This window comes from Ahaetulla prasina, chromosome 8 (genome assembly GCF_028640845.1).
Source record: "Ahaetulla prasina isolate Xishuangbanna chromosome 8, ASM2864084v1, whole genome shotgun sequence".
Lineage (NCBI taxonomy): Eukaryota > Metazoa > Chordata > Lepidosauria > Squamata > Colubridae > Ahaetulla > Ahaetulla prasina.
In genome coordinates this window covers 58,283,904-58,355,992 of record NC_080546.1, presented here as the reverse complement: position 1 = coordinate 58,355,992, position 72,089 = coordinate 58,283,904, and the positions used below count along the sequence as shown (strand labels likewise).

General features: G+C 41.3%; 1 protein-coding gene, 1 long non-coding RNA gene and 1 pseudogene across 2 annotated transcripts; 1 reads left to right on the top strand and 2 right to left on the bottom strand.

Annotated features, from left to right (window-relative positions):
- Positions 1-34,175: 34,175 nt before the first annotated feature.
- LOC131203495 (ribose-phosphate pyrophosphokinase 1-like) lies at positions 34,176-38,349 on the bottom strand (annotated as a pseudogene).
- A 14,447-nt stretch (positions 38,350-52,796) lies between these two features.
- HAND2 (heart and neural crest derivatives expressed 2) lies at positions 52,797-58,506 on the bottom strand. Its single transcript, XM_058192867.1, has 2 exons — positions 57,243-58,506; positions 52,797-53,820 (listed from the first exon to the last, which is right to left on the bottom strand). The coding sequence occupies exons 1-2, from the start codon at positions 57,828-57,830 to the stop codon at positions 53,722-53,724; spliced, it is 687 nt and encodes a 228-aa protein (XP_058048850.1). The 5' UTR covers positions 57,831-58,506; the 3' UTR covers positions 52,797-53,721.
- LOC131203035 (uncharacterized) lies at positions 58,399-64,413 on the top strand. The gene is made up of 5 exons (XR_009156288.1): positions 58,399-58,518; positions 58,650-59,238; positions 59,531-59,587; positions 59,882-59,950; positions 63,954-64,413. It is a non-coding gene; the product is annotated as an uncharacterized LOC131203035 (long non-coding RNA).
- The last annotated feature ends 7,676 nt before the right edge of the window (positions 64,414-72,089 follow it).

The window sequence follows — 72,089 nt, the reverse complement described above, 5'->3', positions numbered from 1 at the left end:
ACCAGGGCAGAGGAATAACCCCTGTCCCGAGCCCTCCAGGGATCATCCACCAATGCGACCAAAGCTGTCTCCATGCTGTATCCGGGTCGGAAGCCGGACTGGAACGGGTCTAGATAGACGTCTTCATCCAGGTATTGAGGTAGCTGTCGCGCCACGGCACTCTCTACAACCTTCGCAACAAAGCGAAGGTTGGAGACTGGACGATAATTACCCAAAACAGCTGGGTCCAGGGAGGGCTTCTTAAGGAGGGGTCTCACCACCGCCTCTTTCAAGGCGGCAGGAAAACCCTTCCAACAAAGCGTTGATAATCCTCTGGAGCCAGCCTCGTGTCACCTCCTGTGTGGCCAGTACCAGCCAGGAAGGGCACGGGTCCAGTAAACATGTCGTGCCGTGAAGCCTCCCCAACAACCTGTCCACGTCCTCGGGAGCCACAGGGTCAAACTCATCCCAAATGGACTCAACAAGACGTGCCTCCTCTCCCTCGCTTGGATCATCCCAAATTCGATCCAGACCGTCCCTCAGCTGAGCGATTTTATCGTATAGATAACCGATAAACTCCTCGGCTCGTCCCTGCAAAGGGTCATCCCGCACCTCCTGATGTAGGAGAGAGCGGGTGACCCAAAACAGCGGCAGGCGGTTATCTGCCGACGCAATGAGGGTGGGCGTAGGCGCCTCGCTTCCCTCATTGCCACTAGGTAGGTCCTAGAATAGGACCTAACTAGTGTCCGATCAGTTCGGAGCGACTGGACCTCCAGGTGCTCTCAGGCGTCTTCTTGTTTCATCTCCCTCAGCCCCTCGGAGAACCACGGGCGGTCGAGATCTCGCCGGGTCAGAGGCCGCAAAGGCGCGACACGGTCCAAGGCCCCGGCCTGTTCCCAGGCCACGACCAGTTCCTCAGTCGTGCCGTGGGCCAGTTCCTCAGGGAATGGCCCAAGCTCCGTCAGGAACCTCTCGGGGTCCATCAGGCGCCTGGGACGGAACCACCGTATAGGTTCCGTCTCCCTGCGGTGGTGAATGGCGGTTCGGAAGTCTAGGCGAAGGAGAAAATGATCCGACCATGACATTGGTTCAGTTACTAAATCATCTAATACCAGATCATTTAACCACTGTCCAGAGATATAAAGCAGATCCAGTGTGCCTCCCCCCGTGTGCGTAGGGCCATCATTTACTCGAATCAGGTCCAAGGCTGTCATGGAAGCCAAGAAAAAAGGCCGTCATGGAAGCCAAGAAAAAAGGGCCGGTGAATGGCGCAGGCTGGTAAGGCCTGTTATTAAGAACAGCCTGTTATTAAGAACACAAAGCCTGCAATTACTGCAGGTTCGAGCCCGGCCCAAGGTTGACTCAGCCTTCCATCCTTTATAAGGTAGGTAAAATGAGGACCCAGATTGTTGGGGGGGCAATAAGTTGACTTTGTAAAAAATATACAAATAGAATGAGACTATTGCCTTATACACTGTAAGCCGCCCTGAGTCTTCGGAGAAGGGCGGGGTATAAATGTAAACAAAAAAAAAAAAAAAAAAGAACTCCCGAGCTGCTGTCGATGACGAGCCAGCTGATGGTAGGTTGAAATCCCCCATGACAATAAGTCTGGGGGTCTCAACCGCCACAGCAGCAAGTACCTCCAACAGCTCAGGCAGGGCTGTGGTCACGCAGCAAGGAGCCAGGTACGCGATCACCAAGCCCAACTGATTCCTATAGCCCCACCGCACATAAAGGGATTCACAACCGGCAATCTGAGGAATAGTGGCCTCCCTCGGCTCTAGATCCTCCTTGATAACAACCGCCACCCCCCCACCCCTACCCATGCACTGCCTGCCCCACCACATATATCGGACAAACCAACAGAAGAATAAGAATAGAATATATATATATATATATATACTATTTAGATTCAGTTTAATGATATATTATTGAACACCATATTTACATGAGTAATTCTTGCTATTTGCTCCTGACATAGTTGCTTAGTATTAGTTGTCTTTTGAACTACTTTTGATGAGTTTTTCCATGGATTCATCTAATTTTAACTTTTAACTTGAATCTTTCGTCTAGAAACCTTTCTCATGTACTTTGGAGATTAGTTTTTTCATGAAAAGATCTACACAATAATCTGTGCTGTATGCTTTCAAGTGTTTAACTTATTTTGGGCTTGTGGGGAAATAAATTGAGTTTTAAAAAGAGTTTCTGCAGCAGACAAGAAAACATAAATCATATTTAAGAGATTCTAAGAAATCAGGCTGATGATTTTATTTTGCAGGTAGAGACAGATAAATGGAATTCCATTTGGCCAAGCACTTTTCAAATATACGTACCATTCTCCCTTATCAATGAAAAGCAGGTCCACGTAAGAGAAAGGATGAATGTGGGAAGGGTGCGTCTGTTCTATTGAACTGAAGATAAAAGCTGTTTGTGTAAGTTTTGAGCTCTGGATTTTGCTTTTTTTGATTGTTTATTTGTTTTTGGGTTTTTTGGTTTTTTTATATGTGCCTCTGAGCAACTGATATCCAACATATGATTCAGTAATAAATGAAAACAAAAAGGCATTTTAAATCTTAATTAATATTATTTTCAATGGCAGTTTTTCTTAGAGAAGAGGTGAACTATGAATTGATTCTGCTCTTTGTAAATGCTGAATTATTACTTTTAAAAAATTGTTTTGTGTTACTAGATTTTAACACTGAAAACCAGTAGAAGACTTTATGATGTCTTTCTGTAGGTAAACCAGTAAACAAATGCATTTATATAAATAGTACCTCATATTATATTGAAATTCCATTTCAATTTGCAGCCAGAGCACCACTGGAAATAGTATAAAGCCTGTAAAGTAGAAATGAGCTCAGTTTATTACATGGAGGAGTGCCTGGTTGCTTTGATGCTGTCAAGGAATTCAGGATATGTTTGAAGAAGATAGTCTTTGTTAGGGCTTAGATAATGTTTCCTGGTATTTTCATGTCTGTTTGGGATATACTATACAAATAAACACAACAGCCAACCCACATAGTATTCTTTTTAATCTCTAGAACATAGATTTATTAAAGTGTACTTCTATTGAAATGAAACACAAACTGCGCAGTTTTCTTTTTTTCTTTTTTTATTATAAATTTTATTAAATTTTAACAAATTAGACAATTTTCATTCAACTCTTGTGCGTGACTGTGACCATTTACATATTATCCCATTAGTGTTCTCCTATACTCTATATAATTTTACTAAATTATATTACTAATTTTAATTTTAATTTCTAATTCTTACTAATTCTACTATGTTATTTTAACTTTTCTCCTATTTTCAACACAATTATACTATTTCTCCCATATTACATAAAAATCCAAATCCATCCGTCCTTTCAGTTCAAGGGTCATTTTGTCCATCTCGGCGCAATCCAATATTTTTCTAATTATTAACTCTTCAGAGGGTGTATTTGAGCTTCTCCAACATTGCACAAATGCCAATTTTGCCGCTATTGACATATGTAAAATAATATATGTTTTTTTTTTCATATTTTGCTTTCATCATTCCTAGAAGAAACAGCTCTGGTGTGTATTCTATCTGGAACCCTGTTATTTCCTGTATCCAACTATTATTTTTATCCAGTACTTTTTTGTTTCGGAGCATGATCACCATGTAAGAAAGAAGGTACCTTGCTTTTGTCCACATTTCCAACAATTGGGGTTTAAATTTGGATATATTTTTGCCAATCTAGAAGGTGCCAAATACCAATGGTAAAACATTTTATATTGATTTTCTTTGTACTTTGCCGATCTAGTTAGTTTATAATTTTTGTTCAAAATTGTTCCAATCCTCTAATTCGATATTATGCCCAATATTTCTAGCCCAGGCTATCATAGTTCCTTTTACTATATCTTCTGCTCTGTCAAATTCTAATAAATAATTATAAATTTTGGTTATTAATTTTTCATCTGGACCAGTCAATATTTTGTCTATTTGTTTTGGTAGAATTTCAATACCATATTCATCTTTATCTTTTATATATCTTAATTTTAATTGTAAGTAAGGCCACCAATCTATATTTATTTCCTGTTCTACCAATTCTTACCTATTTTTAAGATTCCCCTGGTTATCTAGAATTTCACTGTATTTTGCCATTTTACTTAGATTCAGAGTATTGGGATGGATCATTGCTTCCATCGTCGAAACCCAATTAGGGATTTTCATATAATATTTTTTCTTAATTTCTTGCCAGGTTTGCATTAGGGCTTCTCGTATTTTATGTTGTAAGAAATATGAATGAGATTTGTTCTCTCTGTCCCATAGGAAAGGTGCCATCCTTTTTTTAAATCATGTCCTTCCAATATGAATAAAGTTTTATTTCTCAAATTGATCCATTCTTTAATCCAAACTAATTGGATTATTATTGCTGCCTGATAATAAAGTCGCCAATCTGGGAGCCCTAAGCCACCTCTGCTTCTGCTGTCCTGAAGGTCCGCTAGTTTTATTCTTGTTTTTTTCTTTGCCCATATAAATTTTGTTGTAATTTCATTCAATTCTGTGAAAAATTTCTTATCTAATTTTATGGGAATGGTTTGAAAAAAATATAGCAGTTTCAGAAGAATATTCATTTTAATTGTTGCAATCCGACCCAGTATGGATAGATTTAATGCCCCCCATCTTTCCAAATCAATTTTAATTTGTTGCATAAGCTTTATATAATTATCTTCTTTAATTGAAGAACATCTCGCTGTTAGCCAAATTCCTAGATATTTAATTTTTCTCACATTCTGTAATCCCAATTTTCCTTCTAACTCCCTTCCCTGATGTGTTGTTACATTTTTAACTATCATTTTTGTTTTTGTCTTATTAATTTTAAGACCTGCTACCTCCCCATATTCTTCTATTTCCTGTATTAATATGGGTCCTGTTTCCTTTGGGTCTTTCAAAAAGAATACCAGATCATCTGCAAACGCCATTAATTTATATTCTTCCGTTCTAATTTTAGTTCCCCTGATCTCTGAATTTGCTCTAATCTTCGTCAATAGCAACTCTAGGGTCAAAATGAAAAGCAGAGGTAAAGTGGGCATCCCTGGTGGACTCCTTTATTTCGAATGTTTTTGTGATTTCTCCATTTATTATTATGCTTGCTTTTTGAGACGAATAAATTGCTTCAATCATTTGTTCAAATTTGTTGCCAAATTTCATTTCTCTAATTTGTCTAATAATATATTTCCAATATAAATTGTCAAATGCTTTCTGCGCATCCAGAAAAACAAGGGCAACTTGTTTTTCTGGATGCGCCTCATGATATTCTAATATATTCAGTACTATTCTTGTATTATCTCTAATTTGTATAGAAGGGGGAAAGCCATTTTGGTCAGAGTGAATAATCTCATTCAGTATTCCTTTCATCCTTCCTGCTATGATAGCCATAAAGATCTTGTAATCCACATTTAAGAGTGAAATTGGCCTGTAATTTTGGATTTGATTTGGATCGGTACTTTCTTTCATAATCACTGTGATATATGCTTCTCTCCATGAAACAGGCATTTTTGCTTCCAGTAAGACCTCATTGTACAATTCTAAAAGAATAGGTTCTAATAATTCCCCCATATTTTTATAAAATTCTTCTGGTAAACCATCTGGTCCCAGGATCTTATTATTTTTTTTGCCTTTGAATCGCTTCTTTTAACTCTGTCAATGTTATTTCCTTATTTAGCAGCATTCTTTTATCTTCCTCTAAAAACTGTGCAGTTTTTGTAGCACAAACTGAATATTTGTCAGACTGAAGGAGCCAGGTCAAAGATCTGAAGGATTTCATACTAGAAGAGCTGGACTAGGCCTGTTTATGTAAGAACTTAATTCTTAGTTAGCAAGTAGGGAAAAAATCTATCTGCTTCTTTCTACCTACAGAATTGAGCAATCTCATTCTTTAGCCCACCTGGGCTCTCAAATATTTATCTGTATCATAAATGTTGAATTATATTTTTTATTTTATTTTTACTGAATAGAAAATAGACATATGTACACATCAGCTACATTTTGCACATGTATATAACTACTTTATATGCCATTACAAATATATAAATTTCTCATAAACTTTTAAGATTTTTGTAGAGGAGTTTATTGCTTACATGACAAATAAAACCATAACATTTTCAGTAAAAATAACTTTTCTTTTTTGTTCATCCATCATAATTTTTTTCAAAATTATTCACTTGCATATCAACAAACTAGACCTACCTTGCAATATTTGAACAGAAAAATTATCTAAATATTTCCAATGCTGAGGAGTAATTTCTTAAATTTCTAATAACAAAGAGGTAATCTATTTATGATTTGTAATTTGTTTATTCTGTTACTGAATGCACCTAACATACTTAAACTTGGAGAGTATTCAATCTTGTGTTTCATCAAAAACCTCCACTCAGAATTTTGTAACATTAACACATGTTCTCCAGAGATAGAAAAAAAGCCTTTTCTCTTTATAGTTCCATCAATAAGTCATCGGATATGTATGCACTATCAATTATATTTTATTGGGGTCAGATGCCGGAGATTTAAAATGTTAAGTTATCATTTTTGCAGTTAAGCTGTAAGAATTCTCCTTGAAGATCATGACAATCTATGTACTTTTAGAAGGCAGTTGGTCTAATCCATAATTTTTTGCTTTTTAAAATCAGAAATAAAAGTTTCTTGCTTAAATTTGTAATCATATAAGCCTTCAAAATTGTACCTAATCTTAAATTCTGAGAAATCATTTCTTGAAGCAGTGTTGCTGCAAGCTGGAGTCAAGTAAGCAAAGCAGTATTGTGTTGACATAGTGCAAGCTTACACCCTTTTTATACAAGCAATCACTGGAAGGAATGATGCACCTTGCATCACAACATTGCAGCCAGATTTTGCCAAATAGATAGAAACTTTGGACCCTGTGCATTTTCTATGTCTTACACTGTCCAAACAGTGTAATTTTTCCTCTCTGTTCTTTAAATGCAATTTGACAAGATTCAGAATAAGAGTAATTATCTTTTTCTTACCATTATAGTTCTTTTATGTTATTTCAAAAAGGATATTATCTATGAATGGACAGATAATTACTGGTTATACAATTAATGTTCAATATTAATGTTCAGTAAAAGATAAGCAGAGTATATTTTTTATGATATAAAAATAAGTATAAATTTGAGAAATATTATTTATAAATGTTTTATAAAAGGAAGAAAAACACACCTAAAATATAATTAAACTGACCTGTTCCTTTTTAGTTCTCCAACTAATTTCTAGTACATATTGCAGCAAACTTTAGAAAACATATTCTGTATTTATCTTGCTATATAACATATAATATGTAGGGAAGTAAATTGGTTAATTGGTTAAAGTTAATTACATTTCTGTTGTGCATATATGTTAGTTTTGAGATTGCTACATAGTTTCCAAGTTTCAGTTCTCAATATTATGTCTTTTTTCCAGCATTGCACAAAGCTGATTGTTGCAGCTATAAGCATGTATTTTAATAAATTATGACACTTTTATTGATGTGTTCTGAATTTATATCTAATTTTAAAAAATAGTCTAATTTCCAATTTAATCCCTAAAATTCTATGAATGATGCTATCTTCTCAACTGGGTTTTTTTTTACATACTTACTACATATGGTTGAATGCTCTTTTTGTCTTGTGGCCTTTTTACTTTTTTTACTCATATGATTTGTCTATTTTTAGCAATTATTGGTGGAATTGTATATTATCTGTAAAACATTTTATACTAGTTCTCTCAAATTTTAACTTGGGGTGAATTTTATAGAAATTTTCCACTACTACTCCTATTGTTATAATGGTTTTACATCCAGTCTATGCATGTTTTTATTTGTTTTGTTTTCATATTATATATAGGTAGAAGTTTACATGTGCAACTTAATAGGTGGTCTTCATTCTGTATAAGCATTACACATTCTTTTATTTTCCTCTTATGTCCAGATTTTATTCTTCCAGCAATTTGTCCTGGTATTACTGGAAAGAATTGCAGAGTAATTCTTATGTCTTGGGGTCTATGTGGAGCATGTTATGCATGCATATGAAGTTATGATTTTCTTACTATAGTCGTCTCCAATAAGAAAAGTAATTGGAAGTTGCTTTTCAGTCTATTAGTTAATGGTTTTGAATTTTCATTATAAAATTTATAGTATTCATGGTCTTAATACCGAAATTTATTAATTTCTAAAATTACATTCTTTCTCTTTCTGGCTGTTTGCAAATTTTGGAGAACGTGTTTTCTTACATTTTCTCAGAAATCCTTTCAGTTAAATCCTCAGGTTTATTGATAATTATGTAGGTTTTTAAAAAAAATTATCCTTATTTGAATTATGTTTTCTCATTAGTGACTTTGTGACACATGCCATTAATGACATCTGTACTAAATTATTTCCATTAAATTAATGATTTTTAATTGAATAGAAAATGTGAATGATTGCAGAACAATTTTCCACCAATTCTCAGTGGGAAGAAATCAAACAAGTGTGTTAAACTTCTAATAGGCCAACATTTTACATGACTTACTTTTCTCTAACTTCAGTTTTATTAAATTACTTTGGATTTTAGAATACAGTACTATATATTCAGTCTATTTTAATATCTGTCATATGATGAATACAGTTATTGAGATGATAACTTTATTTTTAAAACTTTTAAAAAATACTACTGTCATCCATTGTCTTTGTCTCTTCCTCTCTCCCTCCCTCTTTCTCTCTTTCTCCCTCTCTCTCATCTATTTCTTTCAGAACTGAGATTCATACCAAGTCATTTTTTTAAACAGCTTTCTGTTTTTCTTAATGGAAAAGTTGGAACTGAGAAGTTCTGCTTATTTTTCTTGCTGTTGAACAAAAACTTAATGTTGTGTTTATAGCCTTGAGTTATTTTGCCTGTGTGTTGAGGGAAGGAGAGGGAGGGGAAAGAAAGCTAAAAACCCCTAAGAAACATGTTTTGGCCAGTAAGGATTTTAATTTCCGCCACATGCATTCCATATTGCAATTTATATAGTCTTTGATGTCCTGTATCTCCCTCCCCCCCAGCTCCCCAATTGCATGTTAAGACTTGAAAACTAAACTTCTAGAAAGAGTAATTTCCAAAGTCCTATTTCTTCACATACCCAGCACCCTGCTCTTGGGGAAATCTTAGCCCTGATTGCTTTAAACACCAGAGAAGTTTAAATACATGTAGTCCTCAATTTACAACACTGTGCAAAGTGACCACATGTGATCATGTGACTGTGACTTGCAATTTTACTGGCAACTTTTCCATGCAATTGTCAGATGCTGGCAGTGAAGTGCACAAATGGATATTATGTGACCACAGAATGCTGCAATGGTCATAAATACCCACAAGTTTCAAAGCACCCAAATGACAAACATAATTTTACAGATGCTGTGATAGTTGTAAAGGCGAGGATTGGTTCTAAAATTACTTTTTCAGCATGTTTGTATCTTTGAATGGTCATTAAGCAACAATGGTCATTGTTGAGTGAGGTCTACATGTAAAGTGTTCTACTACTTATCAAATTGTGAGATTAAGAACAATAACATCTGAGCATTCAGTGTCTTGGATTTAGCTAGGTGGTTTTTCTTCTTCTTCTTGTGCCATATTATTGAATGTTGGCGATCATGTTGGTGATCCTATTTTTGTCAAACAGCCGCATGAAAAAGTGCTGCTGAGTTTTGTCCAAAATAGTCCTTTAGGTTTTGAAGCCATAATGTTCTTCTTCTGCCTGGACCTCATTTGCCTTCAATCTTTCTCTGGAGGATTAAGTGAAGGATGCCATATTTTTCTGGGTGTCACATCAAGTGTCTAAAATATTCTAACTTTCACTTTTTAATGGCTTTGATGATTTCCCTTTACTTTTCCAGGCTATTCCCTGTTTCTCTTGGTGATTGTTACAGAAACAGTTCTTTTTGGGGGGGAAACTATCTGACTATGCAGGTTCACAGAGATGCAGCAAGCACAAGTTATGTGCTCTACCATGTATCATCTACATAGTTTAGATGGCTCAACTCACAAATTGCACATTGACACTGAAATAGTAATTAATTGAAGAATAGCCAATGATCCAAAGGCAGCAGGAAAGAATCAGATGGTGTGGCAAGCAGTGAATGATGAGGTATTAGAGAAGCAGTCCCCAATCTTTTTGGCCAGTTGAAATTTTGCCGCCATGTTATAAGCAATGTGGTTATCTTAAAGGGGTACAATTGAGCATTCCTAAGATGACTGCTCTAGTTACATGGCCAATCATAAAAAAGAAAAAACTTTTGGCATAGACAGTCATAACATAGCTGCAAAAAAAACAACAACCACCTTTATAATGGGGTCTGAAGGGTATTGATTAATGCTTACATTAATCATTACTTTACTTTACATTACATACATTACTTACAGGAGATGAAGCCATTCAGTTTGTAAATACAGCTTATTTTTAATACTGGAGCACTCAGTATTAAAATTATAGACGGGCTCACCTTCTATAAGTAACCCATTATCCTGAGATATAGCAGACAATACTGTCACATCATCATTGTTGAAATAAGGTTCATCTGTTGATGTAGTCAGTTTCTATATATGGAACTGAGAGTGAAAGAAAAAGCCCAGAGCAAAATGTCTTGGATGGTCCCATACTAATTCTGCAGATCAGGGGTCTCCAACCTTGGCAACTTTAAGATTTGTGGACTACAAGTCTTAAAGTTACCAAGGTTGGAGATCCCTGCTCCAGATGATCCAGGAACAAATTTAATGAAACAAGAGATGGCTTATTTAATTGGGTATATTCCCTCATCCCAAAGTATCCATTATTTTGGAAAGCAATAATAAATCATTAGAAAGGAAGAGTCACCTTATAAGTCTTACACCTATATATTAAACCTACAATCAGCTGCCCAGTGTAAGGATCCTTTCACTTATTTAAATGGTCTCAATTCTTTTATCTATGTATGCATATCTTAGATCTACTATTAAAAAGTTAGCCTTAGAAGAATTTTTTTTATCTCCAATTAGAATTAGATTGCTGTGGAATTATAAATAAGCTGGTCTCATTTCTACACACTCTTCCTTAAGTTGAAAACTACTACATATTGAGTATTCCTGTGTTGATTGCTCATTTGCTGGGATGCAGCATTTGAGGCCTCTTTGAAAGCTTTGCACATAATGAGTACATTCCTAGTTAGCTCATAGAGTTCCCTAAATTCCATAAAAGCAGATCATGTGCAGATATCACAATCATTCTTTCTCTAATGAAAGCTAAACATTGCAACAGAAACTCAGCAGGCTTCCAGAAGGGTGTACTGAAGGCATTTATGTTGCTTGAGAAGAATTAATGGCTGGATAATTAATCTGGGTTGACAGCACAGACTTCAGAATCTACAAGTCAATCTTCAGAGATCTTAGCAGAAAACATTTTTCTACCATTAGTATCACTATTTACAGTTATTCCAGCTGCTGGTTACTCCAGAACAAATGATAGTAGTAAGAGGATACAGTGGTGGAGAGCACTTGTAAGTTTGTTGCAACAGAAACAACAAAAGTCTATTTAGATCTTATGAATTGTACTTTATTAAGCACTTTCAGATATTCTAAACAGTTTGCATATGATCTGATCAACTTCAGGTTTCTGAAAAGGCTATTTTCTTCTTGTATAGTGAGTTAGCTAAGACACCCACTAGTAGCCAGTTGCCCTTGACTGATTTTAGAAAAATAAGGCAGTCCATTAAGTACTTGGATAGAAGATCAGGAGGAAATTTCAGGACTATAACCTCGAAAAGCAAGTTTTAAAAAAATCTGTAAAAAGGATAATGACAAACCTCTTCTTTGCTGTTGCTAAAAAAACCTATGTGAACATATCCATGTAGTCTACAAAGGTCATTCTTCAACTTATTCCCATCATAGAACTGGAGGCAAGGTTGTAAATGGCTTTTACATACACTTGATTTGAGGTGCTCCATCTTTAAGTGCCATGATTGCATGCAACTGCAACTGACCCTCCCACCCAGTATTCTCATGACAATGAAGCTCTGAGCCAATTTACTTCAGGTTTAACTGTGGCATGGGAGGAATGCTGCAAAACATTAATATTAATATAATTTCCCCATAATAAGATATGGGGAAAGTGGTTTCCCATTAGTGAGAATTAGGGTCTTATCCTGTTTCCTTGCTTCATCCCTTTTTCTCCTGAAAGTTAACATGGTGGCATACTGTAGTGACAAGGCATGACCTTAATCACAAGGTCATGCTTTGTCCCTACAGTACGTCACCATGTTGTTGTTTTTATTTAGCAGAGGGGCAATTTTGCAGTTCCTCCTTAAGAGGATTGGTTTTTTCTCAGTAACAGTGAACACAGTGAGATGGCAATGACTGATAACTATTACTTTACTCTTTACTGGCAAGTACCTAGGAAATACCAACATTATAACAAAGGCAACAGTGAGACACTCATGAGGAGGCACAATGTTTAGACATTTATGCCACTCAGAGTCTTTATAGCCAGGTATTACTTGAACAAGGCCAAACTAATACACAGTATGACATAGGAATCTGCTCTTTTGAAATATCAAAATAATCCTGCACAGTTTGCATCTATTTTTTATTTATTTATTTATCAAATTTATATGGCCACTCATCTTGCAAAGCAACTCTGAGCAGCACATACTAAAAACAACAATAAAATATTTTTACAAAATTAGCTAAAAATGATAAAACATAAATAAAAATAAGATAATAGGAGAAGAATACATCAAGATGCAACACATGATGCAACCAATACAAAGGCTCCCTGTTACCAGCGGATTCCCAGGTCTGTTGAGAAAAATATGCTTTAAGAGATTTCCAGAAGGCCACAAGTGCTGTCTCCTAAATCTCATCATATGGAATCCTTTAACACAGCAGTTCCCAACCTTTTTGGCTCCACAGATCAACAGTGGCAGTGGTGGCAGCGACGGGGAGAGGATGGTTTCATGAGCATGCCTGCTGCTTGCATAAATGGAACTTCACACGCTTGCCTGCTTCTTGTGCAGCCCAGTTTTCACTGGTTGGTGGATCGGGGTTGGGAATTCCTGCCTTAACAGTGGGATACCCAATGGGCCTCACTTCTGCCAGACTCAATAGAACAGGCGGATGTAATCAAGGAGAGACAATTTCTCAGATAACCTGCTCCATTTGATTTGCACCTGAAAGCAAACTGGTAGCGGGAGTGACTTCCAACTTTCTGCTGGCTTCTCATTGACTTTCCTTATAGGAAGCTGGCAGGGGAACACTGGAAATGACACTGACCTGACTATAGCTGACTATGGCAGTGCAAGAGCATTGAAGCGGCTACAACTTTGCCAAATTTGAATTCTGTGGGAGTCAGTCTCAGATTTTTGATGCATTCTGTGAGTTAGCCTATGTGAGAAACATTGATGAAAACTTTGTTGCCCTATGATGCCTTGTTTCTCCCAATTGAAAGTTGCAAACAAATAGACATGGGAGTTTTAGTAGTATATTTATAAATAAGACTAACATGGCAAAATAGTATTCCCAAGTTTGTACCCTTATTATGTGTTGAACCTTGAAGGAGATTAAAGATAGCTATACTGGATCCCTCTTACAAGGATTTTGTTCAAACTCTTCTGTCTATTCTAAGATGGAGTCTTCTAATAAAACATGTACATTTCATTAGATTTACAGAAGGCTGAGCCCAAGCCTTTTTTTTCACCAATCTTTTAATAAGAACTTCCTCTTTATTTAGGATGAGTCACAGTGGAAGTACATAATAAGATATGCTGCCTCCCAAATGAATCGCTGCCTCTTGGTATTTGGTGAAGTTATATGATTCTCCCCTCCCTATTCTCTATTAGGACAATGTGTCAACAGCTTTGAAAACAGCTTATTTGTCTTCATTAGTGCTCCAGTGATATGACATTCCAAAGTTAGGAGGGAAGGAAGAAGTTGGCTGGGATGATCTGGGAGCAGAGCACATTGCTGCTAACAGAAAGTTCTATAAATGCAGGCAAGAGTGATGTGTGGACCAGCCAACTAGGTTATGTGTGTCTCAATGGCCTGTCTACTCCCCAAGGAATCAATGATCTTTCATTCTGTCACGTCTCAATCTCTAATTATCACCTGAGTCAGGTTCTAAAATGAAGTGCTTATATTTCCAAAGGAGACTTTGATTGTATTATCCGAATGTGCTTCTTGAAGGAACTGCCATAAATAGGACTACTTCCAAACAAGTACACGTACTTTTTTTAAAAAATTGCATTTATATCCCGCCCTTCTCCGAAGACTCAGGGCGACTTACACTATGTCAAGCAATAGTCTTCATCCATTTGTATATTATATACAAAGTCAACTTATTGCCCCCAACAAACTGAGCAGGTGTTTAATCTAGATACAAAGAGTATCTGCAACATCTCAAAGAGTGGGTCTTGGTGCTTTCTGAAGTTGGTTGTTTTCTTGGAAACGTTTCATTATCCAAACTAGATAACATCATCAGTGCTAGTATGGAGTGAGGTTAGCTCTCAATTTATATTTTAGTGGCTTGCCCTGTCAGTGTTGGTGGGATGGTCTTGTGTAAGAACTCTATTTAGGTGAATACAAACACCCTGCTGCAATCTGAACATCCAGAAAAGGAAACAGCATCTATACAACATCTTCCAGCAAACTTCATCAAAAAGTGCTTGATCACTCAACGCAATATAGAATAACCAATACTAGCCATAAAAAGGATAACATTGCTACACATAAAAACCAGTGGTGAAATGTAAAATTTGTTACTACCGATTCTGTGGGTGTGGCTTGTGGGGGGTTAATGTAACTGGGTGGGCATGGCCAACTTTTTTTTTTAACTTTTAAGAGCATTTTTTCTACAACCTCTTAGGCTGAAGAGGTTGTTAAAAAAATGCTTTTAAAAGGCTCTGACGATCCCAGCTGAGTTGCCTGATTGTCAAAGGCTTTTGTTTTCTTTTAAAAGCATTTTTTTTGCCTTTAAAAGAAAAAAAAGCCTCTGACGATCAGACAACTCAGCTGGGATCGCTAGTGCCTTTTAAAAGCATTTTTTACAGCCTCTTCAGACAATGCTTTTAAAAGTTTGTGACGATCAGGCAACTCAGCTGGGATCATCAGAGCCTTTTAAAAGCATTTTTACAACCTCTTTGGTCGAAGAGGTTGTAGAAGAAATGCTTTTAAAAGGCTCTGATGATCCCAGCTGAGCCGCGCGATCATCAGAGGCTTTTTTTTTACTTTTAAAAGCATTTTTTCTTCAGCTGAAAAAATGCTTTTAAAAGTTAAAAAAAAACAACCTCTGATGATTGCGCGGCTCAGCTGGGCATGGGGGGGGGCAAGGATTTTTGCTACCAGTTCTCCGAACCACCAGCTGCCATCGCTACCAGATTGGGCGATCCAGTCCAAAACAGGAGCATTTCACCCCTGATAAAAACAAATCAGAAACCAGCAACAGACTATCACAACCACACAGAATCATCCTAGCACACAAACCAAGTAGAGCCCTCCAAAATACCCTAAGTAACCCAAAGCACTCAGCAGCCCTGGAAGAAAAAAACAGGAGTTGTCTACAACATACAATGTAAAGACTGCAATAGCCACTATGTAAAACGAACAGGCAGGATACTAGCAGCCAGCATCTATGAACACCAATCAGCAGTCAGAAGACATGATGAAAACTCTTAATTTCACAATATATTGATAGATTTAACCCTAGTTTCAACTGAGAAACCAATCCAAGTCCAAAAACACTAGAGAATTTCTAGAAGCCTGGCATTCTAACAAATTGGCCATCAATAGACATATAAACAACATCTACATACTATGTGCAAAGAGACAATCAGCAAGCCAAAAAGGCAACAAAAAGACCAAAATAACTCTCCACAACCAATATCCAGATAAGCATAGATTAACACCAAGATTAACATCAGACCAACAATCAAGAAGTAAACAATCCGTCAATCAAGGAATGGCCCAATAAGCTAACAGTAAACAACCATAGAACCTCCAAGACCTTTCTCACCAAAGTTGGCAGGGCAAGCCCCTAGAATATAAACGAAGAGCAAACCTCACTCCTTGTTAGCACTGAGGATGTTACCTACTTAGGGTAATGAAACTTCTGCAAGGAAACAGCCAAACTCAGAGAGCACCTAGGACCTCTCAAGGCCACATCACTCCTGAAGTTTATTTTGTTGGATTAAAACATGCAAAAGTGCAAGAAGACCCTGCCATAGCATGGGAATAATGCTAGGAAGAAGAAAAAACCATGCAAAAGTGCAGACTATTTGTGGTAAAACGTCTACCTTAAAAGGAGGAGTAAAAGAGAAACAAATGGTGGTGGTGAAAAAGAAATGTAGCACTTTATAGACTCATACAATCTTCCCCAAGATCCACAATCTCCTTGGACTATTCAACTAGCAGAATTTTCAGCCAGTATGACCTTTGTGTTTTGTTAGTGTTGGCTGGGAATTCTGGGAATTTATCCAACACATCTGGAAGGCGCCAGTTTGCTGAGGATGGCTTGAGAGACTGACCTGCTGATCTGCATTTGCTTCACTGATTGCATATTTTACAGCCAGAATGTAATGTCCAGGACTATTTAGAAGAAAATTCCATAATTTCAATGTGGTTTACTCCCTAATAAGTAAATATATCATTACAGCACATGAAAGTGCCAAAAGATTCCAAACATGGGTTAGGATTACGTAAAGAAAGCCGTTCTGTTGCATGTTGCTGTATTGAGAATGACAGTGCGCCAGTAAATCAGTAAGGCTGCAACCTCTAACATATGTTAAAAAGTGTCTCAGTGAGTCTTTGTTCCAGATGAAAAACCACAAACAAATTGGGTTCCTCCAGATCTCTGAATTCTCAGTCAACTCTTCTAGTAAGCACCTGATTTGGGAGGGGAGGAACCCTGATTTCAGTTTTTCTTATTCACTTTGCATTCTAATAAAGTCATTTTCAATCTTTTTCTTCCTTTTTTCATTTCCAGAAGTGCCTTGCTTAGTATTGGCAATTATTTTTACCTTGAGCCTAAGCCTAAAATTGACACCAGATCAGAGGCAAAAAGCAGCTTCTCCATTAACACCTTTACTGAGTCCCCCCCACCTCCATCTGTGCCGACCAAGAATTTCAAAGTGTTTGTGGAATCCACTTTCCCTCTGGAGAACTGGGGCTGTATATTTGGCAATCTGGGCCAAGCTAAACAAAAGTAAGTCAAGGTAGTCCTCAACTTACGACCACAATTGAGCCCAACATTTCTGTTGTTTTGTGAGACATTTTTTAAATGAATTTTGTCCCATTTTATGACCTTTCTTGCCATAGCTGTTAAGCGAATCACTGCAGTTGATGAGTTAGTAACACAGTTGTTAAATGAATCTGGCTTCTCCATTGATTTTGCTTGTCAAAAGGTGATCACATAACCTTGGGATACAGCAAGAATCATAAGTATGGACCAGTTGCCAAGCATCTGAATTTTGATCACATGATCATGGGGATAGCACAAAAGTTTTAAGTGTTAAAATGGTGATGAGTCACTTTTTTCAGTGCTGTTATAACTTTGAATTGTCACTAAATGAACAGTTGTAAATTGAACACTACCTGTATTTCACAGGGAAAAAGGTGAAGGGTGTGCTGAAAATTTCTCGCATTATTAACCTAACTGACACTTCATCCTTCCAGGTGAAGTTGAAAAATAGAACAGCAAGTTGGTAAAAGCAAAATAAAATTGAAAGGAAAGGGAATACTGCCTGCCTTCTATTAACCACTTTGAAAAATGCTTTTTAAATGTGGGTGAAGTTCTGTCAGTTAATTGACTTTTCTATTCTCTTTCTTTTCTCCTTCAGCATTGGGAACTAAAACTTAAGGAAATAAGATTCGCAGGCCAGGAAGAGGACAGATACACCCCCCAAAAAACTTGAACCAGTGCACTTTGATTTAAGACATATACAGCAGGAGTTGCGGATGGAGAGGGAGGGTTACATGAATAGACTAAAGATGCCTTTCCTGGCAACTTCCAGATGTTTTGGACTGGAAATCCCATAACTCCTCTCCCAGTGCTAGGAAGTTTGAGGGCTGGTAATCCAACTCATCTGCAATACAGATTGGAAAACCTTGAGATCTGCTGAAGAGAGAATTGTTGGCAAAAGAAACAAAGCTAAGACATTCCTAGTCAGTTCTTTAGAGTAAGCTGATAAAAGCAGTCTTGGAATTATGGCTTAATTTTGGCACAATAGGGAAAAATATATTATTTATTGCTTGCCCTGCTTTTTTTTTCTATAAGTATTATAGAAGTACAAAACAAAGCAAATCCTAATGAATGCTGGATTTTATTTCCCTCTTGCTTAGATTATGACATATAGGAAGGTTGCTTGCATCCTCCCTTAAATCACTCTGGGCTCCTGGTGATATCCATGTACCTTTCTGGCAGCAATAAGGAAGTGTCTTGCACTGTGCATAGTGGAGAAGGATGGATTGTGGTGACCAAGGCTGCAAGTGCTGCTGAATGAAGGGGCAACTGTGGAATCAAATAATGGGCATTATTTCAGGCTATTGGTGAGTTAGTGCAATGAACTAACTACTGTAAATAACTAACTTCAGTAGAGCTAACTGAAACCCAAAAAATTCTAGAAAGGAAGCAGGAAGATTAGAAAAAGATAGCCATTTTCTTCTAAGGGCTGCTTGGATTTATTTTAGAGGAACGCTATAAATGCCAACTGGGAAAGAGTCTTTAGTGGCTGGAAGTCTGGAAGGTAAGGGTATTTGAAAAGTACACATATGCTGTCTTGACATTTCTTGTCTAAATTAAATGCCTCCATTTCTCAGTTTTCCAGCCATTCCTAATTTTTCTGCACCTGTTCAAATTTTTTCTTCCAATCATTTTTAAAATGCCATGTTTCTAGCATTCTTCTACAATGATACTCCAGGTCTGACCAAAGCAGAATAAAGCAAAAAAATTAGTTCCCTTAATTTGGAAATTACACTTTGATTTATGCAACTAAAACTGCAAATACTATTTTAAACCAGGTAATACTCCTGGCTTTTATTCAGCATTCAATAAACTTACAATTCCAATAAATTTGTTTCACAGGTATTACTTATAAGTCAGTCATATTCTTCTTTCTATGTCTATATTTACATTTATTTTTAATTTCCTCTTAATATAACACTCCACATATTGGGTAAGAGTGTAGTTCACGGCACACAGAGAATTTATGTCACAGAAAGTCTCTTTCAACCCTTAAAATACCAGGTGCAAGATTTCCAATCTGAGAAAATAAATCTAAATACTTTACGGATTAAGCAAATGTATGGCTAGGGATGTAAGAAGGTCTCAGGTATCCAGTAGTTTTAGATCAGGGGTGTCAAACTCGTAGCGTCATGTTGTCATCACATGACATATCGTGACTTTTCCCCCTTCCCTAAAATGCGGGTGGGCGTGGCCAGTATGTGACACATACAGATCGCAGACCATGAGTTTGACACTCCTGCTTTAGAGGTTTTCAAATAATCTAGAAATACTGAGTTTCAAAAGATCAACCATTTGTGAAACAGCATAAACTGTAAAAGTGGAAATGTTAGCAGGAAACCTGAGGTTGCTTTGTTTCTATTTGGTTTCACACAATGAACTTCAAGACACATCTTGACACTGTGGTTTCATCCTGAATCCCAAAAATTTTAACCTAAGACTGTCTACTGTTGACCTCACCCCATTCCCAAGAGGTCTGTAAGGGGCATGCATAAGAGCCTACCATCCCTGTCCTAATGTTTCTTCTATTTGTATCTATTTTATGTATCCAATGTTTATACTTATTACCTAATACTTTCTTGACAAATAAATGAATAAATAAATCTTGTAACCAATCCCAAAGTTGCCAGAATATTCCGTATCTTCCTACATCTATTTTTGTTGTTTTTGTTGTTGTTGTTGAATTGTTATAGATATATTCAAGTGATCTATTTCCTAAGGCCAATACAATCTCTAATCAGTTCACTGAACTTACTTCAGACATGAAAGGACTTAGCATTTAGCTAAATGTGTTTGCTCTTGTGAATAGTTTTAAATCCTGAGATTCAGTTACAGTAGCTGGCGTGAACTTCATAGAGAACTCTTTTTAACCAGCTTTGAATCAGGAATGTTTCACAGATTTTCACTGATTTTGAATTCTCATCTTTTGGTCAGAAGCCATTTAAGAGTTCAGAAAATAATTCACAATATATATTTTGCAGCTCTACATTCTTAAACTCATTTTCTCACATACTTTATTTGAAATAGGGCTTTGATTTGTAATCTGTTCTGATTGGTAGATCAAATACCTCCAGAAAGTATAGAAATAGCAAAAACAAACAAACAAACAAACTTGCTAAGGCATATACAAAGTAATTTATTCACCAGTTATGATCATTTACCTCTATAATTGATACTAGGTAAAATATATCTATGAAACAGAGAAAATATGCTGCCTATTAGGCAAGCTGAGGTTACTACTTTTATCTCAGTTTCAATAAAGAAAGGATAGAAAATTTTGGTTGAAAGACTGTAATAGTCTGGGGTAAATTCTAACTTACAGCTGCTGTGTAGATTTTTAGTTGATTTAAGAAATTATTGCTTTCCCATTACCTTCAGATGATGTTAGATTGCTTAGGGATGAGAGGCTGTTGTAACCAACACAGTTGCGGAAATAAAATTAAGAATATTACTAAGTATAAAATCAATGAGATTGTCAGTTACAATAATGGCCCCAATGACCACACCTAAAAATCATTCTGGAAAAATTTGCTAAACAACATAATCTCAGAGAGGAGTTATAAAAGAGTGAATGAAAGAGACAGAAGGGAGGGAAGTCTGAAACTCAGCATCCTTGGTGGAATTTGTCAGAAATAATTCCTTATGATCCCTATAGCTGAAGTTCCAGATCAAAGCAGACACAGTGGATTCAACAGTGCACTGGTCTCCAATCAGGCCACAGAAATGTATGTGCCATGGACCTCATGAGGCTTCCTATTTATTGAAGAAAAAAAATATTTTGGAACTCCATTGAACTCCTAAATCTGTGAGGTATTTCTGAGTGTTTATGACTTATGTATTTCACCCTATCTTTCATACATTGACTTTCAGATGTTTCTGGGATCTTCTTCCAATTCTATTTGTTTAATATCTCTACCTTGTCCCATATTACATATCAAAATTAGGTTTTAAATCAAAGGAATGGCAGGTAAAGGATGGTGTTGTTTTGTAGCTCTCCAGGGACACCCCCCTCCAATCCTAACAGAAGATGTGTTTTAAGATATTTGCTTCCTTATTTTAAATATCTAAAACAGAAATCCACTTAAAACTAGTATCAGATTATTTCAGCAGGTGGAGATTATTTAGAAGTTTTGGGAAAAGGTAAGAAATTTACTTCAGTAATTCTCTTTCACAGGACATTAAAAGAAACTTTCCAATAGGACCATCTGTAGTCTCAATTGATCAATTTTAATGAATCAATCTCACTCATGATTTAAATGATCTCCAAATAAACAGATAAATTTATATAGCAAAACAACAAACCAGCCAATAATTTGAGAAAAGCGAAACTCAACCAATAGCTGACTGGAAAACACTTTGCTTAAAAGATAACTGAAATTCAAAGTGCTACCTTTAGAAATAATGACATTTTATACAGACTATGGCCACCTTTTGATAATCTCACACACAACTATTTACTAAAACACACTAAGCTTGCAACTGCACACTTTCCCCTTCATTTGGAATTAAATCCCACTGCATTGATACCGAGTCAGCCTGTATAGGATTGATTCTGCACATAAATTTCGGAATCGTTAATCTATCACGCACAGCACCCTCATATATATCAAGTACTCCCAAGTCTGTGAGGTATTTCTGAACTTGTAGTGTAGCTGAAATATTTTTTAAAAAAAAAACAATTCCTGTTTGCAGGAGCTGTATTTTAGTATGGCCTTTGCATAAGCCAAAGCCTCTTCCTCTTCTATCCAAATGTTGCGTGCAGCCGGAGAGCCCCGAAAGCCACCAACGAGGAGAGAATCTGCAGTCAACCATCTCCTTAATGGGGACGGGTATTTCTAAAATATGTGAGATTTCCAGCTCCCATAATCCCCAGCCGGGACTGTGTCAAACCATTGATCTGATGGATCACAAATGAAAGTTGGGGAAGGGCAAAATGATAATCTCCTTTGCCCGCGGGGTGTTCTTCAGAACTTCCTATGCTCTAGGAAAGAAGCGAAACTTACCCGTTTTTCCGCCTCGGTTGCAGAGTGGGACCTTCTTTGCAATCAGCTGCCGAGGGGTCCTTGGGACAAACGTCCCGCTCTCCGGCCCTCCGGAGGGTTCCTTCGACTGAACTGGTCGAACGAAACCATGATAATTGCCAGACGGCTAAAGAGGGTTGAGAAAATCCCGTTTCTCGCAAACAAGGCGGGAGGATTAACAGAATCTTTATTTCGGGAAGATGCTTTGACTCAGCCTTCCATCCTTCCGAGGTGGGTAAAATGAGGACCCAGATTGTTGGGGGCAATAGGCTGACTGTAAACTGCTTAGAGAGGGCTGTAAAAGCACTATGAAGCGGTATGTAAGTCTATTGCTATTAACAGCACGGAAAGTAGATTCCAGGTCCGAGCTGAATTAACCAGATTTAAAGAATTAATCCTTTAAACCTCCCCTAGAACTTGGACTAAATATCAGCAGAGCTAGAAGTTGAGGGGATTTCAAGGCACCTCTCCGGGCTTTGGGATCGGCTTCTGAATTCCCCTTAGTGTTGTAGTCATTTATTCTCCTTTCGGAAAGAAAGAACTGGCTCTCGGCCACTCGCTCAACGCCCTTCGTAAATTCAGTCCCTGGGAAGGTAGCCTCTGGTCTCGGGGCACTCGGACCCCTTGGCTAGCAGAACCAAGGGGCGACGAGGCCGACACCACGGTCTCTCTCCTGTGCCCTGGAGCTCGATTACTCCTAAATCAGCCCAAACGATTTCAAGGGATGTTTGTCATTCGTGGGCACGTTTCTTTCTGGAGGAAACAGCTTTGCTCGGTGGGATCTTGGGCTGCCATCCTAAAGCCACAAAGTTCCCCGTGAATATCCCCGGGTGGAAATTATTGAGGTGACTCGTTCTGTAATTCTTCATCTGCTGAACTAGCAGTTCCTCAGCCTGAAAAGTTCTCCACCTCAAAAAGTGGATTTGAAAGAACTCAATGCGTTTGTCTGAAAGGGAAAGAAGGAAGGAAGGGCCTTGTTGAAGACGCGAGCCCTGGCCAAAAGCTTTCTCAAAGAGGAAACGGGCAAAGAAAGCTAAAAGTTGGAGGGGAGGTGAAAAGAAAAAGAAATATTCGCGTTAGTTACCAGCACTTTGCTCAAACCCTCAGCACACCATTTAGGACGGGGCAGAGAAACCTAAACTGGTGCATTTTTCTGGAAGTTGATCTCCCAAATGTGAGTCCAAGGAGGCGAGCCGAGAGGAGAACTCTCTGCACTGAGGATTGGGGGGGGGGCAGTGAGGAAGGCTCCACTTTGTTTAGGACTCTGGCCCCCGCCGCCGCGACCGCAGAGCCGGTCGACTCCCGCTTCCAGCAACTTGAGGAGAACGAGACTTTACGCTGTGCAGAGTCGCCTCTGTTCGCTGACACGCCGGCCGCAGCCACTTGGGAGGTCCTGCCCGGCTAATGCAACTAACTGCTCCCAATAGGAGACTTGGTGAACTGCCCAGGGTCACCATTAAAAACAAGCGCTCTTTAAAAAGAGTGAGTGAGTGGGGGAGGAAAAAGTCAAAGGCGGTCAGTCGTCTGGAAAGAAATAGCTCTTATTGATCAGAGACCCGGAAAAGCCGGAGCCCACCCAATTCCCAGACGCCAGGGATTCAGGCGTGGTTCTGGATCTGTGCTTGCTGGTATGTCCTTGCTATTGCTCATTAAGCCTTCCATTTGTCTGCTCTTTACAAGTAGCACGAGTCGAGTTCCATCATAGGAAATGACTAGTCTTAATTTAGGCTCAAGCTACCTTGGATTCTGTATGTCTTTTTCTAGCCTAAAACCATGCCCGGAAGGATCTGTGGGTAGAGGGACCTGAAATCCCTCTAGAATTTGGAGCTTGATACAAGGATTGGTGAAACAATTTCACGGAAGGAAGGGCAATCCCCACGGACTGGCCTTCAACCCTGCTCTCCGGTGCTGCTATTAAGTGGGGCAGCTGGGAATAGCAGCGTCTTGGGAGTTTTCTCATTTTTCTCGCGAGGAGAAGCCAATCCGACTAAAACAGCCTGTTGCCATCGCTCCTCACTTTGCTACAGTCTTCGAAAAGTTAATTGTGTTGCAACACGTGAAATCCCGTGCAATTGGCCTTCTCCAAGAACAAGCGGCCAAGGCTTGGCTTCTAACCTCTTCTGCTTGTGCCTGAAGACCGCAGGACCAAGTCTGAAGCAGACTGCAACTGTCAGATCCCATACAACTCGCTGGGATTTCCTGAATCGCAGTAGAGATGCAGAGAATATGGCTTTCCTTCTATAAGGATTCCAGAGCTCCTGCATACTTCATTTGAAAATAAATCTCCCTGGGTTCTCTAAGGTGCTTAAATACCTGTTTGAAATTTTGGTTACTTTGCAATTCACCCAGCCAGAACACCCTCTAGGATTAGATAGACTTTCTTATTGATTGCCTTTTATAAAATAGTCAGCTTTTTTATTGATTGCCTTTATAAATTATTTGCAGGTCGACAATAGAACTTGGATTTAAGCACCAATATCACCAAAATGGACACAGTTAATTGTGGTTAGAATGCAAACAAGCTATTCAGCACAAGGAGGAGGAGGGGGAGGAAGATGCATTTGTCCTTGGCCTCTAAGTGAATGATGCTAGAAAAAGGCAATTTATGCTAGAGGAATGTGATATCTTTGAAAGGATTCCACCAAAAACCTGAGCAAATTTTATTAAGATCTAACACAATACAAATTGTTTCAGCAGATCATTCCAGTTGTTGCTATCTTTAATCATCATTGTTGTTGATGATGCGTCTTTCCATCTGGATCTAGTCAGCTCAGATAATTTCTCCTTGGAAGACAGCTATTTAATTTTGGGTCCAGTTTTCAGGTATACAAATTGGAGATATGACTGGGTAAAGACAGCATTCTGGTAGGCAGGAATAGCCAAGCCAGGTCACATATCTAGGTCAGCCTTTCCATAAGGTGATGGTCTCCAGGTGCCTTGGATTGCAGTGCCCATTATCCCCTGTAACATGCTGAAGATACTGTTGACAACAAAATGAAATAATAGGGCCTGTAGTACATAGTAACTGGAAAAGCACCTGTTTGGTTTGGGGAGCTGAACATAGAGGTTTATTGTAAAATATAAAAATATTTCATTTATTTTATTTTTATTCATATTTCCTAGATTTATATAGTCATTCATCTTAATCAATTTACTGTATGGTTCACAACATTTAGATAATGTTTAAAAATACATTAAAATTTAAAAATAAACAGCAATTAGTTAGACAGGGATGCATCTGGAGCTTGTGGAGCTGCCTAGCTTTCCAAAATGAACACAGGCATCTAAGAAAGGAAGGTGGCAAAGATGATCAGTGTGATGGAAGTAGAAAACGGAAATGGAAATGTTTATCTTTTACATGGTAACTATTGTAATTGCTGCACTGGAAGAAGAAACAAAACAGGAGGAAGATGCAAAATCCATGTTGCATGTCTTGGATCCTTTATTCTAAGTAGTAATAAAGGATCTTTATTGGAGATAGTAGTAATAAAGTATTCTTTTGTACTTATAAAGTAGTAATAAAGTATTCTTTATTGGAGATACACACACGCGCACATGCTCACACACATTAGTAGCAAATAAGATTAACTTTGGATAGAAGTATAAAGTACACACTGCATTCATACAGCAACAAAAGTAGCTCAGTGCACTCCAATTATATTTTGAGAGATAGGAAAAATGCTTTTTATGATTATGATTCAAAAGTAAATATAAATTTTTACTTGAAATGAATAGCATCACATTTAGTAACTTTAAAAGAGCCCGATTGCATGATATACAAATATACCAAATAGAAATATATAGAATTGGTGTGCAATATCCATAGACAGATTCTAAACAGATTCCTTGGAAAATGAGTCTCTTCAGGAAGCTACAGCCTTTCAGATAAATAGCCTAATGCTTGCTTCTATGAATAGATCTCTGCAAATTACAAAACAAGAAGGTAGACAGGAACTTTCTATTTTTAGAGACAATTTTGGGGGAAAAGAGAACAGATGGAAAGGGGTCATCCAACATACTTTAATTATTATGTGTTGTTTTTGGTGCTTTTTAATCAGTGTAGCTATAAATGCTAAACTTTACAGCACTACATGAAAGGAAATACTTCATCCCAAATTCTTCCAAATCTTAATTAATTGACCCTAATTCACTACTTAACCCCAGATAATTTTTTTTCAATCAGAAATTTAATTCCAATAAATACCTGCAATCAAAGCCCTCCCATTTCAGATTTCTGACTTTCTATCCTTTGGGCCTGCATTTTATTAAACTCTTGAAACACCAGCTATTATGGACCCAGATCATAACACAAATCTGTGGATAAATTTATAGTGAAAATGTCTAGAACCACCATACCAGGGATTGAAGGAAAAAGCTGTGGGCTGCATTTAGACTTTTTTGTATAAAGTTAGACTTTGCTGAAGTCTAGAGCTGAGGAAACAGAGGACTGGACTGGGGATCTGCACCAAGGATTCTGATTTAATTAGCCAATTGTTTTTGTGGTCAAAGACATCCAATGCTAAATCTAATATAGTGATCTTTGATGAGGGGTCAATCAACTGATCCAAATCTCATCCTACTCTCTCTTCTCAAGATCTCAGATTCGGTGGGTCGGGTGGGAGTTCCCCGGGCCAGAGGCCAGCGCTACCCTTCTCCCTATGTAGCGGGGCTAAAAGAGGCTGAATTAGAACTCAACTTCCACTGGGACGCCGCGTTTTTCTCCTCTTCCCTTGGGAACCAATGGGCCAAGAAATCTCCCCGGCCTCCGTCAGGGGCTCCTTTTCCTTTTTTGTCCAATTCTCCAGTCCAAGAAGCCCTTTCAACCTTCCCAATTGGGATTCGTGGGTGGAAAGTTTGCAGTGGATAGCGGTGGGAGAGAAAGGTGGCTCTGCAGTATCCGCGACCCAAGAAAAGCGTCCCCTCCTCGCGCGTCCTAGTCTGCAGTCGGTGACGTACCGTCTCCTCCCTTTTCTTCCTGCCGATCGCTGAGCAAAGGGTGTGGAACCGCCGAGTGGATCCGAGAGAGACTGGCGGGAAGTGGGGCGAAGCGAGCCCCTCCTGGCTCCTCACAGAACGCTCCTGGGCTTCACCTTTCCCCTCCCGGGGTCTCCAAGTGAGTCCGCAACAGAATCTGTGGCAGATTGGAGGGTTTTTCCCCTTGGTTTCTTTGCTGTTGTTTTGGAAGGATGTGGCTACTGGAGAGACGAGGGAGGAGGGCGGCGGCGGCGGCAGGGCGCGAGGTTTCGTTTGAGAAACTCAATCTGCCCCACAGTAGCGCCTGTCTCTGGCACCCATCACAGCTGACAGCCGCAGCCTGACCCCCGCGCGCGCCTGCGCACAGCCGCCGGGAGGTCGCTCTTCCACCTAGGGAATCTCCCCTCTTCTCTTCGTGGAGGTGCTCAGAGCCTACGAGGAGCGCCTGGCAACCGAGACTCCCCCACCTGTCCCCGCTTTCCAGTCCTCGAGGGCTGCTGACCCCCTCGAGGGGCTTCAGTGAATAAACGCAGGAAAAGAGGCCTCCCCAGCTGCGCCGTCCCTCCATGAAGCGAGGCTGCTTTTTCCCCCTCCAAGGGAGCTCCCTTCCTCCATGCTGGAGGGAGGGGCCTCCCGCGACCGCTGCGGGGATGTCCACAAAGGGGAGAGAGGCGACCGAACAGCCAAAGACAGGCGTTGCCAGCAAAGAAGTCGGCAGGTAATTCAGTGAAGAGAAAGAGAGGCAGGAAACTTGCCGAGAAGAATGACTGGTTGCGAAAGTCTCTGCGCGACGATTCTTTCAGTGTAGCGGGGGACCAAGATGCCCTGGTTACACCTACAGACTTCCCCTCCACTTAAGTCCCCTACTCTATCATGGAGGGATCACCATTTCAATGGAAAACCGAGGACTTAGGTTGCCCTTAAGTCCAGCAGTTCTAAGCAGTATCTTTCTTCAGTCAGCAAACAGCGGATGACATTTATGCCAGCCCACCCAAGAACGGAGGAGGGAACAATTTCTTTTAAACTTTTGTATAGAGATATTTTATGTGTTTTGTTAAAAGTTTGTAGGATGATATTCATCAATAGATATTCTATTGTATATGCCACTGTTTATTTTCACTTAACCCACAGGTGAACAGGTATTCATCCTTCAATTTATTCAGTTGTGCTTAATATTACGATAGCTGAGAATATTAAACAAAATTGAGAATACCCTCTTGTGCTTTTAGTGCAATGTTCAAATTTCTCTATCAGGTCAGCTACCGAGGATTCTGTCAGTGCTCTGTGATTTCAACTTGAAGATAATATTTAAAACTGAATTAAATTGTACAAACTGAGGACTCATTCTCAAATTCTCCTAACCGTGAAAGAACATTATCTGGTAATTGTGTGGTTTTTATTAATGTTATTTCCTCATAACCTTCGCCTTTCTTTTATCTCTAATGCACAGCTGCAGCAGCTCAAGTCTTTCTTAGGTGTTAATGAAGTTTTAATGTAGTGTTTTCCTTTTTCTCCTGATGTTTTTGCCCTGAATGTGATGTAGTATACTTCACCATGTGACTTAGGACACAGTCAAAGCTGGTTTCTGGCCAGCTCCTAGTGCTTCTGTGAGCTGCCTCCTATCCACCTGGGCTTTCCCCATTATTATCCTTTGGGCCAAGAAGCAGCCAAGGAACTGGCTTCCACAGGGGAATTTGCCTATATAATACCTCATCAGAATCAGCTTTCCCCTGAGACAATGCACCTTCTAGGCTATAATGAAAGTTGATTTAAACCAGGAAAGATAGCTGATTTTGTCAGTCACATATTGCTATTTTGCCTATTCCATAAACATTTAGGGATTCCAAATATGACCACTCTCTGAGAGCACTGCCATTCCCTTGCAGTACTCTACAATAGAGCATTTGTTCATTTCTTCCTCCCACTTCACTTCATATCCATTTCCAGTGGAGAAATGGACCAAAGCATCAATGATGATTGCGGAGGTATTCCATCTACCCCTATTGCCATCTGCCTCGCTGCCATGGTTTCTTGGCTTTCCCCCTGCTGCCGGATTATGGACTTGGCAACCTTCATACCCCCCAGCCTCTCGGAGAGGTTTAGCCTTTTATATGGACTTCGCCTCTTGGAGGGAGAGGTCTGGGGAGACCCGGCTTCTGGAGTGGTTAGGATTCTTTTCCTGGCCATGTCTGGAGATGGTTATTGGAGGATTGCGGGGAGACGATGGAGGCACCCCGGAGTTGCCCCCTGCAACCAGTCTATGACTGTGACTATTTTAACATCACCCATGCCCCCCTCGGCCTTTTTTGAGACTACTATGGCCGTTTTTGGTCCTATTAGGACTCCTTGGGGGGGGACATGGGATTTAGTTGGGGACAGAGGAGGACGGAGGAGGACGAGCCAGCGACTGAATACCATTTCCCCTCACCCCCGGTTCCAGGATGTTTGGACTAGGCACCGGACAGAATACCATCTTGACTGTCATTCGGTGCTAATTGCTGTTCCATTCTTTGTATGCCTTCATTCTGGACTAGTACCATCAGTCATCATCTTGCCATCCGGAGATGGAGCCTCTACTTTGCCGATTCTTAGTCTCAGCTGCTACGCATTATACTGCTTGTGAACTCTTGCGCCTGCGAGGTGCCCCGCCTGCAGGAATGGCCTCCTCATTATCGAGGGCCGGCCTCCATGACGGGTCTTGGGACCCACAGAGGTGGCATGCAAAAGAAGAGCTTGTGGGGTTTTTAGAGAGGGAATTTTAAGGGGTGGGAGGGTAAGGCGGGTAATGGGGTAACCCGTCGGGTAAGGGGCCAGTTCCTGCACATGCTCATGGCGGTTTTTATTATCAGGTTCGGAGGTTATGGGGAGGAGTCTGTTCCTATCTGTGAGGGTGGTCCTATTGACACGGTAAGTGGGAGGGGCAGGTATGGCGGAAGCGAGGGTCATATCAAATTCCGGGAGCGCGTGCTCGATGTCTTAAAGCGATCACGCGCCCGACCCTTGACTTTTCCTGCCTCGGATGGTCAGGATCCTCAGAGCCTGGGCCTTGGTTGATGTTGTGCAATGCTCGGTCTGTGGTGAACAAAGCCCCTTGTTTGTGATCTTATACAGGGGTTCCATGGACCTTATGGGCATTACGGAGACCTGGTTGGGCACTGAAGGGGCGTGCCTTGTAGAGATGTGCCCGCGGGTTTCCGTGCATTCCATCAGCCGAGGCCCAGGGTAGGGGTGGGGGTGGCGGTTGTGATTAGAGAGAGTCTAGAGCCGAGGGAGACCACTGTACCTCAGATTGCCGGGTGCGAATCCTCTTGTGAGATGGGGTCGAGGTGTCAGATGGGCTTGCTGATCACGTACCTGGCTCCTTGCTGCGTGACAGCTGCCCTGCCCGAGCTCCTGGAGATGCTGGCTGGGGTGGCAGTTGAGACCCCAGACTTTTAGTCATGGGGACTTTAACTGCCATCTTCCGGCTCATCATCGACGGCAGCTCGGGAGTTCACGGCTTCCATGACGGCCTTGGATCTGACCCAAGTAGTTGATGGCCCTACTCACATTGGGGGTGGCACTCTGGACCTGATTTTTCTCTCTGGACAGTGGTTGAGAGATCTGGACTTAAAGGAAATAGTCATCGAACCTTTGTCATGGTCAGATCACTCTCTTCTTCGCTTAGACTTTCTGACCGCCATTCACCACCGCAGGGAGGCGGAGCCGACACGTTGGTTCCGCCCCAGGCGCCTGATGGACCCTGATGGGTTCCGGACGGAGCTTGGGCCGTTTCCTGAGGGTCTGGCCCACGGCTCGGCTGAGGAACTTGTGGCGGCCTGGGAACGGGCCGCGGCGGGGGCCTTAGACCGTGTCGTGCCTTTGCGGCCTCTGACCCGGCGCAGGCCCCAACCGGCCCCTTGGTTTTCCGAGGAGCTGAGAGGGATGAAGCGCCGGAGAAGACGCCTAGAGAGTTCCTGGAGGTCTAGCCGTTCGGAAGCTGATCGGACACTAGTGAAGTCCTATACTAGGACTTACCTAGTGGCATTGAGGGAAGCGAGGCGTAGCTACGCCTCCTCCCTCATTGCATCGGCAGATAACCGCCCAGCCGCCCTGTTTCGGGTGACCCGCTCCCTCCTACATCAGGGGGAGCGGGATGACCCGCTGCAGGGCCGTGCTGAGGAGTTTAACGGTTATCTATACGATAAAATCGTTCAGCTTCGGGATGGGTTGGACCAAGATTGCGGTGATGCGGGTGAGATGTTCGAGGTGGTCTTGGTGACATTGTTTGGGATGAGTTTGACCCTGTGGCTCCCGAGGACATGGACAGGTTGTTGGGTAGATTTAATGCCACCACGTGTTTACTGGACCCGTGCCCCTCCTGGCTGGTGCTGGCCACTCAGGAGGTGACACGAGGCTGGCTCCAGGCGATTACGAGTGCTTCTTTGGTGGAGGGTGTCTTTCCGCCCGCCTTGAAAGAGGCGGTGGTGAGGCCCCTCCTCAAGAAGCCTTTCCTGGACCCGGCTGTTTTAGGTAACTATCGTCCGGTCTCCAACCTTCGCTTCGCGGTGAAGGTTGTAGAGAGTATGGTGGCATATCAGTTTCCCTTACACCTGGATGAAACTGTCTATCTAGATCCGTTCCAGTCCGGTTTCCGGCCCGGTTACAGCACGGAGACGGCTTTGGTCGCGTTGGTGGATGATCTCTGGAGGGCCAGGGATAGGGGTTGTTCCTCTGCCCTGGTCCTATTAGACCTCTCAGCGGCTTTCGATACCATCGACCATGGTATCCTGCTGCGCCGGTTGGAGGGATTGGGAGTGGGAGGCACCGTTTATCGGTGGTTCTCCTCCTATCTCTCCGACCGGTCGCAGTCGGTGTTGACAGGGGCAGAGGTCGACCCGAGGCGCCTCACTTGTGGGTGCCGAGGGGTCGATTCTCTCGCCTCCTGTTTAACATCTACATGAAGCCGCTGGGTGAGATCATCAGTGGTTTCGTGAAGTATCAGCTGTATGCGGATGACACCCAGCTGTACTTTTCTACACGGACCACCCCAACGGTTATCAAGTGCTGTCCCGGTGTCTGGAGGCCGACGGGTCTGGATGGGGAGAAACAGGCTCAAGCTCAATCCCGCCAAGACAGAGTGGTTGTGGATGCGGCATCCCGGTACAGTCAGCTAATCGCGGCTGACCATCGGTGGCGAGTCATTGGCCCCGATGGAAAGGGTCCGCAACAGGCGTCCTCCTGGATGAGCGGCTGTCTCTAGAAGACCATTTGACGGCCGTCTCCAGGAGAGCGTTCTACCAGGTTCGCCTGGTACGCCAGTTGCGCCTTTCTGGACCGGGATGCCCTATGCACGGTCACTCACGCACTCGTGACGTCTCGCCTGGATTACTGCAATGCTCTCTACATGGGGCTCCCTTGAAGGGCATCCGGAGGCTGCAGTTAGTCAGAATGCGGCTGCGCGGGTGATAGATGGAGCCCTCGTGGCTCCCGTATAACACCATCCTGCGCAGACTGCACTGGCTACCTGTGGCCTTCGGGTGCGCTTCAAGGTCTTGGTGACCACCTTTAAAGCGCTCCATGGCATTGGGCGGGTTACTTACGGGACCGCCTACTGCTACCGAATACCTCTCACCGACCCGTGCGCTCTCACAGAGAGGGTCTCCTCAGGGTGCCGTCAGCAAGGCAATGTCGTCTGGCGGCGCCCAGGGAAGGGCCTTCTCTGTGGGGCTCCCACCCTTTGGAACGAACTTCCCCCCGGACTCCGCCAGCTTCCGGACCTTCGGACCTTCCGCCGCGGGCTTAAAACATATTTATTTAATTGTGCAGGACTGAGCTAGGTTTTAAATTCATGGGTTTTAATTGGGTTTTATTTGTATATTTTAATTAACGGGCTTTCAAATAAGTTTCTTAATTGTTTTTATTCTGTATTTATATTTATATGTTTTTAAATGCCTGTGAACCGCCCTGAGTCCTTCGGGAGATAGGGCGGTATATAAATACGATTAATAAATAAATAAATAAATAAATAAATGCTCCTTGCAATCCCTTCTCTGGTCCTCTGTCAGGGCTATTACAAACATAAGTGTCATGCTTTTCTAAAGAAATGTGAAACCTTTATCTACAAATAGCCCAGCTAACTATACTTAACTCAATACACGTAGTCTTGACTTACAACCATAATTGAGCCCAAAATTTCTGTTGCTAAGTGAGAAAATTGTTAAGTGAATTTTGCCCCATTTTATGTCCTTTCTTGCCACAGTTGTTAAGTGAATCACAAGTTGTTAAGTTAGTAACCTTGTTGTTAAGTGAATCAGGCTTCCAATTGACTTTGCTTGTCAGAAGGTTGCAAAAAGTGGTCATATATATGACCTTGGGACATTTAACCATCATAAATATGAATCAGTTGCCAAAATCTGAATTTTGATCATGTGACCATGGAGATGCTGCAATAGTTGTGTGAAAAATGTTCATAAGTCACTTTTTTCAGTGCTGTTGTAACTTTGAATGGTCACTAAATGAACTGTTGTTGAGGTCTACCTGTATGTCAGAATACCTCCCTCCCACTTCATCCTAATGTGCTCTTCTGAATTCATAACCCAATAGAGGTTATTTCTGAATACATGCTGAGTGTATGCTCAGCGATGGCTTGACTGACAGATGACAGGCATAAGAAATCTCGAGCATCCAAGTTTTAATCAGACAATTAAATAAGTGCTGCCCTGTCCCAGTGGTTAGCATACAGTATTGCAGGTTAGCTCACTGCTCACTGCCAGGAATTGGATGCTGACCGGTGAAAGGTTGATTCAGCCTTCCATCCTTCTGAGGTCGGTAAAATGAGGACCCACATTATTGGGGACAATATGTTGATTCTGTAAACTGCTTAGAGAGTAAAGCACTATGAAAACAGTTTATAAGACTAAAAAAAACTATTTTTAATTGAATTTGAAACATTGTTTTTTCAAAAAGCCACCCAAGCAGCAGCATCTATACTTTTAAAGGGACATGACTAAAAGGTAAGGGATAAATTCTACATTGTGAGTATGCTTGATGGGTTCAGCCAGAATCATAGAGATTTTGATCACCTGGATTTTAAGACAGTGTTTCATGTTCTCTTTCTGGGTGATTGTGTTTGTGACTACATGACTGCTTCAAAGCAGCCATGGTTGAATTCGGGAAATGGCTGGCCCAGACAAGATCCCATGAATCAGTTTGGCATAAATGTGGGTAGGGCCAGCTGTAAGCAGTTTGTCAGCAGCATGGTAGATGGTACCACAGGTGTATGCCATCTCATCCACAAGGGTGGCTATCTATTCCCCCACCAGCACCATGCAGTTTACCTTGCTGGCCTTCTTCCTCTCTTTATGAATGAGGGCAAAGCGAAGCCCATATTCAGCTAATCAATAGAGGTCATTCTTTTGGGTAGCCCAGTATCAGGAGAGACAATGGTGCAGGTTTCCATTCAACAATGTTCTCCTTGATCCACTTGATCCAATAAAAATTCTATTCTATTCTATTCTATTCTATTCTATTCTATTCTATTCTATTCTATTCTATTCTATTCTATTCTATTCTTAGGACACCTGGCTCAGCATACAGGTTGTTCACAGGATATCAAAGAAAGTCTGGCTTTGAGAGGCTGGAGGTCCACAGCCATGGTGTGTTCTGCGCTGGGAATGGAGAGTGTTGGCCACCAGCTTGCCAGAGTTCAGGGCGGGCTGTCTTCTCCTTGTCCTGGCCCGCCTATGAGGTTTGACGACCGTGAGGCCGAGGACATCTTGGCAGGCGTTGATCACCATCAGCAGCTCCATCGGGTTGCCATTGATCTCCCCGCAGCCTGATGTAGATATCGTCGCCGTGGACGCTCTCGCTGCTCTCCACGCAGGTCTGCCGGTTGGAGAACTTCTTGGTGACGACCTTGCCCAGCTCAGGCTCAGACGGTCGGCGATCTTCCGCGACAGGTCCCGGTGCGAGCTGATGGTGCAGACCTTGATGCTGGTGGGCATCCTGGCCAGCGGCGGCGGGGGCGGCGAGCAGCGCTACGCGGCGGAAGACGAGGCCCGCTCTGCGCGGAGCCGCCACCTCCCTGAGGCACCAGCAGCAGCTCCACCGTCTCCCTGCGGCCTTACTGCCCGTCGCTCTCGGGATCCAGCAGCAGCAGCGTCGCACGGCCTCCATCTTCCGGACACCGGCGCCGCTTAGAGGGACGGTGCGACGCACGGGCGGCCCTCGAACGCACAAGCTCCAACTGACGGGCCACGCACGCTAGGCCGCCATCTTGGTCCACGTCCCTTTCATTACCTTACCACGTCTAGTCTGCTACGCGCATGCCTTAAGCGGACAATTTGATGGATGGCAAACTTGCGTTTTTCTTGTCCTGGGCTACCTCACATTAAGGAGAGCAATTTATTTATTTATTTAGGACTTATAGAGTCCTAAACTCACCCAACTCAAACCAATTTGATTCTTCATAGTGTCCAACAAAAACAAACAATAATTAGAGAAATAATAATAAGCATATAGCATTAATAGAGCAATATAAAATGGCAATTAAGCATGACAAATAACCAAAAAGCAAACTGCACTCAACAGAGGGAAAACACAGATCTTAACAGTTTTTCTAGAGACAATTTGTGCTTCTTTGGCTGGTGGGAAACAAGGTCAGGGGAATCTTCTTGGATATTTCCGACTTTAAAAATGTTAATCTGTGGTCAGGCAAAATACAGTTCAGTAACCTAGGAAATCAATTTTATTCTGGCATACTTTTCTGCTAGAAAAAGAACTAGTAACCTACATTTTAACCTGGGCATCTACAATAGATACAGAAAAATCTACATATCCCTGTTGTCAGGCTTTTGAGATGTAAAAAAATCAGAACGATTTTCTACAATAAATGCAGAATTTTTCTACCTTTAATATAACATATAAGCTATACAATTTGGTTGAAAAACAAGCAAATCGTTTAGTGGGAAAAATTAAAAACAAAAATAACTGCATAGGTGTTTATACCCTCTTATAAGTACGGATATGGCTGTGTTCAAAATTAACCAATGACATTCAAACTTATTAAATAGTAGTCAGTACATATCTGCCATCAATTAAAGACAGTCTGATCAAATCCATATAAAGTTCAGCTGCTCTACTAGGATTTTTCTGACAGTTGTCTCTTACAGCAAAAACTATGGCTTGCAAAGAGATCTCGTTGGAAGTTATACATTAAAAGAATGGTACAAAAAATTACAAACCATTGGCTATGCCATGGAACACAGTGAAGACAGTTATCAACAAGTGGAGAAATATGGCACAAGAAATAGAAGTCCCTTTAAAACTGAGGAAAAAACAAGAAGAAAACTGGTCTGACAGGCTGCCAAAGAGGCCTATAGAAACATTAGAGGAGTTGCAGGAATTTCTTGCAAATATTGGTTGTGTACTACATGTGACAACCATCTCCAGCATTCTTCATATGTCTGGGCTGTGGGGTAGGATTGCAAGACTTTTCTTACAAAGAAAAACATTGAAGTTACATTTTGCAAAAACCTACATTGTCTGAAAAAAGCATGTAGGAAAATGTGTTTGGTACAAAAAGCATGTTTGCTGTGATAGAACAGAACAGAACAGAACAGAACAGAACAGAACAGAACTTTACCCACTAAAATCTGGACATTCCCAGAAGTCCAGGGGATAAATACTGAACTGAAGACAACTGAAGACATAGGATTGGCATAGAATTTTAGAACTTTAATATTTTATTATTGGGGTTGTAAATTTTAACTGGGTTTTATTGTTTTATATGTATTTTAAATTGGGCCGTATTTGATAGGTTTTTTAATTATTGTTTTTATTATATTTATTATTGTGGTTTTATTTGGCTGTGAACCGCCCTGAGTTCTTCGGGAGAAGGGCGGTATAAAAATTTAAATAAATATATAAATAAATAAATAAATAAATAAATAAATAAATAAATAAATAAATAAATAAATCTGTAGCAAAATTAAGAACTTGGCAAGTAAACTGGCTCTTTGTAATTCTTTTCTGGAGATATCCTGAGACCAATCACAAGTGCTCCATATAGTTGTCCCTGTGTTCCACTGAAAGACAGTGGTCGTCAGTGGGTTTAGTGGTCTCGTAGATGGGTGAATAGCTATCCTCCTTAATCTGTGCTTGGCTCATTTAAGGATACTGGGTTTTCATACTTCCTTTTCAATATTTTTTTTTGGGGGGGGGCAATTGCTTGTTAACTGCTTTGGGTCAACAGGTTTTACAGCACTGGGTGAGCCTTCAATCCCTATTGAAAAATGTTTTAAATACAAGCTTAAGAACTTATTTTTTTCTGGAATAAATAGCAAAACTATGGTTTTGGAAAGTCCCTCATCCCACTCATGTCAGAGGCACCATTGAAGGTCCGTCTGAACTGAAAGGATTAGATGGTGGCCCTATCTCTGAGAGGGGTCTGGCCTATGATTAAAGATGTTATGGGAAATGAACAAAATTTTACTAAAGAAGATAGAGACTGATCTGAAATGATTTTAAAATGACAGGTTACAACAAAGATATGTAAAATGATGCTATGTCTGGTTATACAAAAGAAATTAGCTGATGTCTCGATAATTAAAAGGAATATACAAATAACAAGCCAAAGGAATGACTTGGATAATCTGCCTTTACTAGATTTATACAGGAGGGTTGTTAAAGTTTTGAAGAATTTTGTGAGGACCAAAGGAAAAATTATTTGAGTTCTTGGACTTATTTGAAAGCCCTAAAGATCAAGATTGCTAAAAGTAATAGGAGAAAACGCCAAATTGGTTTATTTGATCAAGTTAAAATATATGTTATCTCTAGTAACCCTTAATGAACTTTTGCTGATCAAGACAGAAATGATGAGATTTTAAAGTGTTTTTTTATAGATAAGAAATGGGATATGGGAAGAAGAGAAAATTTGTTGTATTTTAAGTGAGGTGATAAGTTACTAAAATAATTTATATTTTAATGAAGGGAGAAATAATTTCTTTAATATTTCTTGTTCTTTACCATATTCTGATTTTTTCCTTTTTTCTATTTTCTTTTTGTTAGCTGCAACTCCCAGTTTTAATTTTTTTAATTTGTATTAGTTTTTTTTATCATCATGGTTGTAATTTTTAATAAAATTACTATTAAAAAAGAAACTCAGATATTGTCCCTTGTACCTGTGCTTTGCCCACTTGTGAAGTTGGCCTTTGCTTTTCCATGATGTCATATGTTTTCTCCAATTGATAGAAATTGCACACTTGTTTAAATTTCAGTATTTAATGTATCAGTACAAAACCTGTTGCAAGTTACGGTTAAGCAACATTTGGGGACATGCATATACAGTAGTTCCTTTGCTCTATAGCAGTGGTAAAATGCTGCAACATTGTGTTACATCCAAACAAACTCATTTGTTGGACATTAAACTAAAGAGGATTGGGGATATTCTTCTGAAAAATATCCCTATCAAATATTCTTCTGAAATATTCTTCTGAAATATTCTTCTGAAGAATATTCCTATTAAACAGACAACAAGTGGTCAAAATTGGCAACACTCTATCAAATCCTGTTCCTGTCAAAAGTGGCGTTCCACAAGGTAGCGTTCTTGGACCAACGCTCTTCATACTATACATAAATGATCTCTGTGACCTCATCTCAAGTTATTGTGTTCTCTTTGCTGACGACGTCAAAATATTCAATACCACTAACAATACTTCTACTCTTCAAAATGACCTTGACTTTGTTTCCGATTGGTCTAAAACTTGGCAACTTCAAATATCAACCAGCAAATGCTCAGTCTTACATATTGGTAAAAGAATCCTAATATCAAGTACAAGCTTGATGGACATTACCTTACTGATGACCCCCTACCAGTCAAAGACCTTGGAGTTTTCATATCAAATGACCTAAATGCCAAAGCCCACTACAATTACATAGCAAAAAAATCTCTAAGAGTTGTAAACTTAATTTTACGTAGCTTCTTTTCCAAAAACTCTACACTACTAACCAAAGCATACAAAACATTTGCCAGACCTATTCTTGAATACAGCTCATCCGTCTGGAACCCATACCACATCTCTGACATTAATACTATCGAATGCGTCCAGAAATATTTTACTAGAAGAGTTCTTCATTCCTCCGAAAACAACAAAATACCTTATACCACCAGGCTTGAAATCCTGGGTTTAGAAAACTTAGAACTCCGCCGACTCCGACATGATCTGTGTTTAACACACAGAATCATCTATTGTAATATCCTTCCTGTAAAAGACTACTTTAGCTTCAATCGCAACAATACAAGAGCAAACAATAGATTTAAACTTAATGTCAACTGCTTCAAACTTGATTGCAGAAAATATGACTTTTGTAACAGAGTTGTTAATGCTTGGAACTCACTACCTGACTCTATAGTCTCTACTCAAAACCCCAAAATCTTCAATCAAAAACTGTCTACTATTGACCTCACCCCATTCCTAAGAGGACTATAAGGGGCGTGCATAAGAGCACAAAAGTGCCTACCTTTCCTGTCCTATTATTCTCTTCATTATATAGTATATATACATAGTGTAAGCTGCCCTGAGTCTTCGGAGAAGGGCGGGATATAAATGCAAATAAATAAATAAATAAATAAATAAATTATAGTAGTATATGCATACTTTTACTTATACTTTTACTTATATATACTTTTTCTCTCATGATGAATTATTGTTTATGTTGATGATTGTATATACTGTTGTGACAAAATAAAAAAACAACAACGCTAGACCAGACCTATTGGATGCATTTGCTTTCCAGCTGATCTACAGTGGAACCTAAGGCTAGGAAAACCAGATCCTCCTCCCTCCTGTCTTTCATTTGAATTTGCATGGCTTATTCTATGGGTTTGTGTCACGCAGGGCTGCACTTCATTTTATAACCAAGTAAAGAGAACATCATTTTAATTTTCCATTGAGTTTATTTGCAAAATTAGCCTAGGATTGCAATGGTGGACTCCAGCTGTTTTGAGAGGGAAGACAGGAAGGAGGGAGAGAGAGCATATAATAATATAGGAGCTTCACCCTGTTTTCCAGGGCCAGATCCAATCTTTTCCATAGCAGAACTGAAGTTCAGAATCCTGGAAGGAAGCATGTAACTCTATTAAGCAGACAGAATAGACCTCTCATTCACATGAGAAACTGTGTCCAGGTAGGGTTGGAAGCATACAACCACTTTTCAGAGTGACTGGCATTTAGATACCTAACTTCTGAGATAATGTTGATGAAGGAAAAAGCGTTTTCAAGTAGTATAATGGTTTATGATACGTAACTAACCCATGTTCAATGATATGGATGGATTGCATGGTACAACACACGTTTCTGCTGGGGAACACAACTATTTAATCTCTTGTGTCACAAGCAATTTTTCTTACCCCAATTTTAGAGATAGATGGCATGATCAAAGTCTGCCAGATGTCCATTTGAAATTCATGGAAGTTCGGAATATAACAAAGAGCTGCAAGCTCACACATTGAGTATTTAAATTCAGCTGGCTTCTTCTTTTAAATAATAAAACATGGTGCTTCTAGGAAAAGCTGGATTTGGTTATACTTTATTCTATGACAAGTCATTTGCAATTCATTGAAAGCAGGGAAAGAATTACTATATAATGCTTTATAGCAAGGGTTCTTTTCCAAAAATTAGAACATGGAGTTTCATGATACACTATGCTAAAGTTTAGAGGGCTATTCTATCTATCTTTGTTGAAATGCTAGGAATATCCAACTTCAAAACTGTATTGACTTCAGTCCCAAAGGTGCTTTTTCAAGAGACAACTCTTGAAAAAGCATCTTTGGGACAACTACCTGGATGACTGAGAATCTCCATAGACATGTATTGACTTTTTATTTACTTTTAGTAGTACATCAGAAGACCTACATGGTTGAAACTCTCTTTGCAATAATGCAAAATGAGGGGAGGGTTGTTTCCCCCATTTTCCAAACAGTACCCAAGCAGGAGGCTGCATATTTATTTTAGATGAACAAGCATCATTACACCTTAACACTTACAACAAGGTTTAGAAATATCATCAGATGAATAGATATTTTTGTAATTCTTAAGAGAAGGGATATAAATTTTATCTTTCTATATTATAGGTATCAGATTACCTAGAAAAGTTCCCATTAGTGTTATTCATTATTCTTGATCAAATATTCTATCATATTCTGTCAGTCTGAAATAAGGAATTAAATGGCCAATAGAGGTCATCATTTTAACAGCCTGAAAATATTCTTCTTGGTAGATAAGTAAGTTTTGTAATCATTCTTCCAACTTTAATAAATAGATGACCACACAGTGTTTATTTATTTGCCTTTGAGGAGGAGGGACTCAAACTAGTGCATGTGGCAGAGACATTCGCCCCCCCCCCATATTAAATGGTTGTCAACAGTTATGTGTGGAAAGTGAGGCTAAGAATCCAGCCCAGAGCCATTCAGGTACCTTGGTGTAAGGTAGGATCAGAACCTAAATCTAGTCCAAGTCCAGTTTCTAAATCACTGCATTACATCAATATCAGGGGTGAAATGCTCCAGGTTCGGACCGGCTCATGTGATCCAGTAGCAATGGCAGCTGCTGGTTCGGAGGACCGGTAGCAAAAATCCCTGCCCCTCCCCCCGCCTCTGCTGAGCCGCACCATCAGCAGAGGGTTTTTCTTCAGCCGAAACATGCCTTTAAAAGTAAAAAAAAAGCCTTTGAGGATCCCGCCCCTCAGCTGAGATTGGCAGAGCCTTTAAACTTTAAAATAAAAATTTAAAGGCTCCTCTGGCAATCTCATCTGAGTTCCTCATCAACATGTAGAAAACCTCCTTTTATGAGATTCTAAGGCACTTACCTGATTACTGATCGAACGCATGGCTTTTTTCCCAGCCTGAAAGCCCCAGTTTCACTTTCAGCACCAGACAGAATCAGTTGCTTAGCTAATCTATTTCATCACTGAGCAGCTAATGCTGGCTGGCTTTGCTGGCTGAGGAACTCTGCGAATTGAAGTCCACAAACCTTAAAGTTACTAAGGTTGGAGACCCCTAATCTAAAAAAATATAAATAAAATAAAATAAAATAATAAAATAAAATATTTGTTCAGCTTTCTGAGATTTGGTGTGTTTCTGTAGTGTTTCACTCTAACTACACAAACACACAAAATCTCAGAAAGCTGTATGTGGTATTGTGTGTGTGTGTGTGTGTGTGTGTGTGTGTCAGTTGTGTTGTGTGTGTGTAAAGTGTGAAAGTTGGTTTTTGAGCTTTTTGTGGCTGTATGAAGTGTGAAGTGCAGCTGCTTTTACATTGTGTGTGAGTCAGTTGTGTTGTGTTGTGTTGTGTGTGTGTAAAGTGTGAAAGTTGGTTTTTGGTACCTCTTATTGTTTTTTATAGTTTGTTTATTATTTTTATTATTTATTGTTATTGGCCATGCCCACCCAGTCATCTGACCACCAAGCCATGCCCACCAATTAAGCCACACCCACAGAACCAGTGGGGAAAATTTTTAGATTTCACTCCTGATCAATATGTATTATAATCTGTATTATAAAGTGAATGTGAACATATCAAAAGTAAACATTTAAACTACCTGAAGAGGATCATATATCAAATGTATTTTAAGTTACAAAACCTGAAATTGAAACAAAAAGCACTTTTAGGGATGCCTTGTCTAACTTTGGATGGCAGCCCCAGGCATCCATTCAATGTTTCATTCTGAAAAATATGTGTATTCTAGTCTAGGAGGAAATATGTTGTTATTTGGTGGGGTGTTTCTATTAAAAGAGAGCGATAAAGAATAGTTGAGTGTGAGTTTGATTTTAAGCAAGTGTTGAACAGTAGCAAATATTTTGCTCAACTTTGGCAAAATAAAAGATTGGGTGAATTGCAGGATGAATGAAGATTCTGCCATGGCAAGCATCTCCATCCATCTCCCTGAGTTCCATTTTCTGATCTATACTCTGTGCTAGCATTTGCCTTTGGGTGAGGCAAAGATTTTCTGCTACCAATGTTGAAATATGACTCAAATGTCATTTATTTGAATTCAATAAATGGAGAATGAGAGATGAGGTCTGTGCTTCAGATGGTAGCATTAGAGGCCTAGACTGGGGAAGTTCTGCATTGCAGCAACAAGGCCATCACTGAAGCCATGCATTTTCTTTCACTCCCGGACATCACTCCATTAAGGCTTAATACCTTATCAAATAGGATTGATGCCCATATTCCTTGTCAACTTGTCCAATTTCTAGGGCTATTTTTTTAATCTCTAGTGAACAAAACTAGGTGCTTCCATTCAAAAGAGGTGTCTGCCAAGTCTTTACCTCCCCCAAATTCCTTTTCTATCTTGTTATCTGTCAGCCACTTAAGGAATCCTTCTTGGCTCAAGAGAGATAAAAATGCTTCAACTACATCTATTTTGGAGTTGTGACTAGTATAAACTTTCCTAACTTGGTGCACTTCATATATGTAAGACTGCAATTGCCATCAACACATGCAATATGGCTGCTGTCTGATAGATTTTAAGAGTTGTGGTCAAAATGTCTTAATAGTACTACATTTGGAAGGATGGTTTAAGAAGCTTTTGGGTTCCTAGCCTAGAATTATTTTTATAATAATGGCTTACTCATCTTAAGACTTGTTTTGAACATAAATATTATACCTGTAATGCAAAACCAAAAACACAGAACATCACATTATAGTTTGGAATGATTTGTGAACATTTAGCCCAGGTAACAATAGGTTCTTACAACCAATTTCATTGTATACATGATGTATAATGACAATAAAGGCTATACTATATTAGATTCATGACAAAATGTACAAAGACTAGAAAATATAGATGGTCCTTGTTCCTTTGCTTCTGTACCTATGTTTACAATATATTTATAAATAAATATGATACAAATCGCATTTTAAAAAAGTGAAATGTAATTGCCGCAACTGTAAAACCTAAGGAATGGGAGGTTTGGGTGAACATGAAGAAAAGAACAGAACAAGAAAGAACAAGAAAAACATCTCATTGCATCCGCATTCCAGCTGGTGATCTGGACTTCAGCTGATGGTGTTTGGAAAATAGCAGGGTGATTACACTCAGCTCCAGAGCAGGATGGCTCCTCACGGTCTGATACGACGACTTAGAAGGTCCACAGAGGGTCTCATTGCAAGATAGAGAGGGGAAAGGAAAGAATTGATCACTGCCAGATGTCTCTTAATAAGTATCAGGACATACAGTATGTGTTGCCTAAGAATTTGTAAATTTTTAATCAATGATTTACCAGACAATCGTCAAAGCAATAACATTGTTTCAAGAATACTTGTGGTGGGTGGATTTAGAGAAAGAGATACCACTCTGTTTTGGCAAAGATATGTTGCCCACAAAATCTCTTCTAAAAGTAGGAGCTTTCTTTCTCCCAAGCCCCATTGCTTCTTTTTGTTTCTCATGCTTCTCAGAATGTATATGAATACGTAATTCAGATAACAATGGCACTTTAATCTCCATTTAGTGGTGAAGGCTGAAACAGCTGAACCATAATTGATCTATTAGAAATGATAAAAGCTGCTTTAGAAAAGTGTCTATTTTTCATAGGATAGAAAGAAGAAAAGCAATAATAAACTTTAACTAGACCCGTTCCAGTCCGGTTTCCGGCCCGGTTACAGCACTGAGATGGCTTTGGTCGCGTTGGTGGATGATCTCTGGAGGGCCAGGGATAGGGATAGGGGTTGTTCCTCTGCCCTGGTCCTATTAGACCTCTCAGCGGCTTTTGATACCATCGACCATGGTATCCTGCTGCGCCGGTTGGGGGGATTGGGAGTGAGAGGCACCGTTTATCCGTGGTTCTCCTCCTATCTCTCCGACCGGTCGCAGACGGTGTTGACGGGGGGGCAGAGGTCGACCCCGAGGCGCCTCACTTGTGGGGTGCCGCAGGGGTCGATTCTCTCGCCCCTTCTGTTCAACATCTATATGAAGCCGCTGGGTGAGATCATCAGTGGTTTTGGTGTGAAGTACCAGCTGTACGCGGATGACACCCAGCTGTGCTTTTCCACACCGGGCCACCCCAACGAAGCCGTTGAAGTGCTGTCCCGGTGTTTAGAAGCCGTACGGGTCTGGATGGGGAGAAACAGGCTCAAGCTCAATCCCTCCAAGACGGAGTGGCTGTGGATGCCGGCATCCCGGTACAGTCAGCTGAGTCCACGGCTGACTGTTGGGAGCGAGTCATTGGCCCCGATGGAGAGGGTGCACAACTTGGGCGTTCTCCTAGATGAACGGCTGTCTTTTGAAGACCACCTGACGGCCGTCTCCAGGAGAGCTTTCCACCAGGTTCGCCTGGTGCGCCAGTTGCGCCCCTTTCTAGACCGGGATGCCTTGTGCACAGTCACTCACGCCCTCGTGACGTCTCGTCTGGATTACTGCAATGCTCTCTACATGGGGCTCCCCTTGAGGGGCATCCGGAGGCTTCAGTTAGTCCAGAATGCGGCTGCTGGTGATAGAGGGAGCCTCTCGTGGCTCCCGTGTGACACCTATCCTGCGCAGGCTGCACTGGCTACCTGTGGCCTTCCGGGTGCGCTTCAAGGTTTTGGTGAACGTCTTCAAAGCGCTCCATGGCATAGGGCCGGGCTATTTACAGGACCGCCTACTGCTACCGAATACCTCTCACCGACCTGTGCGCTCTCACAGAGAGGGACTCCTCAGGGTGCCGTCAGCGAGACAGTGTCGTCTGGCGACACCCAGGGGAAGGGCCTTCTCTGTGGGGGCTCCCGCCCTCTGGAACGAACTCCCCCCAGGACTTCGTCAACTTCCGGACCTCCGAACCTTCCGTCGCGAGCTTAAAACACACTTATTCATCTGCGCAGGACTGGATTAGTTTTTAAATTTGTGGGGTTTTTTAATGGGTTTTTATCATTTATTCTAAATTTTTAATCTCGGCCAATTGAATAAGTCTTTTAATTGTATTTTAATAGTTTTTATATTGTAATATTATTGTTTATTTTATCTGGCTGTGAACCGCCCTGAGTCCTTCAGGAGAAGGGCAGTATAAAAATTTAAATAATAAATAAAATAAATAAATAATAACTGTAAGAACAGAAGAAGCTATGCCAGAGGCAGGAGGAAGTAGCTTTTTTCCCCCTTAGTAAGTTAGGGCCATTTACATAGACCGCAGTTAACATCAACCTTAGCATAACAGGCTTGAATTGTAATCTTACTACCAGAGCTGGGTAAAGGATCTCAGTGATTGATAAATGGCAGTAAGGAAGGTTGGCTGGTTCGTGTTTTTTTGCTCCCATCCAAGGATCATCTGGATTTTCACAAAAGAGATCTGATAGCCCAATTTGGATATCAGTCCCTTTGTTTCTACAAAATTGCTGGTGGATTCATGATTAAAGCTGACTCCTCTACATACTGTACTCCTATTGTATACATTCTTGTCTGGAAGTAAACAGGCATTTTGTGCTCAACTTTAGCTGTTCTCCTAAAGGTTGTCTTGAAAATATTCAGATAGCTTCCCTCATATTTTTTTTAAATCACTTAATCCTGTCCCTTTCCAAACATTTTGACTGAAGACAGTCATCTTCTCTCAGCCAAGGAAGGAAGCAGTGGTCAAGAAAGGTGCAGGGTCTTGTCCAGGCAGTCTCTCAGACAGGGACACACTTGAACAGGAAGGGCAAAAAAGTCATATTTAGCTAATAAAAACTGATTTCTGAGTAGGCAAAGGGACAGGATAGTAACTTTCATATGGTTGTAATTTATTTAGGTGAGAGTATTCTCAACACTTGAGAGTATTCTCAATTCAGGCATATTTAGAAACTGCTTAACAGTGCTGAGATCAAAAGCAGAAAAAGACAATAACTACTTTTTGATATATGCCTACTGGAAACAAGTCCTTTTCAATGCAATGGAGTTAAATTCCTGGTAAGTAAAGTCAGATACTGAAGTGATCACTACCGGAAAAAGCCAAATAATGGCTCCTACTGACATTAATTTTAATAAATAAATATGGTTAATCAGACTCTTTTTCTAAAAGTTTTTTTCATCAGAATAACCTGGAAAATTCACAAAATTACTGACCAGGCCAAGAGAAAGATTGGAAAATGCCTTATTAATTTCCAAAGTTTAGCTTTTATGTTCCAACATTAATGTTATATGTTGTTTTCTTACATAACAAACAGGAGGAGAAATTAACACAAAGATCCAAATTTCAATTTAGTTGTCTAAAAAGGTAAAATTTCTTCTGTTTCTATATATGAAACTTGGAACTTTCATCCTAGTTCAAATGGTAATTATTCACACACACACACACACACACACACACACACACACACACACACACGCTTGTACAGTGCCTGCTTTGAATTACTATACAAAGCTGGGAAAGAATGATGCCATCACAACCTCTCTAAAATAAGTTGGATTTTGTTTTAAACTTTGGTGGATGACTTTTGGGCATCAGATGAAAAATAAGAATATTTCACTTTTTCTTATATAGTAATTAAAATAGATGTTATCATATGAACATCTTAAATAAGCTGCATTAATCCAGTTGATTGATTGATTGATTGATCAATCAATACTAATTGATCCAATCAGTAGTAGAGGTTGCTTATTATTATTTCTCAATTATATTAAGAAGCAGACATAGATCATTGTGTCTGAGTACCTCCACAAATAAAGAGGAAATGCTTGTTTTCAGGCATCTGCAAACTGGCCTTTCTCCTCTCTGTATTACCACTAAAGGGAAGGTTTCCCATCTATCTCACTATGATTCACTTCCTAGCAAGTAAGCTTAAAACCCCAAATTAGTGTAAATAAAAATACTTTGCCCCAGTACTCGTGCAAAGCTAAAAGAACACAATCTAGACGGAAAATGCTTTAGGTAAGTAAAGTCCCATTGAAATCAAAGAGACTTAATTCTAAGCAAATGTGTTTAGGATCAGAATGCCAGGCTGCAATTGACAAAATCGGTTAACTCTTAAGCAGTGTAAATTGAAAATAAGCAAGTGAGAAGGAACTGCTCCCACAAGTTTCTGTTGACCAGCAAGCCAACTCCATCTGTCCTAATCCAATAAGCATTCCATGCTTTGGAAAGACCCCAGTCATTTTTTCAGTGTACATCCCTTCTTATTAAGTCTGCTACCTTCACCAGTCACTCTTTAGAAAGTATGAAGCCTGTTCTGATTGTGGTATCAGTAAGGGTGGTTGAATTACTCTGGAAGCCTTGGTTAGTGGAGAAAGGATGATTGGTAAATAGCTGAGAAAAAAAAGAACACCCTTCTGAAGATTAAATTGAGACTTTAGAAAAAAAATACTTTAGATAATGTGTGTATGTGTGTATCAGTATAAAAGCTACATCTGAAAAATCTAAAAAAACCCAAAACCTTTCTAGAGTTCCTCTCCCCACTTCACATTTATAATCTGTCTGTTGCCCTCAGTAGAATGCATTTCTTTGGCAATCTGTCTCCTTGCATCAGTCTATTATTGAACTTTAAAACTTTAACTCATTGGCAAGTTTACTAGAAAGTTAAGGTAATCTCAAGCAAGCTCAGATTGCAATGAGGGGTTGACAGCAGAGTCCTATGCAACTATTTAGGAGTAATTCCATCCAGTTTACTGAGACATAAACATTTGTCATTGCAGTTTTAATATATAGTATAGAATATCCAAAAAAATGGAGCAATGGGTTTGTTTTTATTTTTTATTTATTGCTACAACTAAGAATCTTGGTACAACCCATGGAAGCTTGCTTGCTTGTTCAGCTTGAAGATGCCACAAGACATATTGCTCTTTTTAAAAGGGAAGAAAAAACAATGGATTTATCTCAATCTAAAAGGAATGTTTTTACGGATTTTCTTTTATATGTTTTATGGTATTTTTTTAAGTGTTGTGAGCTCCTTATGGTCGGGATTTTTTTTTTTTAAAAATAGAAACTGTGGGTTTGCAATCCAGACTGATCCCTATTTAGTTTATCTCTAATCATCCATGGATCGGGGTCTCCAACCTCGGCATCTTTAAGCCTGGCGGACTTCAACTCCAAGAATTCCCCAGCCAGCAAAGCAACTAGTTTTTCAACTGGGAGTTGAAGTCCGCCAGGCTTAAAGTTGCCAAGGTTGGGGTATGAACTGTATCAAAACTGGCTTGAGGATAGTTGTCTTCCGTGGGCTTAAATAGACCCAATGGATGGTACAGCGTACAGCGTGATTCCGGTTTCCGGCTGGAAACTTTCTTCCTTTGAAACGGAGCCCTTTCCAAGACAGAGGAAAATAGCCCCGAAGTCCCGGGCGCCAGTACTGCCTCCATCAGCCGGAACCTTACAGCCAAGAAGCCTGGCAAGGGCAGGAGCTTTTTGAGATTGCACCGAAAAAGATTGCACAATCCAAGCCCTTCGACTTTTCCGTGGGGAGGCGCTTTTTTTTTTTTTTAGAACAGTTGCACTAGCTTCTTTTTCGCCAACCTTCTTCGTTAATTTTCTCCTTCGATTACTTATGAGATAATCGCCACAGCTTTTAAAGCCATTTTTCCCAGCCGGAAGGCGAAAAAAATAGCGAGTCCTTGCTCCACGGTGGGGCTCAGCCCTGAGCAGTTCTCGCCTCAATAGATCTGCGCGCGTGCGTGCAAAAGGCGAGGGAGAGAGTTCAAGCTTGACCTTCGCTAGAACTTTGCAGATAGGGAGAAAGGAGGAGAGAGGGAAAGGAGGAGGAGGAGGAGGAAGGGGGAAGGAGAGAGCGCGGCCTGTGAGAAGCCTCTTTTTGTCCTGCCAGACCCATCCTAGGTCCCCGCCAATCGCTCCCCGAAAGGGCCACGTACTTTGACGAGGACCTTATCAGGCCCCCCGCTCCAATCCAGCGATTTGAGGCCAGGGCTCCTGACATCCCAATCGGCCATCAATTTACCTTCCCACCGCCCCGCTTCCCCATTTAGCTTTTAACGTCAAAAGCTACATTTTTGTCGGCTCCGGCCTGTCTAGGGCTCTTGCGATTTAGCTCCAGGAATGATTGCTCCTGAGAAAATAGCAACAGCCCCATTACCGAGCAATTAAAAAAAGCCCTTTCCTCCCCCTCCCCCTCTAGACGCTTCGTCGCTTGCCGTCACCTTTCTCTGGGATCGCCAGCTGACCGAAAGAGACCATTTTTAAAACCCAAAGTTTTGGGATCATTTTTGCGGCGAAAGAAGAAAAGTTTTCCAGTTACTGACTGGTATCTTCTGTTATTTATGCTCTCCATCCTGAGCGCCTCGGTTTGAATCTCATTGCCTGAAATGAGTTTTGAAATCCACAAACGCTTACAAGCATATTGCGGTGTTGCCACCTGAGAAGGAAATGCTAGTTCTGGTTAGTTTAATCCATAGATATTTTAACCATATTCTTCTGAACTCTATTAACATGTAAGGCAGCTCAGGTAGTATCGTCCACCTTTACGATTCCCCCATTATCCGAATAAACCAAAACTGGAATGCACTTTGAAAACTCCGGACTATGAGCTGGATCCTTCTGCCTTTTCATTCCTAGCTTTCGTTTCATCATCCCAGCGTTGCCTGAACGCATGCGCGCCCGTTCAGTTCCAGAAAGATAGATGATGAACCCACAATAGAGTTCGCCCAATATTTATTGTTTCTCGGAATTCTTGGAAATAACTTCTTCCTAAATGACCTTCGTGTTTTGTCTGAGCTGCGAATACTGGCGTGAGAAGAGGACTGGCTTCCTCGAGGAACTTCTATAAATTAACCAGACGCAGATTAGAGTTCTCCCCACTGTCTGAGATTTAGAAGTGACTTCGGTGGAACATCTTTCTTCCCTCAAAGTGGGAAATATTTTAAAAGAAAAGTACCGGCGGGCCTAAAATTGGGCCATCTAACTAAAAGCAAGGTCTTTTTTAAAAAAAGTTTTTTTTAAAAAAAAAAGTCCAGTGTGAAGAATTGTGTTTATAGGTTGGTGAAATCGTCCTATAGTGATTACATGCGGTTGTGCCAGCAGACTAGAAATTCTCCATACGGGGACGGGCTGACCCAAAACTTTGGTGACCTGAAAATTAACACCCAGGACAAATCCTGGAAAGGAAGCGGAGCCACGGGGGGAGATCCAACTTCAGCTGCAGTAGCAGTGATTTCTTTCTTTTTCTATTTCTTTTTTTTTTTTTAAGAGAAGCGCGTTTTCTCGAAAGCAAGTGCACCGGCCAGTCCAAGGAGTCTGACCCCAATGCTAGAAGAGGGCACATCATTCTGGCCGGTTGTTCTAACCTCGCAACCTTCCTGTAGTCAGCGAGAGCAAAACAGCTGCCACTGAAAAAGGAGAGGAGCCAAGCAGTGATCGAGGACATTGTAAGATTTCTTGGTACCTTTACTATAACTGACATACCGGTATATGCCTTTCCCTTTAGATCTGGAGCAGAGCCAACCTGCAGAAGAGGTTCCGTGCTCGCTAGGGGGTACAGATGCAAAAAAAGGAGCAAGAGAAAAAAAAGGGAGAAAATCTCCAGTCGCTTAGTCCCTAACAAAGAGCCATCAAGGAAGCGGTCATAATCTACCCCCCTTTGCGGGTTTTCTGGCCGTTAGATCTTACAGCCTCAACTTGAAAGTTTTATAGCGGTTATTATGATCGCTGGATCGCGCGTTTTCTTTGCTTGATCTTCTGATTTGAGTTCTACCTTGTCCTGTAGGTAATGCTCCTTGTCTTGCCCCAAGAGGCCGGAAAAACAAACGTTTCTGCAAAACGCGATTTCTTACACCTCGACTTCCCAAGGCGCCTTTATATAGCAAGGATCGGGGCCCCCGTCATTTTTAAGAGGAAGGCGTTGACAACTAAGTCCAGCGCCTTTTTTCTCCCGGTGTGGTTCCAAATGCCACCGCCCCGCAAGCCCCCCGCTCCCTCCTCCTATTCAAGAAAGCCAATTCTAATTCGCCAGCGCCGGTTTTTTTTTTTTTTGGGTAGAGTTGAAATAAAAAGGCCTTTGGAAAATGTCTGCTCGGAGATGTCGCAAAGTAAGGAGAAAGTCATTCACATTTCGTGGTAAATGGCTCTCACACACATTTTCCAGTTGCCTGGATTGTTATGTAATCAGGCCAACCGACCGGCTTAACTCTGCGTTGGCCTCCCCCAGCCAAAGCCGCCCGGTGATTTGCCGTCAGAAACTGCTCCCAACGCCGCCTTGCAAGCTGGAAGGCCCACGCCAAGCAGCAAAGCCGGCGTGGGGGGCACCCTCGCTCTGATAAGTGTGAAAGACAGACGCAGATTAGCTTCCGTCTTTGGTTTCCTCCCGCTTTCACAACAAACACCTTTCGAAGGCCGCGGTAAATTATTAATCCATCAGTAAAAATCACAGTACAAAAGTAAACGGACTCTATCCCTCTCTTCTTCCCCAGAAAGCAAAAGAAAACTTAGTTCTGCAGTTTCTTTTTTCATAGCGACTCTTAAACGCTAAGAGGTCTTCTCTCTCTTGATCACAAAGGAAAGTCCCTTTGAGAAAAACCTGCTCCTAGCCAAAATCTCAAAATCATAACAATTGAATAAACACCTCCCGCCCTTGGAATTTCTTTCGGCCCTTCAGTTTCCAAACTGCCGACATAACCTCCGTTCGTTCCCCAAATAAAAGCCTTGTTTTAAAAAAAACAACAACCAGACACAACTACAAGCTGTTCTTAAGCACCTTTACTCGGCAGTGAATCTTAGAGAGTTCGATGTTATTTTCCCAGCCAAACATACACAGGATCGATTTTTATATATTGTCTTCATAATTAAATTGTATTTTTAGTTCACTTTAACCAACCTCTTTGGTTAATGTCTAGATTTTTTAAAAAGGATTTTGAGGTTGGGTTTTAAGCCTTTCTGGTTATAAAATGTAATTATTTTAACTTAAAAAAAATACACTCAACGATCCAAGGAATACTTACAACACTTGGGCCTTGCAATATTAATTATTCAACAGCACGGATTGTAATTTGTTTAATTTTAATTTTAATTTTTGCTTTGCTTCCTTTAGGACTGAAGTGCAGATTAACAAAGAACTGTTAGACACTATTTTCTTCACTGTGGGATGGGGGAGGGGAGGGAAGGGGGAAGTCTCACAACCCTGAGGTCCTACCTCGAGGTAGGAAACCTGGTGGGGTGGGGGAGAGAAGCAACTGGCTTACAGTTATCATCCACAATCATTCAAAACAGAGCAGGGATTAAAGGTATACATTTCATATTACATACTAATGCCTTCATTTTTTATTTTGATTTCCTTTTGTCCCCTGGGTTCTATACAAACAAAGCAACATAACATTCATCACGATGGAAGGGGAACCACCCTTTGGAGATCGTGCTTCTCCTTACCACGCTGGAGTTTTCATCTTCATTTATTTCATTGAACTATGGAATGCTTTTCTTCCAGGATCCACTTTTTTTTTTAAAGGAGAAAGACTAGGGAGGGAAATTGCACATAAATAAACCATACGATTCCAATACAAGGGCAAGAAGGGAAAGTCCTCAGCTCAGCAACCTCGCTTGGAAGGTCCAGAATCCCAGAAGGGACAAGTTCTCCACTCTTCACACTCGCCTTCACTGCTTGAGCTCCAGAGCCCAAACATGCTGGGGCCAGCCAGTCCTTCCCTTGGTTTTCTTGTCGCTGCTGCTCACTGTGCTTTTCAAGATCTCGTTCTGTTTGAGAAAAGGAGTGAAGAGGAGAGACAAAGCCATTATCCTTCCTCTCATTTCTGGATCACCACCTCCCATCCGTACCCTTTGGGGATGTTCTGACTGTCAGACCCGGCTGCAGAACAGAAAACCTAAAAATCAGATTCAATGTTTTATTTTTCACAAGCCAGTTTATTCGAAGGCACGGGGGTGGTGGGGTGGTGGGGATGGGGGTGGGGTTTCACAAATTAAAGTTGCAATTGTAGATATTATCCACATGTTGGAAGCAAGCACCGTTCATTTCAATGGGCGTTTACTTCTTGGTAGATACGTGCTGGAGTTGCTTTACAAGCAGGCTGGTGCCGTGCAGGCACGGGAACTGCAGTCAAAGAAACCCCACTCCCGCTTCTGAACTTATGGGGCACCATTCAGCTTTACGTCTTCCAGACCGGCCGGGTCACAAATCAGAACAAAACACTGCAGATTTTATCCAGATTTTAACAACTTTGACATTCCTTTCTGGGTGAATCATGAGCACGAATACCTATTAAAATATCTTTATTTAAGTCCCAAATAAAAAATTGCTTCTGATGATCATAGGGTCGTCTTAATTGCAAACATATAGCCAAATAGGTTGCGACTGTACTTGCAACTGTACTGGTATGAAATGCACAGATTGTGCAGAGTAAGCCTCTTAGTAAACTTGCTGTAAAACATACACACACAGCACAGTCCCCAAATTCATCATTTTGCCACTAGACAATATATTGTCTGCACCATATCCGCAAGAAAAATTGATGTCTCTGATACACATGTGCTAAAGGTCAGTTTAAATGATTGTTAAATGGGCTACCTCAAATATTGATACAATCTCAATTTAAGGAAAGGGTCTCCCTCCCCTTGGGAGGATAGCAAGTCCAGGGAAAGGTATTTCCTCGAAATCCACTCTATGCCAGTTAAAGCGCAAATACTAAACTGCCTGGTATTTTTTTTTTATTCTAACTATAAGCTATAGGTTTGTCACTGTTCAAAAAGGTTACAGCCTTTGAAAATCACTTTCCATATATGTATCTCCAAAATTGGATACATATTTTATATGGGAGATATTTCAATCAAAATGCCATTAATTTTTCCACTGAATTTTTTCAAGTGAATGTGGATTTTGAGGCCCCAATCCCAATCCAGCTGCTATAACATTCATATATGCACATATTCTGTCAATTTCAGTGAGTTAGCTGCCAGCTTGAAATAAAATTCCAATTTGGAATTTATTCATTTATCTTGACCCTTTCCTAAACTACAACTTAAAATGACTATCAGGCTTGTTTGTAACCTTAATTCTTCTAGTCTGCTTGGGGGTGCATCTTTTAGCTTTCATGCCCTAAAACCTGACAAATTTTAATTCCATAAACAGCATCCCAAAATGTGAAAGAAAATAATCCGAGATTGTCAATTGATCACATGGGCAAACCTGCTTACAGTCAAGCTTTTTCTGCTGCTTTTAGCTTGCAAGAAATCAAGAAACATGATAACTGGAAGTATTGATAGAAGAGGAAGGGCTTCCTATAAGCTATTTAAACTGTAGTTGGTTTAAAATAAACTTGTGCTCCCATTCTAATTCTAACACCACCATTTGGTTTATTGTAGTAAGGGAAGCAAAAATGCAGCCAGACTTGGATATTTTCTGAAAGAAATTCAGTAGAAAGCACTAAGCAATGTGAGTCAAGCACAACTTTTGGAGACTTCGGTTAATATCCAATTGTACATGTTTCCCCAGTCTGTGCCTGCCAGCTGTGTTGTACCTTCTGTTGAGGATGATTGAATTTGTAGCTATCTGGAGGTTACCAGGTTGAAGAAAATTTCAATAACATATTTTGCAGTTTGCATGTTTATGCAGTGACAGAGAATACTCATTGGCACTCATGGGGGAGAAGGAATATAAATCTGAAACTGCAATACCACCTGAAATTTAGAGTCAAACTATTCCAATTCCTCTGGGTTTGTAAGGCAGTTGCTATTGTAGGCATAACAACAGAAGGTGTCCCCCATCCTCCCTTCCTTCTGCCAAATTATATTCTTTTCCTGAGCTGCCTATAAATTCTAGAATAGAACTCTGATGTTCTTGGGCCGCAATTAACAATTTTAAGTCAAAATGTGGATTGTGATGGGAAACTAGTAACTGGGGGTTTGCAAACTGATGGTTTCATCCTCAAACTGAAATTAGGATATTTTCCAACCCACAGCTGAGCAAAAACTAAACATTTGGATTTAAACTGGAATGGAAACTTTTCCAATATTGGAGAGCTAAAGCAAGAAGAATTAGAGAAATAGTTTTTTCCTAAAGCCAGTGATTTTTTAAAGGAGTTCTTGATAGACCCTTCTGCATATCATTGCTGAGAACATTCCAAAGGATTTCATTCAGGGTCAAATTTATAAAGATGTTGGCTCCCAAGACAGTTTCTACAAAATCCTTTAGCCAATTGGTGAATCCTTGACTAGTTTCGCATGTCTGCAGTCCTAAAAGACCTTGAGACTAGAAACCAATGCAGCTAAAAAGGGATGGGGTTTATTTTGAAGGATGAGTTGCAATTTCATCTAAAGAAATGTTTTCCCCCTTCCCCTCATGGACCTGTGTGTAGTTACACAGCAACTCCGTAAACCTGGTCAAAATGGAAGCGAAAGGGCTGCTCCAGCCAGTGATACTATATCTGAATTTTTCCTATCTTTCTCATTTTTAAAAAGTCTTCCTTAGGAATAAAGGAAGATGGATGTTTTATTATATATGAATTAATATATGACTATCTCAAGGACCATTTCCAATTGGTCACAGGAATGCAATTCATACTTGGAGTGGGCATATTCTCCTATTCACAGGCGTCCAATTTACCCGGCTCTGAACTCCAGAAAACATTATACACTATTTAAACAAAATTTGAAATACGAATTACTTCAAATTGAGAATATTTTTTTGGGAAATCAATCCAAATCATTGCCTCTATCTCCTACGGCCAGCCCTGACCAGGGTCAAATTCTTCCCTACTCATTTTGGCTCCATGAGCTTGGCTTGCGGTCGGGGACACCAGGCTATTGTTTCTCTGGGCACGGCCCTCAAGCAAGCCTCGCCGCCCCATTCCAAACGCATTGGAGGAACCTTCCCCCTGGATCCTTCCGGGACTCCTAAGAAACGACCCGGGCTTTCTTTGCATTACCCGAAACTCACTATCTTCCCCCCTTGTCCGCGGTTGGTCTCTAAATTTCAATCGATTAAGGGGGGACTTAGCCGGATGCGGCTAAGAAGCGCGGCCCGCTCCGCTTCTGAGCAATGTCTTTCAGCGGCCCGTCCGAAGAGAGTGGGCCTGTCTAAGCAGAAGAGGGTTCGGCGCTGATGGCCTGTGAGCCTTGCCTTCCCCACCCCATTCCCTCCCGGGCCCGCGGGAGACACTGACCAGCTCCTTCTTCCTCTTGTCCTCCTTGAGGTCGGTCTTCTTGATCTCAGCCTTGAAGGCCTCGGCCTCGCCGTTGGCGTCGTCCTTGGCCAGGAGGTCCATGAGGTAGGCGATGTAGCTGGTGGCCAAACGCAGCGTCTTGATCTTGGAGAGCTTGGTGTCGGCCGGGACGTTGGGGATGCACTCGCGCAGCTCGGCGAAGGCGCTGTTGATGCTCTGAGTCCTGCGCCGCTCCTTGCGGTTGGCCGTGCCACGCCGTTTGACCGGCCGGGGGCCGCCCCCCAAGCCCGGCGGCCCGCCGCCACTACCAGGGGGAGCCACGCCGCCCACGTAGTGGTGGGGATGCTCCAGGCCTGGCGCTCCGTTGGCGTACTCGGGGCTGTACGAGAGCGCCATGCTGTAGTCGGGCGGGGACATCTCCGAAGGGTGGCTGCTGATCAACCAGCCGTGGAAGTAGGGGTTCTCCTCGTGGCTGCAGCGGCTGGAGGCGGCGGCGGCGGCGGCGGCTGCTGCTGCTGCGGCGGCGGCGAAAGGGTAGCCGTCATGGTGGACCACCGAATGGTGGGGGAAGCCACCTACCAAACTCATCGCCGCCGGCCTTCCACGGCCGCCCGCCACCCCGGATCCGCTCCCCTGGATCTCCGCTCCCGTGAAGACCCCCGCCTTAGCACCAGCTCGTCGCCATCGGGCAGGCGCTGCCAAGTCCCCCGGGCGCCGGGAGGGCAGGATCAGTCACCACCGCCGCACTCATACGGGGCGGGAGGGGGGCTTAACCTTGGAAGCTGCAGGAAAGGTAAGGAAAGCAGCGCCCCCTCCCCGAAGGGATTAGCTGTCCTCCCTTCGCGTCTTCTGAGTAATTGTCGAACTAGCAAGAAAGGGGGCGGTTAAAGGTTTGTTTACTTACACCTGCATTTCCCTCCCTAACTTCCCCACGTCTCCCTCCCCTCTGCCGCCCTGCTCCCCAGGCCCGCCGCCTGGACGGGAATCGCGTCTCCTTCGATTAAAGTGTGAGCAGCAGAGTCTCCTCCTCTTGGGTTCTAGTTCTTCTTACTCAGGTCCCGGGAATAAAAAACCCAGCCAGTCCGTTTTCGGGGGAGGAGGGGAAATCCGGCGGTCTTCCTGCTCAGACGTGGACCCTCTGAGAAGAGTGATAAGGATGGTCTCGAAAGAGGGAAGAAAGGATGAAACAGCACAACGCTTAGATGGCAGAGTCGGAGCTGCGCACTGCACTGGTCGGTTTTCCCAGCTTGATCTCCATGTACAGCTACATCTTTAGGTAGTTCGGGTTAATATATGTCGTCAGAGGCTCTTTAAGCCAATCACTACAGACCGGGGTGGGGCATTTCGCTTTGAGCCGTAAAACGTTTTTTGATCTTCGCGCTGCTAATTGTTCAGCTTCTCCTTTAGGATTGGCTGCCGTTTCTATCCGTAATATAATTAAAACAAATCAGGAAAAATCTCTGCCCACCCCCCACCTCCAGCATTCAGAGATTAATGCAAGCATTTAACAATGCTTTCCTGTAAGGATCTTCGTGCCTGCCTTGTGTTTTGGTGGAAAATCTTATCTATTAAAATGGATTGAAAGTAAAACAAGGAAGACGTTTGACTGTCTCAGTTCAGAGGTATTATTATAATATAATATTATGATGTAAGTATATCTATGTATTGCCAAACAATGAATAGTATACCAGAATACATTACTATATACAGTATAATAGAATACAATAGTATTGTATGTTTGATATAAAAGTATGCCTATAGTTAAAACTGGTTAAATTATACTAATAGTACATTTACAAAGATGAGGGGAGAATATCTGATGCTGAGACAAGCCATTTACATTGTCGTTTATTGTCACTTAAATGTATGTCCAGAAAGAAACCAAGATCTGGAGTATAATGAGAAGAGATCCCGCTCTAGGACCATAATATCCTGAGAATTTTATTAATGAGTCTATTTTTGCAAGCCACCTTATTCCAGCCAACGAGACCTCTAGGTTTGTATAAGATTCCTTTGATATAAAATGATGCCTGCTTGTTCAGTGTTATTCATAGACAAAAATAAATGAAAATAGCCTCTCCCCCAAAAGAGGAAAGCAAAAAGGAAATGGGGGGCGGGGAGAGGAAGGAAAATAAAAGAAGGAATTGTATGCTCTAAAAAGGGGAGAACCAGGTCTGATATTAAGGAAACAGTCAGTTGTTCAAAATGCTGACCTGAGCCATGAATTAATGCCTTTTTTTTTTTTTTGCCTAAAATGATTTTAATCTTAATGCCCCTCTCCACCCCAGCTTTTTGGTCTGTCCAGTATCACCACCTAAAATCAGCCGTCTTTTCATTTAGGCTGGGTAAGTAATCAAATCTTTTCAACAGCACCTCAAACTCTTACTTTTTATATTTCTGCTAAAAAAATCCAAGCATATGCTTGTACTTTTTGTATTTAACAATAAAAGACACATCCAAACAGCTACTTTATGACTGTTACTACCAGTGTGGCCAGAAAACATGAGGAAAAATGTTTGACCTAACGGTAATATTAAGCTAAAGTATGCATATGTATCCTTCCTTTATTATTTTTACAAATAATTCAAGGCAGTGAATCTATCCAACACACCTTACTTCTATTTCCCCCACAACTACAGCTCTATGGGTTAGGCTGAGAGTGAATGCACCCAGCTGGCTAAGGCGGGACTTGAACTTTCTGAAGTATGGTAGGTAACAAAGTCCTGATCAAAATTAGTATTCATGTGTAGTTTTTGTGCCTATGAAATGTTTTACACACAGAAACAAGAAAAAGTTTGTTTCATGCATGCACTAGAAATTTGAACTTAGGCAACGTCTAGCCTTGTCCCTGAGGTAGGATTGATATGTCTGGGAAAGATCCCACCCCTTGCACTCTTGGAAAGAAGAGTAAGGTTAAAATAGCTTAGGACACAGCCCCAAACATAAAGGGAGCAACAGATCAAATGATCGCACTTACCCTGGAAAACTTTATTTTTGTTTCTGCTGCTTTACCCAGCATATGGGCTTAATTCTTTCCTGATCACAATCATAAAACCGTACAAAGAATAAAAGTTTCTTGATCTGTTGCTTCAAGAAAAATTCCTGAAAGCAAAATTACAGCTTACCTGTGACCTGAAAATAGGAAAGAATGGGAGGAATACATAAAATAACTGTATAGGTTCTGGTTCATCAGAAAGAGGAGGGTTAGAGTTAGGAGGAGGAGGAAACAAACAAACAAAAATCCAGCCAAAACACAAGGGGTCTTCCACACCAACTCTGGATTTTGCAATATGGGGACCCTGTTTTATTTCAAGACTACTGCTTCATCTCACTGCTACCCACTCCTCAAGCGGTCACAGCCAAAGGCAGAAGAAGGGAGACAAAATGTGATGGTTGCAGACCTTAAAGTAGACTGTGGTAGGGCTCATATCTAGCAGTGGGACTTACTCCTGATTAAGCATTCTTAGAGGTGCACAAGTAATCTACAAGTTTTCTACCAGCAAGAGAAGCCTTGCTGTTAAGACTGCCTCTCATTCAGTACAATCAAAATTAAATGAATGAGATTCAAATTCTGAATCTTATTCACAGAGAATTTTCTGAATAAAGGTGGGGAAAAGTCCCATTTATTTCACTGATTCATTTTAAATAATGGCTAAATCTAACCTCAAACTTTCTGCTGTCACTGGTGCCTCCATTGTAACCCATTTGAGAAATATTTGGCTCAATAGGAGAAAAGCAGTGTGTGTGTCAGGCCTTTGCTCCTCACTGCACAAAGGAAAGACCTTCCATTTCTAATGAAATCCCAGAAGAGCAGCAGATTCTCCCAACACCAGATAGATGAAGGCTAGGACTGAGACTGAAATGAAAAAAAAAAGATGCATAAACTTTACCCTATAATTGTCATGATTTCTTTTGCGGAAACAAGCCAATCTGAAATGAATGTCTTTTCACACATGTGAATGCAGGGGAATCTTCATGTGGAGATTTTAATGGAGAGTTTAATGAAAATAAATAACCATCTATGGCAGCAAATGGACAAATGCTAAATATGCCCCATATAAAGATGGTCAATGGCACCCATAGTCTGGCCTGCAATGTGCCCCCGTTTAAATTTAGTTAATGGTGGCCTGATATTAAGTCTCATTAAGGAGGGAAAGGACGGTGACCGCAATCTTAATTATTTACAGGCACCTGAGGACTTTGCCCTGGTTTCTGGGGGAGCCTGACTTCCCCTCAGAATGGCAGATGACTGTCAGGAGGGCAGTAAACGCAAGGAAGCCATTTGGAGCCCCCACCGGCAATTCGGTTAAATCCAAGCATTTGACTTGATCCCGATTTTCCGGTTGAGGCATTAAGTCAATTTACACCCAGCTCCTAGCATAGCTGCTTGGAAGCAGAGCAGCCCTGTCCACAGGAACGTTTACTCGCCACGAATGTATGCAGCCCCGCTGCATTTAAGAAAAGGCGGCGGAATTTCTTGCCTAAACACCAGATCAGGTTGTTGAGGAAAAGCCGGGATTCGTTTCTTTTTAAATGAAACACCTTCATTTTAGGATTTCTATTGCTAGTCGCAAAACTTTGGAATGACTTCCCTGATGCGAAAGGCATAAAGCAGCCATTGGTTTCCATAATATTGTGTTTAATCAGACAACAGAGGTTAACCTGGCTGTTAACGCAGCAATGCAGGGACTTGCTTTTTCCGCACTTCTTGAATCCTTAGCTTCGCCTCTGCCGAGGCAAACGCAGCTCTTGAGACATTTCTCCGGCAAAGTGCTGGGGCTGCTTTTTCAGAGTTTCTGAGAAAAAGTCCCGGCCAGAAACAACGGAGCGAAGGACCATCAGATCCCTCGGAGAGAGGAGAGGAAAACCGGAGCGGGAAAAAAAAAACAAAAAAAAAACAACTCGCTCTCGTCTGATACCGACCCAGCGAGCGGCCCTTTTCTCGTCTCCGAGCGAGGTGGCTGTTCGGTCTGAATCCTTCGGAATGACACTTTGCCTGACTCTATACTGCAGTGCAATTCGGCCTTCGCTTCCTCCCGTCCTCCTGAGCTTTCTTTACTTTTCCATAAAGAGTCACCTATGCAAATTCATATGATCACCTCCTTATTAACCAAGAAGGGTTTGAAAGATCCATAGAAGTCAATAAAACGAACGTCCCGTTTGAATGTAATATGCAGGATTAGAAGAAGAAGGGGGAAAAAAGATTATCCTCTGTTTTAAACGGTTGTGCTTATAAATTAATGCAGTTTTTTTACAAAGTCGAAAGAGACTAATGGTCCGTTCACTTGTTTAGTAAATCGACATTAATTTAAGAGAACTGATGTCCCGCACAGGCCAGGCACTTTCTTCGCGGTATATTGATTGCGTTCTGTACAGATCCGCTTGGAAGTAAATCCCCCGGAGCGGACCAAGAGCTTCCACCGAGACAGGCTACGCTGTAGCCAAGTTCAGAAGCTTGTTATGTGTTCGAAGAAGTTGGTTCAAGGCGCATATAGATTTCTTTTCCTGAGTTTGATGCTTCTCTTAAGTTAATTAAGAGCCATGCTATAGCAATGCCTGGGAATACACTGCAATAAATTATGAGGCCAATGTGTGTGGGGAGGGAGTTGTTTGAAAGAAGTGAAATGAAGAAACAATGGTTAAAAGGATTAATGGAAAAGAAGGGAGAAGTCAGAAAGAGAAAGTTAAGAGGAAAACGACGAAAGGCAATTTCCTTTTCGGTCTCGCAGTTCGATGGCCTGCACCCCGAGTTTTCAACTTTGCCTGTCTGATTTCTTTTCCAGAACTCTTTGTTAGAGGTTTGGGCAGATTATAATCTGGAGCACGAAGGGCGCTGGGCAGCCCGGGGGGTTTCGAAGGGAGCGGAGATAGATTTAAGAAAGGCACATTTCAGTCTGTCCTCTGAGCTGCGGCCGCTGGAGATCAAACAGGGCTCTTCGGTTCTGGGTGCCGCCGGGCCAGGTGCTCGGTAATGCCGTTGGATGGCCCAGGCGCGGGGCGCTTGGAACCGGCGGAGTGGTTATCTAGTATCCAGGCCACAAATCTCTCCCACATGCAGATAATTCGCCTTGATTTCCACTTTTCTTGTATCTGTTCTTTTCTTTTCTTTCTATCCTTATCTAAGTTGGACAAAATGTGTTCTCTTTTAGTTTCCTCCCTCCCTCCCTCCCTTCCTTGCTTTCCTCCTTTCCTAAAACGCACGTGTGTGCGAGAGCAAGAAAGAAAGAACTGTAAGCTTGGTGGTCAAACTCGCTTCCACTGTCTTCTTTGGCCATGCAAATAAACCAAAAGCGCTACTAAAAGACCACAGGTCAGTGACATAAAGTGCGCAGTTTCTCTGGCTGTCCTTCCCTGCGAGTTTTCTTCCGTTCTTCCTTCTTAGGTCCCGTTAAGAAGGGAGGGAGGCTCAAGATAATTTAAATGTCCATTATTTACAAGCGGCAAAGCTCAAGAGAGGAAATGTACCGAGGAAAGGATGGCTTAAAAAGGATTATTGTAGTTGGTATTTGGAGGAGGAATACAAGCCAGTTCTTCCTCCACTCCACCCTTGCCCCTACTTCTACAATGTGCACAGAGACTTTGGCGTGTTTTAAGGCTCACTCCAGCCTTCGAGGGTTGATGCTATTTCTTCATAGCTTCCTTTTTTGCCCCACTCCTCTCAAGAACATCTCAGTCATAATACAATGTTGAATGAATGCGATTTATTCTTAGGGACGCTCAAGTCGACAGCTGCTGGATATAATAAGCCTTGGTTGTTTGGATTCTCACCGCAAGCAGAGAAATGACTGGGGAAAGCAATGACCGTCCACCACTCAGACAGAAAGGAGCCTGGCTCTGCAATTTCCCTCCATCTGCGATTCGGATTCTGGAAATTGCCCGCGATGCCTTTGGCCCAAGGGAAACAGTTGCCCGGGAGAGTAACAAAAGCATCTCACTCCCCTCCCCTCTCCAGCACCACAGGGCAAGTACAGCGCCTTCTACCGATTCTGTGTTGGGGCCACAAATCTACTAGGCAAGTCCATTCAGACCAGCGGGCTTTCCCGTTAAAATCGGCGGCATTTAGACTGCATGCCGCCGCTTTGTGTTGCCTGCTAAATCGGACGGGTTTATCTAGCAGTAGGTCCCAATTAAAACGCACATACATACGTGTCTTTAAAGCAGGACACCAAGATAATGCAATGAATAGTAATTTATAAAGTGATACCCAAGAATGTCTTGGAAATAAAAACATTTTGCTGTCTCTCCTACACTTTATTTTTTTTATCCGTCTGCCAACGTAGTTTATTTTTTGATGCAATTTTGACTCCTCCTTGGAGTGGATGAGTCAAAATGGATGAGAAAGAAATATTTTTCTGTCTCTTCATCTCCCTTTCCCCCGATTTTCATTATTTTGTGTATTATTTACAGATTTCAATAATCTATATTGGTATGTCATCAAATGAATCTGACATTACCTCCTTCCTCCAATATATTATTTCTGGATAACAATTCCCTTGGTGATTGAAGACTGCAAGTCTTTACTATTGTGTCTAGTGTTTATAGCGTTATGTAGGTATGTCTCCTCTTTTAGATTTATTTCACTGATTTAAAAAACAGGAATTCCATCTAAATGAGTTCAGGTTTACTTAGGTTTATGGAATGGAGAAGAAAATCATTGCCGTTCCCAATTGCTGGGTGCTTGGGAGCATCAGATTCAGGCTGGTGGGTTCTTTGCGTGCTTCCTTAAATGTCTTATTCAGCTGAAGAGGAGGCATCCCTAAAATATGTTCTACTAATTCAGGGGACTTTATCTCCCAGAAAATTGGGTTTAGGGGATGGGATTACAGTTTAACACGTTTATTCTCGAAAAACTCATATCTTCTTTCATGCAACCATTCATCCAATTTCCTACCTCCTTCCAATTATTGATTTATGAAGAAATCGGGGAGCCTTGAGGGAGGGTTGACATCTGGCTGGTTGCATTCACCTTATCTCTATCTCCCATTGAGACTGCCCCCCCAAGCATTCCAGTTACATATTCAGGAGAAAAAATGGGGTGTGATCCCGCACTATCAAGGAGCCGTAGCTCTTATCGACTGTTAATTGTTTCATCAATTTTACAACTTAAGATATGTGAGATCTCCCCCCCCCCCCAAATTCCATAATTGGAATCAAGAGGTCTTTGCTTGCCAGTCGATACCGATAGCAGCACACGATGTGAGAGTCCCTCACCATGCTATCCCAATCCTACTCTGACCTACAGTCCATAGAATTCAGAGGGTATTTTATTCCAAGTATAGGTTGTACCCCAAGAGATGTGGGTAAAGTTTCTTCTTTTTCCTTGCCCATCATTTGTAAAAATTAAAATTATTTATTTTTAAAAAAAATAAAATTATATTTATTATTTTAATATAATTATCCTGACATTGTATAGTGTCCACAGATTCCTGTCTTGTTATAATATTTTAGAATGTTATTTTTAGGGGTTTTTTTGTGATTTCATATTGTTTAAATAATTATGGTTTAGATTAAGGAACCTAGAGTTCTTTATTTGCAAGAAACAGCTTTCTGGATTTCTAAGCATTTTACAGGGCAATTGCATAGATTACTTTTAAACAACTATGTAAATTAGGGCAAGAGCTTATTAATTGAAATATATGAGAATTACTTTTTATGTGGGTCTAGGGATAATTCCCACAACCAAGTAAACTGTATGTCGGAAGGGAGATTTCAATTGGAATTAGTTTATATATTGCAGGGTAACCAGCCTAAACTTCATTTATTTTATGGTATTAAAATCCCTGCCAAGTAATGGAGTACTGTGAAATGCCTTCCTAGCTATTCAGTCTTGTCTGGGCTGAATGCTGAGCTTCACCTGGACACCAACTCACCATTGGTAAATATCCTATTTTGCTTTTGCCCGTTCAAGGGGTGGAGATTTAATAACAGCAGCAATTCTCATCATTTCCTTCCAATAAGTATTCTCGTTGGGGATAATGGAAATTGTAGTCAGACCTATCCAGAGGACTTCGATCGTTGGAAGGAGAGGCACAAGGAAATCCCAGAGTTTCCGGCCCAGTCTATGTCCGGAACTGAATTGCTGTTGGAAAAATAAAGATGACAGGCTGACGACTTCGGCTTAAATTCCACAGCTGTCGCAAGTGATTTCTCCGCACTTTCTTTAGCACAAGCACCTCCAAAGATTCCTGGGATTTAGTGGATCCCTTCCTCTAGCTCTCTTAAGATCTGGGCGTCTTCTCAGTCAGCTAAACTCACACGCGGGATCCCCGCGTCCTTCTGCAAAGTCTGGATCTAGGGCCGTGGTGAGGTTAATGTGTTATAGTGGCAGAGGGAGATCTGGGCTTCAGTTTGCCTAATTAAAGGAAATAGTGTAATTAAGGTTAGTTACTCAGGAAAGGATCCCATGGGCCGAGGAGAACGACATTGAATAAAGAACGAGTGTATATGGCGCGGTAGTATTGCCTAAGCGCGTCGTTTAGCAGAAGCTCTTCGAACTTATGGAAGCTCTGCTAAATACGAAATGTGAAGCGTCCTGCCTTATCTGGCCTTGGCAACGATTTATTTGCATTTAGCTGTGGGAAGAAGCGGAGCGGGAGGATCATCCGTCCTGAACCGAATTGCTTTAGCAGGAAAACGAATTTCCGCCCGTCTTTACATTCTTGCAACTGTAAGCTTTCCTGAAATCGAGACCCCCTTGCGGTTGTGGCCTCTTCTCCAGTCAGCTCCCAGAGTTGGAGCGCCGCGAGAAAGGCAGAAAGCCACCACCCAGAAGGGGCTCTGAGCTTCGGTCCTTCGTGTCCTGAAAGGGGGTGGGGATCGCGACGGCGGAGGTGAAATGCTGGGAACAGCAAAACTGTGATATATATACACAGGGACGGGGGCTCTGGTAGCACTCAAGTAACTTTGGAGAAGCGCCAAAGCCAGAGCGCGAGCCTTTCCTGCAAATACCATTATTATTATTCTGCTGCTGCTGGTGCGCTTACTTCAAGCTCTGGGAAAGACTTGCGGGTTCAAATGCGCCGAATTCTACTCTACAGTTTCAGTGCATTGGTTTGAAATCTCAGAACATTTCAAGCGTCAGTCGTGAGTTCCGTGACCTTCGGGTTCAGGTAATCGTTTAAAAACCCAAAGAAACGAGGCCTGTTGCTCAAAGGCCTTTGCTTTCACCCCCTTTCCTGAGTCGCGCGAGAAACCAAGCAGCGCCTTCCAAGAATCTGTCCTTCACTCCTCTTCTGGGAATGAATACCCTTCGCGGCTTCTGTCTTAGAGCTGATCCGGTCTCTCTGGTCTTCGCAGTAGACGCGAAACTTTCAAACAGGAACGCAGTGGACCGGACGCAACCGAGCGAGTCCCGTTGGAGCTCAGCGGAATTTCCTCCGAGGCAGCAAGGAATCGATCGCTGTCGCCGGACCCCTTCTTGCCATCTCCGTTGACAAAAGCAGTCAGTCGTCTTTCGAATTTGGAAAGCTCCACGTTCACACACACTTCTACAGAGGTGTCGGTGTGCTTAAATCCCCGCCCCCCAGCCCCGGTATCTCAGTGTAATTGATCTGGCTGAGTGAGGCCGTTGTGGTAATTTGGATACACCAAGTCTCCAGATAATGACATATAATCAGACGCAGGGTCACTTGGTAATTCTCTCATGACAAACTCCTTCTGCGCTCTGTGATCTCCTTTCAAACTAAATTTCACACAAACAAATAAAGCAAGGCAGGGTAAATTCTTAAAACACCCCCATAAGGCCAGGGCGGGAGAGAGGAGGAGAAAGTCTAGAAAAGTCTGCTAATAAATAGGGAGAAGTAAACAGGCTGCCGGAGAAGGGAACACACGCGGGTTTAAGAAAGACCGTCTTATCGCAGGAAAGGCATTTGTGTACAAAACGCGAGGAGGAAAAACTGTTCTGGCTCACGTTAAAAATGACATCAGTTAAATTTAAAAATAAGGACAAACAGAACATGTCATAAGGGATACACGGGAGAGCGAATGGGCAGCAACCTCCGGCCCTTTGCTTGCGCTTCTTCCTCTGCAAGCCGGCAGCTCCTCCGCCCTCCCGGGTCCCTTGAGGACCTGCGGTGCACCATTAAAGCCGGCGAGGAGGAGGAGGGCGGAAGTGAATCCCGGTCTAACCGAATCGGGTCTGGTTTTCTCTTTGGACACCAGGAAAAGAACCAGAAGAACCATCATCTTGTAGCCGGAAGGAAACTTAACAGCCGTCTGCAACCTGTGGGCATCACTTGCAGCCATGGCAGGTGATGCCCACAGGTTGCAGGTAACCGGTCCTTTAAACCAGGGATCTCCAACCTTGACAACTTTAAGCCTGGCGGACTTTAACTCCCAGAATTCCCCATCCAGCTTTGCTGGGGTTAGGGTTAGGGTTAAGATGGGGAATTCTGGGAGTTGAAGTCCTTCAGACTTAAAGTTGCCAAGGTTGGAGACCCCTGCTTTAAACTGTCTGATGGAAGATCACAGAAGTATCCAGAAAAAGCAGCAGTGCTCAACATCTGCAGCCCTTTAAAGACCAGCTGTGCACCCAAGAGAGAAGGTGGCTGAGAAGACCTATCCACGTCCATGTCTGCTTAGAAGAAAGTGTCCCTGAACTACTGGAACCACTTCCCCCTTCCCCCAAGTTGGAGAATACCTCTTTATTCAGTTTAGTGCAATTTCATTCTGAATTTACATAGGAGTGGGCTGCTTCCAAGGCAGGGGAAAGAATGTTTTGCAAGGGGACAATGAACACATTTGATGAATCCAAAAGACAAAAAGTAGCTATCAATACAAGCTGTTTCTTGGAATCATCATTAAGTAAGTGGAAGGATAGAATCCTTTAAAAGCCAAGTTGCCTTTAGGAAAGCAGCATATTTCATTGCCTACAAGTCTTGAATAATAATTGAAACAATGGATGGAAATTAATCAAGAAGAGAAGCAACCTAGAACTAAGGAGAAATTTCCTAACAGTGAGAAAAATTAACCAGTGGAATGGCTTGTCTTCAGAAGTTGTGGGTGCTCCATCACTGGAGGCTTTTAAGAAGAATCTGGATAGCCACCTGTCTGGAATGATAGGGTCTCCTGCTTGAGCAAGGCTTGGGCTAGAAGACTTCCAAAGTCCCTTCCAACTCCATTATTCTGTTATAATCCATGTGCTTTACTGCACTTATCCTTGCTACCACATCCTCAGGCTTAGACAGAGGAGGGCATGAGATTTACAGGCCCTTTTCTCACTGCTGAGTTGAAGTGCTCTTCCCCCATTGTTCAATCTGACAGAAGATCTGTTGCTTTCATTTCCTATTCTTGACTTCTTTGTCTCAGTTCTGGTTCACTGCCAAATGGGGCAGTCCTAATTTTACATGTCCAACTTCTGATAACCAAAGCTATTAGTTCAGTATTAAGCTGTTTTTTTTTAAAAAATTAAATAAAACAAGACAAACATTGAAGCTGATTCACATACATCAATTTTATTTAGAACCTCTTTTTTCCTTTCTTTATATAAGTAACAAATGCTGACTTCATGTTCTTTCAAGAAGCAAAGACGGTGGCACCGTCCCATCATTTCAGAGTTTCAGTCTATTACTCTATGTTATTTCATTCCTACACCATTTCATTGTTATGCTATTTCAAGCCCTGATAAGTAATGGTAGTTATTTTTCATGCACTGTTGTTTATTTAGCTTATGGTGTATCATACATGGGCTAGCAATACTGTATTTATTAACATTTCATCTAGATTAGAGAGAACACAATAAAAATATAAATGTTAAAAAGATCTATATTCAAATACCAATGTCTAGGCCATCTAACCATTGAAACACAGTGTCATTTATATTAAAAAAAAATCAGATACTGGACCAGTATATCCCCTCTGTTTACCGCCAGTCACAATATCACACTAAGGAGAGGTTGCTATGCCTCATTGATACAGAGAATCCCAGCAGATGTGGAGCACTGAGGTGCAAATCCTATTCAAGATTGTCCATTGCTGACAAGACCGGAATCTTTTTGTGGGGTCATTTATATGTCTTCCTATATCTAGGCATCCAGCAACCCATTTGACTTTCCATTGGAAATTGATGTTAAAGTTGTTGGGCAGATGTTGTGCAAGTGTTAGTGGGGATTTCCTGGATTTGATAAATAAGGAAGGTCGATATGCACCAGTAGGAGTGAATTGTTCATAATTTTTCTGTATTTTTCTCACTAGTACTTTTTGCCTTCTGGTGGTGCTATATGGCTCAGGACAGGAAACCAGCAAGTCAGAGTGTTTTTAATACATCCGCTTATAATTCTCCTGGTATTGTTGAGTCTGGCGTTTAATTTACTAGTATGGCAGCTCTTAAGCCACACATGGGCACAGTATTCTTCTGCAGAATAGACCAAATGTGCTGACGATTTGAGGGTGGCAGCTGAAACTCCCCATTTAGCTCCATATAATTTCTAAAGTATGTTGTTCCTAGTATTGATTTTGGTCACCATATTTCTAGGTGTATCTTATAAGGGAGAGTCTGGTCCAATGTTACTCCAAGGTATTTTGGATGGGGATCATAGGGGAATAAATCGTTTAAATAGACCATCGGGGCTTCATATGTTTATTGTTTAGTGAAGAATTTTCCCAAGATGTTAAGATCTTTGGACAGGAAGCTATTAGTCACCTCCATGTGTTTTTCTTGTACTGCTATGGCCAAATCATCCAAATTTGTGTCTCCTTGTCGTTGGCATATCTGATATGTATAAGTTGAATAGTGTAGATGCCATTACAGAGCCTTGTGGGACACCATTGTTTCATCTTCTTACCTAAGTTATGTTGTCTCCCATTATTATCTGGAAGGACCTATTACATACCATGTTATTAATTAGTCATAAAGATTTTTGCACATTTTGTATAACAACTTGTCCCTCCAAACTATGTCATATGCTGCAGTTAGATCTACAAACACGGCCAGGGTTTTGAGGCTTCATTGGAATCCTGTGTCAGTATAGCCTGTTAGGCTTAGCACCTGGTCTATACAGCTCTGGTCTTGTTGAAAGTAGGCTTGTTCCATGGGCAGATTTCATCTGTTTATAATTTTCTTTCCAGGTATTTGTAGCAGGAACTCAAAAGGGTGATTGGGTGGTAACTTTCAACTCTGTTTATGGTTTGCCAGGTTTTACAAATGACGTTATTTTAGTTTTTGGGAATTCTGGTGGGAAACAGCCATTGGAAACTACGTCTGAGAGAAATTTACCAATCAATTCTGTACGCACCTCCCAGAGTTTATCAGGAATTCTGGATGAATGCCAATGAATGAAGCCTGGTGCTTTATCACTTTTCAGACTACCAATGGCAGTGTCAATTTCCTTTACAGAGAAGGCATAAGAGTACTCATAAAGCGTTTGGCCTGAACTCCTTCCCCAAGATGGCTTCTGCCTGGTAGGAAAATTTTCTCTCATCTAGTAGGATCGATAAAAAATAGCCAATGGTAAAATGAAACAAATACAGACACAATAGAGACATATGTGAGCCATTTTACTGGTTTCACTTTACCATCAAAGCAAAGCATCAACAACAGCATGCAATTTACAATCGATCTAACCATTGTGAAAGAAAACACAGTTTTAAAGTGTAACAATGTTTAGGTATAATTACGAAGCAGTCATATAAGAAAGAACCAGGTTTTACTTTTTTGTCTTTTCTCTATGCAAGTTGAGCCGTGATGGTGAAAAGGAAGGAACTGAAATAGCTGACATTGAAGGAAAAAGTTGATCTTTTATGTTTTCTAGAAAAGAGTAACCAAAGAAAGACAGCAGAACATTTTGGTGTCAGCAAGATGACAGTAAGCAATATCCAAAAATGTAAGAATGAGTACCTGGAGAGATACGA

Coding starts and splice junctions, on each gene's coding strand:
- HAND2 (XM_058192867.1), bottom strand. CDS start 57,830: ATGAGTTTGGTAGGTGGCTTCCCCCACCATTCGGTGGTCCACCATGAC. Junction 53,821..57,242: donor ACAAGAGGAAGAAGGAGCTG/GTCAGTGTCTCC, acceptor TTTCTCAAACAG/AACGAGATCTTGAAAAGCAC.